General features: G+C 38.3%; 2 protein-coding genes and 1 long non-coding RNA gene across 4 annotated transcripts in view; 1 reads left to right on the top strand and 2 right to left on the bottom strand.

Annotated features, from left to right (window-relative positions):
- Positions 1-1,719, bottom strand: part of slc48a1 (solute carrier family 48 (heme transporter), member 1) — a 14,058-nt gene extending 12,339 nt beyond the window's left edge. The window contains 1 exon segment of the mRNA NM_001015946.1: positions 1,463-1,719. Coding sequence (NP_001015946.1) covers positions 1,463-1,595 — 133 coding nt within the window. The 5' untranslated portion in view covers positions 1,596-1,719.
- Positions 1,720-8,743: 7,024 nt separating this feature from the next.
- Positions 8,744-12,385, top strand: LOC108645815. Its single transcript, XR_004221371.1, has 2 exons — positions 8,744-11,884; positions 12,128-12,385. It is a non-coding gene; the product is annotated as an uncharacterized LOC108645815 (long non-coding RNA).
- Positions 12,386-25,370: 12,985 nt separating this feature from the next.
- On the bottom strand, positions 25,371-70,046 carry twist2 (twist family bHLH transcription factor 2). Of its 2 annotated transcripts, XM_012956323.3 has the most exons (2): positions 69,238-70,046; positions 25,371-26,417 (listed from the first exon to the last, which is right to left on the bottom strand). In XM_012956323.3, the coding sequence occupies exon 1, from the start codon at positions 69,763-69,765 to the stop codon at positions 69,277-69,279; it is 489 nt and encodes a 162-aa protein (XP_012811777.1). In that variant the 5' UTR covers positions 69,766-70,046; the 3' UTR covers positions 25,371-26,417; positions 69,238-69,276. The 2 variants fall into 2 exon arrangements, with proteins under 2 accessions (XP_012811777.1, NP_001096679.1); NM_001103209.1 differs by lacking the exon at positions 25,371-26,417 and having other exon boundaries at positions 69,277-69,765.
- Between the last annotated feature and the right edge of the window lie 2,043 nt (positions 70,047-72,089).

Below are 72,089 nucleotides of genomic sequence, written 5' to 3'. Positions count from 1 at the left end.
CAATTTAAAGTTGTTCACGTTTAAACAGTGTTAACACCAGCCATACAGAACCTGTTGCCTTTATAAGAAGCTATGCGCAAAAATGTATTTGTGTTTATTTCCCAAACACTGTATTCTATCGATTGGAGCCAAATCAATCACCTCAGTCAGTCATCAATCGTATGTTTTAAATGGAGCTGTTAGAAGACTGCAGTCATTCAACTTCTGCTGCGCTGTAATAGTGTTTTCTGACAGCTTCCAACTCCCACTGGATGCCAGCAGTCTTTTGTGTTTAAATCAGACAAATAAAAAAATACCTATGGTTTTTGTTATTTCTTCAGCCTAACAGGGAAACCGAAGCAAACTCCATGTTTGGTCCTTGCGAGGTAGATAATTAGATTCTCAGTTCACAGATAATTCCCCTGCATAATGGACCTGTTTCACTCTGCACTGGTAATTTAATTACCTGTCTTGCAAGGACCAAACACTGAGTAGCTTCAATTTCCCAGTTTGCTCTTTTCAGCTCAAGAAAAACTCTAGATCTTTTGCGATTAAAACAATAGGCAAAAAGTATGTTCAGCACAAGTCCTGTACACTGAATTCCAGTTGAACAATGGGTAATACTGCCCTTTTATATTAACTGTGGGTCAATATAGTTTACATGAAACACAAAGAAATCACTAGCGCTTGGTCTAACCCACGCTGTGGCATTGACCAACTGCTGGAAGCACCCTTGTGCCAGCGCTCTGTCTTACCCACATTATAGAGTTGACCAGCTGCTAGAAATGATAAAAAGCCATTATTTGTACACAAAAAAGGAGAAAGATTTCCAGGGCTCAGATTCTTAGATCACCATATTACACCAAAGAGAACTGTTTTGCCAACAATATAGATGGTGCAGCTTAGTTACCCTTTAGTACAAGGTACTGTTTTACTATCACAGAGAAAAAGTTAATGATTAACAGAATGCATTTTTGGAGCATTCTGTATAATAGGATTTAGGATAAAAGATTCCTTAACTGTATCTTGGAAACACATATCCTATATTACTGCCCATACAAATACATGGCAGAATCAGGGTAACAAACTAAACAAAGGCAGAGGGGTCTTCAGAATGCACCTTTTATGGCCCAATATTAAGGCAGGGCCCTGAGGCTAATGATGAAGTAAAACACTGTCCCGTTGGCTATTCTGCTATAAAACATCTAGGACAGCAGAAGTCCCCCCAGATCTCCCCAATATACTGTAGCTTTAGATCCCTCACAACCTGGGAAGCAATGCCATAGTGACTCAAACCCCTACTCCTCTATCCATTTACACCTGGAATCATTTTTAACCTATGGCTCCAAGGCTTTGGAACTACAAAAACCAGTGTGGCAATAAATTGCCCTTCTTTTTCTGACACAGGCAAACCAGAGAGTAAATCCCCAAATATACCTATCACATGACATAATATCCATGACATCACTGCTCGGCCCCTTACCTGAGAGCCCACCCATGGCCGCAGTCCAAGGCTGCACGAAGGCCACATTCCATACCAGGAAGGCTGATAGGCCAAACAAGGTGCCCGTCGCCGCGTAAATGATTCGGATCCAAAGCTGCCTGGTGACCGCCATCAGCGAAACTTGCCAGCTGAGCCCGGACTGGAGCTGCGCACACAGCACCTACAGATGCCAACCGTACGCGTTCAAGAGATTGGTAGGCTGTCCTGTCAGCTTAACTCACAATAACCAATGGGCACCGTGTTTGCGGTAAGACTTTTTGTAAATTAACCAATAGGAATGGTGTGCGTTCCGCCGACTTATACGATGACATCCGGTGAAAACTTTTTACTGTGGAGAAGCGTTAATTAGGGGGAGACAAGATCTGATAGGGTATAATAAGGTTAGGGTTTTAAGAGAAGAGACACGCTGGTCAGAAACAGATCTGCTTTTGTAGTATTGGTTGGAACCAAAAAGAGGCTTGGAACGCATGGAGGCTGTGACGGGACTGCAGCATTCTGTAACCGTAGAAACCCGGGTCACGTGACCACCCATGTACAGGAAGTAGGTTCTGGGTTAGTGTTGCGAGAGGTGGGTGGCTGGTTAAAAGGAATCTGAATTTAACTCGGGTTGGAGAAAAAACGGAGCATCGCGTTCAGCCCTTTATTGTGCGACTGACATTCAGCAAACATGGTGGGAATTATTGTGCGGAGTAGTTTCCCCGGTGAAACCTGTTAGACTGTCGGCACTCTGGTGGTTAGAACCCAAGTTAGAGTGGGAAGTCTTACTTATGCCAAAAGTTCTTTTCTCTAAGTTGTTTCGGGATTGGTAGAAAATAGGGGTTTGCGTAGGGCATGTGCGTTTTAGGTGTAACTGGGCATGGTCAGAGTCAGGGCATTTTGGAAAGTAAAAGTGCAATGAATGTTTAACCACAACATTCATATAGACAGAAACAACAGGTCCTCTGCACTCACCAAATATAGGTAAGACATTCTATGTTAAAGAAAGAATTAAAGAATTTCTTTTCCCAGATTGAATACTTAAAGGAGAAGGAAAGGCTAGTAAAGAGTTAATCTCAAGCTCCAGGCATACATTTAGTTGTCTAAATAGTGCCCTTAAGTCTCCCCATATTTCACCTGTTCAGAAGTTCTGAAGCCAAACAGGAAGAAAAAATGGTGAGCTGTGTAAAGAAAGTTCCCATAATGCCTCACTCCTGCACCGGCACCCAGACCAAGCGAACATGCTCAGTTAGTTAGACCATGAGTCAGCTTCCTGCTGATTGGCTCAGATCCACATTCCTAAGGGGGGGGGGAGTGAGTTCTTAGCATTCTTGAGGGAGGGGGGAGCAGCAGAGAGGAGACCGCAGAAATCTGCTTGTCTGTGGCAAGAGCGGTGCGATCAGCAGTCGGCCTGGAAAACATTTGCTTTTGTGATTTCCAGGCCGACCTCTGATCCGTGCTGCTCTGTGTGTGTGCTCACACTCTGGCTGTGAGGGTTGAGAGAAACGGATATACGATTTGTCTGCCCTTGCCCTTACATCCTTCCCCTTGATCCGCCATTTAGTGACGGGCTGTGTCAGTGTCAGACTGAGATGGGAGGGGCCCACCAGAAAACCCTGGACCATGGGCTCACTTTGAAAACTTGAATTCCTCCTCTCCTCCCTCAAGCTCTTTATTATCCTAGTATCTTTTCTCTACATACTAAACTCTATTCTTCTATCTATTAAGCTATCCTGGGGGCCAGTCCAATACTGGGCTGTGTGCTCCCTCTTAGTTCACATGACCAGAAATAATGCAGCTCTAACTGTACAGGAAGAAGTGTGGGAAGCAAAAGGCAGAACTCTCTCCATTAATTGGCTGATGGGGCCTAGGATGTATGTGTGCCTTGGCTTGTATGTGTGCACTGTGAATCCTATGATCCCAGGAGACGGCCCTTAATTCTTAAAATGTTTTTTTTATTTAGGAGTACCCAATGGCACATACTACTAAAAAAGTATATTTTTATAAAAATAGTTTATTTTGATGAAGTAGGGTTTTACATATGAGCTTGTTAATTGCAATATAGTTTTAAAGAGATCTACATTGTTTGGGGGCATAGTTTTCCTTTAAACTATCAAGAAATGCACTCCCCTTTAATCAAAACAGGTTTAGGTTGTCCATATCTTGCAATATAATTCAAGCTGGCTAACTACGTTAAAGTCATCCCCGGTCTGGCCAGTCCTACAGCTCCCACCCTTCCCAGCTACAACCAGGTGATCCCAGTGGAGCCAATAACTGGGCAACCATTTGGGGGTTTTAACCTTGAAAGCAAGCAAGCTACATGTAGTCTCTTTGTTAAATGTATAATGAAGCAATAGAATCTTTAATGAATCAGATAAAAGTGAGTGTAGGACTGGCCAGACCGGGGATGACTTGGATATAATTGGCCAGTTTAAAGTATATTGCAATATATGGACAAACAATCCCTGTTTTGCTTTAAGGGGAGATCATCTCTTGGTAGCTTACTGCACAGAATGTTTTAATGTAAAGTATATTGTTAATGGGTGAGTGCAGAGGACCTCTTGTTGCTGTCTACATGATCAAGCTGCTGCATCACCAATATTTTTAAAAGTTTAACACAACTAGACAAGGCAAGTGACAGCAGTAGAGTCACTGTAACATAATGTATTGGGATCTCGAGATCACTGTAGCCTTGGATATTATGCTTGTCCAATATGTCATCCAATTGACTCTTTGATAATTTAATAGAAACTGCCATCCAAAATCACCCAGTAGAAACTTCTACTTCACTTCCCTCATTGTGAAGAACCACCTACGCTGCTTCAACTGAAAGTTCTGTTCATTAAGTCTAAAGGGCCTCTGGTTCTCTCCTGTATGAAAAAAAAGATCCCCCACTATTGACAAGGGAGTGTGGACTAGGGGTAGACTGGAGAGGTTAGCTGCCCCTCCCCATTGTTTTGGCCTAGGTAGGTGCTTCTTCTGCTTACCCCTAGTTCCGGCCCTGCTTATTAATATCCTTCTTGAGGACTGGGGCCCAAAACTTCTTTTCTTATCAGTAACTTTTCTTGTGCAGTATGTTACTTCGCTGCAGAATGAAGGCCATAGGAGAAGAATACATATAAATGTATGGTTTGACCAAATGTAAAAAGGAGATCAACCCCTGATTTTGGAGATGAAAGAGTGGAAACATTGATCCTGGGCTGAATGGTTTGTTTAAGACTATAGCTCTACGGTGAAGAGGAGGAGCAGTTCAATTGTATTGCTAACTGTTTACCAAAAGTTCTCCAAAACTTGTATCCTCCAATTGACAGAGGTAATGCCATTGAAATGCCATTGGCAAGTTTATTTGAAATCAGTTTCTGAAGTGTAACACAGTGTGCTAATAGTTGTCTTACACAACTAAATTTGTGAGGAGTAACAACCAAAAACTATGGAAATATCACCACAAGAAGTCTTCTGCTAGAGACAGTAGGAGCAATGATTTATTTCAGGGGGATGTGTCATTCTACTGTAGCTAAGTCCCTAGGCAGAGTGTATGTGTTAGTTTTTTGAAACCAGGCATGAAGGGCATTTACAAAACTAAAATATAGAGAGCTCAGTGAGCCTGAAGAGGATTCACTTTTTGTGACTATGAATGTTTTGGCAAAGCCCTTAAAGTTCACCATTCATCAAAAGTAAGTTTGATGGCCAGTAACTCTCAATTTCCAATATCATAATTTGTTTTTGTATGGGAGAGGACAATAGAAATAGTTTGGACAGTGGAGATTCTAAAACAAGGAAATGCGCTTAATCATTGCTTTTCCTCAGAATATACAATGGGGAGGGGGGCAGAGTTTAGATAACCCACTCTAAAGTAGTGCAGGCTGAACTCAAATAATTGGCTGATGCAAAATTCAAGTTGCAAAGTCAATATGACAAAGCCCCAGTGTCTGATAGATAGATGTGACCATACAAAGGAAGATTTAAGCTGCCCATTCGGCCCTTTTATACCCAACTGAAATCTGGCCGAAAATTGGTCAGATGTTGATCAGGCAAGTTTGATTTTCCCATTGAATCTAGAACCTCATTGGGTCCTTGATGCGGTCCTTTTCCCAATGGACTGAATCCCCCTTCATTACAATCCAATCATTTGGCCATAGTGGATCAAGCAGATCTTATCATGTATGGCCAACTTTAGTTCAGTTTCTTCAAGATCAGTTATTGCTAATTGTTTCCCATTCGTCAGTTATGGCACCAATGAATTGGATAAAAGCGGATGTAATTCCATCATTTAAAAACAGATAAGTATCTCAACCTGGCAATTAAAGTTCTATAAGTTTAACATCTGTCGCAGGTTATTTAAAGGTTTGTTAAGAAATCACATTCAAAATTATACTTTGCTGAATGGAGTTATTAGTAATAATCAATGTGTCCTTATGAATGACAGATCATGTCAAAAATGTACTTTAAGTTTATAATGTAATAAGTAGGACTAAGGGAAGGTTTTGCTGCTTAAAAGCATTATGGGAATTTTATTTACAGAACTCAAGGGTTTTTTCTCCCTGTGAGGCTTCTGATCATCTGAACAGGAGAAATATGGGGAGACTTAAGGACACTATTGAGAGAACTGAAGGTATGCCTGCAGCTTGAGATTAACCCTTTATTAGCCTTTCCTTCTCCTTTAATGGGTATTTATCTTAGCCATCTTTTAGGGGAAGGCTTAAATAGCTCTGTATCAGCTCTGTGCAAATTGAATGTGAAATGTCAGGGCTGACAACATCACACCATCTCAACAATAAATGCGGACTGGACTACATAAGTGGGTGGATGTGGTACTTTTTAAACCTTTACAATAGATATCTGGCCAGATGGTCTAGGAAAACCAGCAGTCAGCATCTAAAATCAGTCTGTATGGCCAGCTTAAGACTAGGTAAGTCATTTATCAACACTGGGCAAATTTGCCCATGGGCAGCAACCCATGGCAACCATTGCCATTTTTGCATTCATTGTTTTACCTGCAGCTGATTGGTTGCTATGGTTTACTGCTCATGGGCAAAAGTGCCCAGTTTTGATAAACGATCCTTGAGCTCCTTTCCTACTTCATAGACAACCTATTCTGCAGTAACATTACACAATATCATGCAAAATTTTGTATCACTGCTACATTCAATTTTGCAAAGTTTGTGACACTTCATCTATGCCATCTAAATTTACTTGAACTACATGAGACACTTTAAGGAGATATTATCTGTCCCTCAAAATCTAGTCATGCAACTGTTCAAAACAGCATAATATTTTGAAGAATGTCACAAAACCTGATCTTCTAGTAATGTAAAATGTGATCAGGTGCCATGTTGTTTCTTGTTTCCATTCATCTACATTAATACAGCATACAGCATTCTCTTGCAGCTACCGTGTTCTCTTGAATGGCAAGGCTTTCATGCAGTTTTTTAGATCAGATTTTAAGATAACATTTATTTGTACATTCCATGTTCTTTGGTGCATGCCACTGCATTTGCCTTGTAGTGTGAGAATACCTATTAAATGCTGCCATGTAGCAAAGTGCTCCAAATTGTATTCATAGTTAAATAACTCAAGAGGGCAGCAGAGTCTTGCAAAATCTTTTAAAATATGTCTTAACGGGGAAAGCTAAATTCTACATAAGGCTGGCAAGGTGTTTAAACAATACAAAAACATTAAAAAAAGTAAATTGTTTAATTTTTAAATTGGTGCAGCCATTTGGACTAGTGTCACCCGGTTGCCATGGAACGCTACAGATGGCTTTCCCTGAGTGGCCCTGACTTGTGTGTCATTGAATGGTCAAATGTCAATACCCCTATCAAGCAAATGATAATTAATAGCACTTTACCAAAATACCAAACAGCATAGGCTCTGCTTGACTGCTTGCCACTAGCCGTCAGTTAATGTTTACCTTCAGTGTTGTAGGAGCCATTTTCAACACTCATTTGGGTCTCAGAACACATGGTAAGGTAAACGTGATCTGGTGAGCAAGGAACCAAGAGAGGAACCTGCTTTTTTATGCAAACCTCATAAAATAAGCAAATAAAATAGAGACTTCCCTCTGAATACACCGATGATGGATTTTCTTTAAATAAAAGGCAAAAATGTAAACAGGAAAAAATGGACCATATAAACAACTGTATCCTTTTCCTGCTCAGTTCCATGCTGTTTGTTTTCCAACATGTACTGTAATGTATGCGTTACGCTGTAGCAGTGAAAGTGGTAGAGTCTATATTTTATCCCTATCGACCAAGCAGCATGAAAGGAACAGGGCAACTTTAAGGGGCAGATTTATTCAAATTTGTGGAATTATAGGGGTTTTTTTTACCACTTTTTAACAAAGCACCAATGTCTCCATATTTAGGGGGCCATTTACTAGCAGTCGGATTTTTTTTCCAAATTTGAAAACACTCCATCTAAACTTCTTGAGATCATCTAGAAGTCAATGGTTATTGTGCAACAAGTCAAAAAAGTTGCAGTTTTTGCAAGTTTTAACATGCTTTTTCAATTTAGAGTTTTTAATAAATGTCACATTCGTGGAAATGAGTTTATTCAAATAAAAAAAAGTGAGATAGAGTTTTAGTAAAACACCTCCTATTAGAAAATACAATCATAAAAAGCACAAATGAAAACAATCGTGGAATGAATATGAAAATGAAACAAATACCTCAAAATCTTTGTGTACTAAAGAATTGTTGTGCAATTACAAGTGGAAAAAAGGCTGGAAAACTCTAAAATCTAGAATTAAGTAAATATTTTACAATTTGTATTTGAGTTTTGTTTGTGGTTTTTACACTTAATAATTATGAAAACTTGTGGTCTTAGATTAATTAATTAAATAAATTGTTTTGTGCTTGATTCAAGGGAAAGACAAAATATAAACATTAATAAATATGTCAATCAGTAATATATATATATATATATACAGTGTCAGAGGCAGTTAAAGAAGAAGGGGCTCAAGACAATGCAGGAGTCCATTGAAACATACAATTATGAAATATTGGCAAAACAGATATATGTATGAGATAACCAGAGTGCTCCGGACCTGGGGAGGATAAGGGCTCTTTCTGTCATTTTGATCATACGTTTATCATTTAAACATTAAATAAACCCAATAGGATTGTCTTGCCTATGATAAGGATTCATTCAGCTTAGTTACCACCGAGCACAAGCTACTGTTTTATTATTACAGAGGAAAAGGAAATCATTTTTGAAAATTATTTGATTAAAATGGATTCTGGGAGATGGTCTTCCCATAATCTGGAGCTTTCTGGATCCCATACCTGTATTTTAATATATATATATAGATTCTTAATGCATCAGAAGCACATCAGAATTGTAAAGTATTGTGAGTACAGGGTTGATCTCCAACCTGTGCGATTGTGCTGGGGGTGCACATGGGGCTCACTGTAGTGACGGAACTCACCAAATCTGTAAAGGTAGCACCCAGAAGGCTGGAGTTATTGTTTTGATATATGTTTTGTGTGCTGAGATGGGCACTCATGTGTTTCAATAAACTGCCTAAAAAGAAAACAAAATGTCCCTCACGCTTGCCCTACATATAGCAGAATGTTTAGCGGCTGATTTATTACAGTGAATAATGAATTTTCAGTGATTTGATTAAATGCCAGCAATAACAGGAGATATCCAATATATACAAGTTTAAGTTTTTCAAATTTTATCAATGTTTTATCAAATGGACAGCTTTGGCAACTAAAGGCTGCTAAGTTTCTCTAGGAGTCAACAGTGAAGCCTTGAAGCATTCAAGCAAATTGTTATTTTGTTATTATTATTTTATAGAGATTCTACTGGGTTTTATCAAAATAACAGAACAATGCCATTTTCATTTGCAACATCTTTTCTTCAAGATACATTGCAGTCGTGATTAATCGATGCCAGTGATCGAGGAAAAACAAACCATGCTTGAGTTGAATTGAAAATATTTTTCCACAGCTGAGGTTTTTTTTTAATGTGATCGTGAATGTTTGTTAATATGCCTCCCCAAGTGTGTGGACCTAGTATAGCAGAATTCAAGCTGTTAAACTGCCCCCAAACAGGATAAATGAGAAAACATCTGACTAGTATCTCTACGAGATTATGAGATGACCAGATATTTTACACTTCCAGTCAAGCAGCTTATTGCCTGTGTTGATAATTTTAATTTACCAGAACCTTATTATAGAACAAGACCCCGAGACAAGGTTCTCCGCATAACTGATGATTTATTCATTAATCAAAGGCAGAGTCTTGTGGAAGCTCTCACCAACACAGAACAATAACTGAAACAGCTTCAAGTGAGACCCTGAAAGTCTTAGCCTTTTATAGATTATAGTATGCCTTATCTCAAAAGTATATAACACCCCCTTTTATAACTTTCTGTGTACTCTGTGGTTGTAGCTGTGCAAACAAAGCAAAGTCCATGTCTTAGCTAGTCAGCACTATCATTTCAGGCCCTTGTGATTTTATAAGATGCATATTTGTATACTTTAATCTCAATTCACCTGCCTTGGGTTGTTTTTATAGGGGACACTGGGGGATTTTATGTGTCCCTTTATACAGAATTTACCCATCATAAGTGAGCGTCTCAAGACCTGATTTGTTGGATCACTCGGAGGTAGCGTTGCCACCTGTCTGTTTTTGGACAAGGCAGCTTCATTTTTAAAGAGAAATCCACCCAATTGCATCTGAGGGACACAATAAACCACCCCCCAAAGTAATAACTTGACTCCAACACATCATCGCACCCATCACCAATATTTCTGACACCCCCACAGAAACATTGGCCCGCCCCCCTGCAACTAGGAAAGGTGGTAACCCTTCTTAGAGAAAATGCATCGAAGTGTAGCTGCTGTAATTCTAGGACAGCCAATTACCCAGCACCAAATCTACTGTCCCACTTTTATGTTTATGATTGATTTTTTTATGGGCCCACACTTCATAAATTAATCTGGAATTCCATTCAACAGCATGACAAATCTGTATAAGTGGCCAGCTTTAGAAATAGAGTTTGTTTTCTAGTTTTTCCCCAAATGGATCAAAAAAGTATGCTTAGCATCCTGCCACAAAGAATTTTCCATCGCTTCAGTCTGGGGCTTCTAAATATCAGTAGGACCTGTTTTTTGCACGCCACTCTAGTTGGGCGTTAAATTCCCACAAGTGCAAAACTGCCATTTAATATGAGAGATCTATAAAACTGCCAGCCCTTCCTTCTAAACAAAGGAGTCTGTGTGCCTGTTATTGCCAAAGGCATCACTTCTTAACTATCATAGGAAAGGAAGCTAATTTGGTAACTACAACAACAAAATAGTTTATAAATATGAGCGTATATATTAGTGTATTAGGAGTGCTTGAAGCATTCTATGAGAGTGAGTTGAGCAATATGTTGCATGTCTTTTACCCATATAATCTATAGTGCTATGGTATATGTATGATGCTTTATGCAGGTGTAAAATACAAACAGATTCTAGACACAGTGCATAATAAGATGGCCCTAACAAGTGCACTGAAGATATTCGTAACATTATACAATTTTCAGTGGAGTAATATTATGGCTAGTTAAAAATTGTAACCTCTCTTTATCCTGGCTGTCTGCATTTACCAAGGTGACATGTTTGTAAACTCCATAACTGGAATATTGACGAAGGGTAAGTGGACTTTACTCAGTTGTTATTATTTGCTGTAGGATCTGGAATCTCACATTTTTCTGAACAGCCAGTCAATCCAGAACCAGAAAACAAAGAAAAACAATTTACATTTAGTTCTGCAGTGTGATCCATGTGTATAAGTATATAACTAAAAATGCACTTCAGTCAGATACCTTTGGGTCTAAAATTCCCCACTGTCTCCCCAATAATATTTCACTAAAATACATCTTTAAGGTTGAAGGAAAATCAGCAAAGAATTCTTAGATTTTCTGTTATATTCTGAACATGGGAAATGTGTTGACATGCTTGTATAATAAATAATAGATTTCTTTATGACATGCTGTTACAAGTATTGAATCCATTATCTGGAAACCCATTATCCAGAAATCTCTGAATTACAGAAAGGACTTCTCCCCTAGAGGCCATTTTCATTTTTCAAGGTACGGTTTTATAACTGTACGTTGTACTTGATCCCAGTGATGATACAACAAAACCTTAGTGAAGACAAACAGTCCTATTGAGTTCAATTAATGTTTAATGATTTTTTAATGGGCTTAAGATATGGTGATCCAAATTATGGAAAGACCCCTTATCCAGAACACACTAGAGCATTTTGTAAAGCAGGTCTTATACCTATATAGTAAAAAATAATCATCCTTATGACCAAAGACTATAGAGAGATTGCATTATAATAGAATATACTTCTTACTGGTTCTCAGGCTAAGATGGTACCAGTGGATGCTCTCTGACATCTTGCAGTCCAAATGAGGTCAATATAAATGTAAGTAAGAGTAATCATGAATAAGATCAACATAAAATCACATAAAAGTTAGTGGAGTCATTAAAAAAAGTAAGTGCTATTTCTAGAGCAATTGCCATGTATTTTACCCACAATGCAGCATTTCTCCCATGATTTCAACCTTATCAAGCTCATCAGTGAGAACTGCACCTGATACAATTGCAGCTAAAGAGTTTGATGAAAATGGGATGCAGTTGTGATAAAGTCTGGTTTGTGTCATTTCAGGTGTTTGCCATGAGAGTGAAATTTGTGCCCTATTCTTCTGATGCAGCTGTGTTGTAGTGATTGCTGCAGCCTGCAGTGGGAACCCTGGCGCTACCGCCTGGTGTGGAGGTGCACTACAGTGCTCAGTTCCGAAAAAAGAGGCTAGAGGGCGTACCTTAAATAGATGGGATTTTCCACACAACAGACTGCTGGGAAATTTCGTATAAATTGATGTCTTGATAACAGCTTGCTGAATAAAATTACTTTTTTATTTAATAACACTGATTTCATAAGATGTAATTAATTTACTTTAGGTCATCACTTACGTATCCCTTTGCTGATTTTGTTTTCTTTTTTTTTTTGTCGATGTCATCTCTTGAGGATGAAAGATATTGCGTAACAAAAATATTTGTGTTCTTAATAGCCTATTGTTATATTGTTGAAAGCTCTAAGGAACAGGGATTACTTTGTAATAATTCTTCTCAGTGCCGCTGTATGCATCTGCTTCTTCTCAGTGATGATTTAAGTGCATTCTGAGGCCCATGACATAACTGTGCGCTGTCTCCTAACATAACGCCGCACACATGTACGTTCGTTCCCATGTCCTACCCTGCCATTATCAGTCGCAATTATACAAAACTGAACCCCTTTCGCAGGGTGGACCCTTCCCTGCTAAACTATGCACTTATTTCCTGCTAGGAGCCCCCCATGATCTGTCCGTCATTTACTTGGCTCAGTGCATGGTGACATTTCATCAGTTCCTTGTTTCCTTGCATCCAAATTTCCTCGGTAGAGCAAAATATTCATGTTGGGTTCTATCAGATTAAACATTACAGGCAGATGTAATAAAATATAGTAACATAATCAAGTACATGTTCATAGTATAAGCCAAATGTATTTTAAAAACGTTTAAAAAAATCTCAAGCAGAGAGTGACAGCAGATTAATTATTGGAGCTCAAATAAATATGTCTGTCATTAATTTCTGTTCAAAATCATGTTTATTGTAATAGGGCCTATTAGGGCATCTTTCTATAATTTGAATCTTCACACCTTGAAGGGAAAAGTAAACCCTAAAATGAATATGGCTAAAAATGGCAAATTTTATTTACTGTATTTACGGCAACAGCCTAAAGTTTCAGCATCTCAATAGCAGCAATGATCCAGGACTTCCAACTTGTCACAGGAGCTCTCCATCTTGCAAAGTGTCTGCAAATCTGGGCAGCTGCTGAGAAGCTAATTTAGGGGTCGTCACAAACTATCAAACATAATATGAGGTTTGCATGTAATATAGGCTCATGGTACAGGGCTGATTATTAAATTCTGATACCAATTTCACTAGTTTCTGAGTTGCAATGTAGTAATTATTTGTATTAATTACTAATCAGCCTTATATTGTGACATTTATATTCTAAATATACAGTATATTGTGACATTTATATTCTAAATATACAGTATATTGTGACATATAGATTCTATATACACAGTATATTGTGACATTTATATTCTATATACAGTATATTGTGACATTTATATTCTATATTTACAGTATATGGTGACATTTATATTCTATATATACAGTATATTGTGACATATAAATTCTATATATACAGTATATTGTGACATCTAGATTCTATATATACAGTATATTGTGACATTTATATTCTATATATACAGTATATGGTGACATTTATATTCTATATATACAGTATATTGTGACATATAAATTCTATATATACAGTATATTGTGACATCTAGATTCTATATATACAGTATATTGTGACATTTATATTCTATATATACAGTATATTGTGACATTTATATTCTATATATCAGTATATTGGGACATTTAGATTCAGGATATTGTGAGTTGGTCCCTAAGCTCAGTAAGTGACAGCAGCACAGAGCATGTGCAGGAAATCAGCAGAAAAGAAGATGGGGGGCTACTGGGGCATCTTTGGGGGCACAGATCTTCCCTGCTAAAGGGCTGGGGTTGCCTTGGGCTGGTACAAAAGCACAAAACATAATGTACAATCCTGTAATAATGTAGGATTAATTATATCTTAGTTGGGATCAAGTAAATGGTAATGTTTTATTATTACAGAGAAAAGGGAATCACAAAAGAAATGTATTATTACAGACAAAAAGAAATTTTTAAATTATTTGATTAAAATGAAGTCTATAAGAGATAGCTTTCCCAAAATTCAGAGCTTTCTGGATAATGGGTTTCGAGATAATGGATCCTATACCTGTATAATTAAGCCATACAACTATGCAAAATGTCCCTTTCGTATATTGTTACTTACCTGAATATTGCACATCCAGATATGGGGAAACAGTAAGAAGCCTTTGCTTTGGATAAGCATAGAGACCCAATATTTAGATAAAAACATACAGTAGGTTTGCAGTTTGCATCTGGTGCAGATAGCATCTAAACAGAGTGTCGCTATTGCAGACTTGCTTGCACCCACATGTTCAGGTTGGACACCTCTAGGAATATATGTTGATGTATCCATGGGGCTACAGGGTTCTGTAGCGTTAAAAACCATAGTAATTGTGGGAGGTACAGTTATAAAGTAAGGAAAGATAAACAGCCCTGACTTCAAATCCATCTTGAAACTTTTAAGGAAGGAAGCGCTGATTACAGAGCAGCTAATTAGGAAACGAATACAGAGGTTGGTGGGACGCTACCTTTTTACCCTTTTAGCCTCGCCTGACTTTAACTCTTTCAGTGTGCCACCTCCCTCCCAGAAGCTTGTGTAACATTCTCTGATAGAAGTAGAATTGTTTTCCCTTCTGCACTATTTGTGAACCACTTTATTTTGGATTTAACCATTTATAAGGGAGGGTTTATACTCTTTTCCTCTTGAAAACCTAGCTCTGGGCAATCTAATGCAACTGTACTTTGTATTTTGTACATTGTATTTATTTGTAGTAATTATTGTAATGGCCCCCTGTTTGTTCTATCAAATTATTATTCTGCTGTACGGTGCTGTGTATATATGTAGCACTATAGAAATAAAAATATACAAATATACATGCATTAGATCATCATAGTCCACCAAAAAGTGCATATACACAGCAGGTTAGTATGTTTATTAGTAGACAAACACGACACTCCAGTAATTCTGAAACCATAACAACTGATCCAGTATTAGACCAGACCAAAGCAACTCTCTTGAGGAGGCCTCTCTTTACCTCTTGTATTGCTTATTGGTTGTTTTGTATGTTTTCTGGTTTAATGCATACACCCATTTACTGTACATTTACTGTATGGCATTTTATACATTTGTGTTGATTATAATGACTAAAAGCAAAATTAACAGCTGACAAAATAACCCTTACCTACATGTTGGAGCCACAATTCAGCCACTATTTAGCCGTGCACATCGTTAATGTTAAATGTTGCTGGTATGAAAGGAGTAAGAAGTAAAGCAACGTGGGATTATTTGATCTGCATACAGAGACTGAATTGACCTGGAGGGCAGGTAATTGTTTCCTTTGGAATTTGCACAGTTGGCTAATTGACAAGCCAAGCAAGGCATTCTGCATGTGTTGATGTCACAGGGCATCATGGTAGGCTTAAAATATTTAAAATTCCCAGTGTGACCTGTCAGTTTGTTTTGTTTTATTATAGTCTTTCCAGCTATGACCTATTGGCCAAGAATATTTTTGCATCTCCTAATTACTTCTGAATGAGCAGTGAGGGTTAATAGCATGGTATTCCCACCCGCAACGCCTGACTCTCTTCTTTTCCTCAACCCGTACGCTACAGGAGGGGCCTGCAAATTGTGCAACCAAAGTAACAGCAAACCAACCGGCAATTACTTCCTTCCTGAGATGAAACGCAGAGCAGCCCCTATTATTAACTTTTGCTGTGTTCAAGCCTGGTTTTGTTTATTCACGAGGGCTTGAAAAGCCTGCAGCGATCAAGACAAATCAAATGGGGGTTGAGCTAAAGTTTTTTTGTCTGTACCACAGGGAGAACTCATGAAACTGCCATGGTGCTTTCAGTATTGTACAGAGAGGCAATGTCTAAGGGCAAGGTTTTTATGATTCACAGGGGTGGAAATGGAGCAGTAGTTGCGACCATGTTTATTTGTAGGTACTGATGTCTGAGCAGTGTGACTGGTTTATATAAACCTATTTACAGTTATCAAGCTTATTTGTGTCTAATATTTACTTGCTGTGAATTAGCAGTTAGATGACATCCGGTATTGCTTGTATTCAGGAATATTTTGCCTTCAATGATTCACTTTATAGGGCTCAGTTACATCCGCAGACACATTGAGCAATGTGCGATTTTGAGTGCAATCACTGTTGTTTCTTCCCATTATGCAGTGTTTTTTCCCAGAATGCTATCATCATTGCTTCTATAAGCAGGCTTCAGGCACAATCTGGCGTCATTTGTGGCGTTACATGTGCGAGTGATGTTTGCACCCAATTCTTTAGGTGCAAGTGGGCTGTGCCTGTAACACAGGGCACAGAGAGAACTCTGGAGTTACTGCCTGGTCAGTAGGGGCAATAGCTCCAGGGTGCCCCCGGTGTCAATAAGCGCAGCAGCATGTGATTTGAAACAGAAGGCAGGAAGTACTGAGCAGCCCCAAGTGAAACTACATGCAAGTGCAAGAAGTGCATTTTGACACAAGTGACACACTTAATGAAAGTGGTCTTACATGCAACTCATTGGGGGGAAAAGCCCAAATTGACTGCTGCATCTGTAGACATATATGAGCCCTTATGTTCTGCAACATATTTATAGACAGGTACCTTGTACAGTGTATAATGCAGTGCCTGGTTTTAAGAACAGTTTAGACAGATGTGTAGAATCACGCTTATTTTAATCTGAATACATAATATATGTAAATGTGTGTGTGTATGTGTATATATATATATATATATATACAAGGAAAAAACTTGCTACCTTAAACCAATATTATACCAATTTTTACAGAGCAGATGGTACCATTAATGAGTAAAAAAGGAAACTATTTTTTATCATGTTAGAAAGAAAACAGGCCAGTGTTTCAGTTAATATTAAAGACGTTTTTTAATATGAAAAATTAAAGTTCTTGGTGTTCATCTTCTCTGTGGAGATTCATATAAATATATATATATAGAAATTTTGGCTAAGCACCCCGCAGAATATTGAGCCTTGGAGTGCGGACACCATTTGGATTGATATATATATATATATATATATATATATATTATATACATATATACATAGTAAACAAAAATATGAATCGCATCGCTCAGGACTTATAACAAAATTGTAGTTTATTAAGTGTAGAAACAGAGAACTGACATTTCGGCCACAATTGCAGCCTTTTCTCAAACTACATATATACATATATAGTATGAAGACAGTGAACCGCACATGCCGGGACTTTGCAAAAAAAATAAAAAGTTTATTTGAAAAAAAGGTCCAACGTTTCGAGCACTGACGGTGCTCTTCCTCAGGGACAATATATATATACACTACTGTAAATATATATAAAATATATGTACACTACTCCAGCAGATTTCTGCCTGTGTTTTGTGTGTGACAGGGGGCTAAGTGCTGTCCAAACACCTCTTAAGGAGAGTTTTGCACCTCACCTCATTGCAGAAACCCCCTGCCTACACTGGAATGAATCTGAGGCACAAACATTGAATAGATATATTAGTCTATATAACATATTACATGGAACATGTGTTATACTATTCAGTAGTTCATTATTAATCACATGGAACATGTGTTGTACTATTCAGTAGTTATTATTAATCAGATTTCTCTTTAATGAAGAATTTCTCTTCATAAGAAATTCCTTTACACTATATAATGTGGAGAGCACTTGTAAATGGATATTTAAGCCACCCCGATAATCACCAATACCAGTGCCACTACACCATACAAAGATAATAACCCTGTACATAAATAAAGGTCCATACAAAATGGGTTTGCAGAGATAGGAGTGGCAGAACGTGATTGGCCTACACAAAGCCTTGACCTTTACCCAATCGGAGCACCTGTGGGATGAATTGGAACAGTGAAGCAAGCCAGGCCTGATCTCCAACAGTGTTTAAGCCCTTTTGTATGAATAATAGTAAGTCCCACCTGTAACGTTCCAATATCTAGTGGAACATCTTCCCAGAAGAGTAGAGGGCATGGGGTATTTTTATAATAAAGATGTGAATGTATAAGGAAACACTAAGTACATGGCTCAGCAACTCTGTTTAGTGTTTTGTTTGCTGATCTGCAGTTTTGTTTATTAAAAATGAGAAATATTCTAAAATTAGGACGCTGTTTCATTTGGATGTTGAAACAAAAGATGTGGATGTTTACTGTTGCTGAATTGCTTTTCCTTCTCAGCTTTGAATTGAAGCAGTAAATATTATAACAGAGATTAAAAAGCCGACTGAAAGATGGTGTCAGTGCCAGGCCACCGGGATTGATCTGGGGTAACTTAGTGAAGTCTTAGCCAATCTGCCTGATGGCAAACTACAGGTCTTCCCAGATTCCCAAGCTACACGATGAGTCACGCCGGTCTCTGATGCCAGACACATGGGTCCCACTCTCTTCTGTCCAATTATCATCTAATGCAGGGGGTGTTTAGCCTGGAGCCCTTCAGCTGTGGAACTATATCTCCCAGGCTGAGAACTGCAGAAAGTCATAGACTGTATAACATTGGCCTACAGAGTGTTTCAAAGCGAATTTTTTAGAAATCTTTTTTTTAAATCTTTTAGAATTCTCTGTAATAGGGACTAGTAAAATTAAGTACATATTGTATTCAGTTGCCTATGTTACTTTTATGTTTTTCTTCCCAGGAAAATCTCACTTCTTCTTTCCAGCTCCCCTTTGCTCACCCCAGCAAGCTCTGCCTTCTCGTACATGGCCCCATGTGTATGTACAGTTGCTATTCTCTCTTTTGTGCTATTCATGGTTCCTATTGGTCCTGCCAACTCTTTAGTTTATCTTCACACATCCCCTGCCTCATTGGCTCTGTGGCTTTAGCTCAAACCTTTCCCTAGCTATATATTTTCTGGGTACACCTTGAAATTTGAAACAAAATTCAGTAAACTAAAACTTTTTTAACCTGTGGGGGGCTGATTAATTTAAAGAAAAGCATTTAGCCATGATATATAGAATATACAGGCTATAACTCACACATAATCCCGTAGAACTAGAGAGGAAAGACATTTTTTGCAAATCTGTGTTTAGCATTTGGATGGCAGTGAAAGGGACACCATGCTGCTTATAGCCATAGATATGAGTCGGTAATAGAACTTTATAAATGAGTTTACTTATTACAGGGGACAATGTTACACAGTGAATATTCACTTAATCTAGCTTACTAACAGAGAAAGGCCCCCCGGAGGTCACAATCCTGAGATAAATACAGGCTGTATTGAAAGCAGGAACATTGGTTTACATTACATTCTTAACTGACATCATATTATATAGAATTTCAGATAAATATTTCTTATTTACAGCTCTCAACAGGTAAAGTATGGAGCTTGTTATCCAGTATTCTGAATTAGGGGCCTTTCCATAATTGGATCTCCATTCCACTCCATCTGCTAAAAATGAATTAAAAATTAATGAAACCCAAGAGAATTGCTTTGCCACCATTAGGGATAAATTATATCTTAGTTGGGATCAAAAACAAGGTACTGTTTTATTATTACAGAAAAAAAGAAAATTACTTTTATAAATCTGAATTATTTGATTAAAATGAACTCTTTGCGAGATGGCCTTTCCATAATTCAGAGCTTTCTGGATAACAGATAATGGGTCCCATACCTGTAGTAAGTTGCCTTGTGCAAAAGAAAATCATCTACAAATGGCTTGGTCAATACTATACTGAGTTAAAACCAAATTGAAATAATAAAACAGACTTTGATGATCTCAGATAAACAAAACATTAGTGGAAGTGACTATACTGTATTAGATAAGCTTGATTTGTTACTATGCTTCAGCAAGTGTAATGTAAAATGTACAAATCTAGGGATCTGGCAAAGAGTGGGGCCCATTAATTGTTTATGTGAGAAAGGGCATACAGCACCCATTGATAATGTAAGTTTACAATATAAATATTCTTGATGTAAAATAAATATATTCCTTGCCATGTGAGGAGAAAAAAACCTGAAATAAAATCTGAAAATGGAACTTTATTATTTAAGAACAATGAAACAGCAGACACAATCATTCATTTTCCATGTTTAATAGAAGAGAAGAACAATAGAACATACTGTATATACAAACAGTAGATTGAAAAGGCATCAGACATTTTACATTTACAGAAAGAAGGATTATGAAGGCATCAAACCCATGATGGGTGAGAAAGGATATTGGTCTTGCCAGGGCAAATAGCAGTCACAGTTCTTTTTTTAGCTTTTTAGATGTTCCATGCAATTCATCCTGTGAGGCCTTTAGGCTGTTTAAACACAGTAACAAAGAACTATGGCCAGCCAGTCACTTGGTAATTGTATCCCAGCTACAAATATATGAAAATAATTTCCAGGGACATTTTACTTCTGCTCTTATGTGTCACAACAGGGACAGGATCAGCCAAATCCATAGTGTTTAGCCAAAACAATTCAGATCCATAATATCATGTGACTAGGTCTGAAGTCTGAAGATGATGCAGTTGTATTGGTGGCACTCAGATACGGCTGTAGAAATGAGCATTCAGGTTTTTTTTTTGCGTTTGCCAGGATGTTTTATGGAGGATTCAGAATTTGGTGCATCCCTAAAACACAAAAAATATATATTGTACAATACATAACACCTGACGCACATTACATGTCAATAGGATTGATTATTAAATTAATATTATTTAATTAATCCATTGCAGTATCATTTTCAGTATCATATTCAGTATTCAGTGGTCTAGAGCGTGAGAGAAGATGCGGTGAATGTGCATTCATAGTCGTAGTTGCAAGTTGTCATTTTTCTGCGCAGTTGGCTAGTTATAAAAACTGGTGCATTTCCTAGGGCTAAAAATTCATTGGACAATGTCCAATCACTGTCCATGAAAAGAAAATATAGTTAGAAAGTAAGAACTACTTTATCTTTGAGCCAATTAGACTTTCTTTAATCCCCAAAATTCCCTGTAGATTCCTGCCACAGCCAGGTGAGCTAGTCCCAGCTATAGAAACCTAATGGGGTGGGGAATGCTGTAGTGGAATTCCTCATCCTTTTCAATGATAGAAATGCCAAAATTCAGCTCTCCATTGGTGGTGTATGGTCAGAAGTGGAACTCAGATGAGCGCTGAATGCTCAATGATATCGGACAGCCTATCACTGTGAGCCTTTCTAAGACACGGATGACATGGTTGCTCCACCAACAGTGCACATCACCACCATCATCATCTGAAGATAGGTACTGAAATTGCTTTCCAAACAGGTAGCTCGATTTTCACTGGAGCCATGATCTGGGTGATTTAGTTGACTGTGTATCATTAAAGGGAACAAAAATGATAGGCATACATAGAAATGTAAGCTTTTATGTACCAAAATTTCACAAAATAGACATGATTCTTGTAGTACTTGGTTCCTTAATGCACAAAAATACTGGCACAACAGGACTTCTTTAAGCGGGATGAACACTACTATTTATTAGTAACCAACTGTGTAATGTTTCAGACATGTCTAAGGAAGGGCCGTGCCCCCGAAACGTTACATGGTTTGCTACTAATAAATAGCAGGGTTCATCCCGCTTAGTCCTGTTGGGCCAGTATTTTTGTGCATTTTGCAACATAGCGGAGGGTGCCGAGGCCTCTCTAAATATTGTGCGGAACATACATGGAAAGGCCAGGGTGTGCTGGTGAGTGTGGATTGGCGTATTTGGGTCCTTACCAGGAGAATCCAGGCATATTAGTGGTTACATGAAAGATAGAGGAATTAATTATGCCCAACCTGCAGGTCCTATATTAAGTCTTATTGTTACCTTAAGAAACATAAGAGAAGCAAGAAAACTGAAGCATGAATACAAATACATCATTTTATACAATCCTGAACATATGTGAAACAGAAACCTATAAATGTACCTGTATATACACAGGTAAAATGATGGCATGGTAGCTTTCCCACAATTAACCTGAAATCTATTTTAGAATGAAAATATTTGATTATTGATGATTGTTTTCTACACAGTAAGATACACCAATGTATCTATGGCTTTTTGACCATGTCCAACACACATGTATTATAAGACTTAAGACAAAAATAAACCTAGAAGATATGCTGTGGGTGAGAATATATTCCCACTTTCACTCAGGGCATTGAGTACACCCTGATCTTCTTTTGTAAGATTTAAAGCTAACTATTGTTTCCTCCTCTGAAGCCTGAGTAAAAATGATAGAGTGCACCTACATGTAACAATGTTAGTACAGTTATCTGTAAACCCATTATCCAGAAAGCTCCGAATTATGGAAAGGGAATCTCCCATACACTCCTTTTCAATCAAATAATTCATTTTTTTCAAAATTATACCCATTTTAAACCCTGTTGGGTTTAATTAATGTTTAAATGATTTTTTAGTAGACATAAAGTATGGAGGTTCAAATTATGAAAAAACCCCAGGTCCCAAGCATTCTGAATAACAGGTCACATACCTGTTATATTACTGTATGAGTCTGCACTAAGCTCTTTATCACTATACAGTATATGCCTATCAAGATACCTAGGCAATGTAGTCTTGTAGATATTCTCATTTTGGGAATAGTTTTAGGGCTGTGTGAATGAGATTAAAAGTGGGTATAGTACTGGAATGATTCAAATGATGTCAAGTTGGTCAGACCAACTTTCCCTGCTCTTGTTCCTTTTGAAATGCTCTTTCATATGTCTGTGTCCAGTGGGGCGGCTGGAGCAGAGCTGGGAACCTGCTTGAACAAAGGTCTATTGCTTCACATATGATACAGCTTTGATATGGGGTACAACATCTCTTGCACTCAAAGCCTGTCTGACCTGTATTACCCCTTCCCTTTGGTTCTTCTCAAGGTCCAAACTCAAAATGTGGAATCGACAATCCACTCAGTTCCATTCTTCTATATGTGTTGTTGCACTATGTAGGATGATTCCTCTATTACAATATTTTTGCAGAGAAAGGTGTTTTACAAGCCTAAGCATTTTCCTCCAGAAACTAAAGTTTTTAGCACCCCTAGTGGTCATAAACATATGGTTTTGGTTCCAGTACTGATAAACCGATACTGACACCTGGAAAAGCACCAGTACTACATGCATAAATGCAAACACGCAGAGAAGTTTTATGCACATGATAATGAGAAAAAGGTTGCACTTTTCAGTTGCAACAGTTCAAATTGAATTTATAGTTATGGCTTGAAAGAATTTACAACAGAATGGCATTATAGGTATTAATTTACTTTACACTATCCTTCACTCTTCCTACCTAGAACTGTTGTTTTGTGGGGATTCAATGTCTGAGGGATGCCAGGCAGTCCCACGTCTTTGGACCCCCAAGAAACCATTTATATAGCCCTATTTTGTCTTAAGCCACTTCTTTACTGTACTACTGTGTCCCTACAGTCTAATGATTGCTTGGCTTTATAAAGCAGTACTTATGTTGATATTGTGATTAAATAATTACCCACTTTTATTAAAATACAATTACATACTATTAGGTTTTTTTTCTCATATTAGAGACGTATTTGTATGGTTGATAAGATTTCACATCAGCTAAGTCGTCTTATCTCTTAAACTTTCATTGTTATATCAGTCACAGGCAATGTAAGTAGCAGTGCAGCACATTAATGAGCCATTCAGATAAACTGTTATTAATCTTGCTTTGTTCTATGGGATGTTGACTCTGATTAATTCCCTCTGCCAGAAAGGAAAAACCACATGCCAAGAACTACACTACTTTGCATTACTATCACAAGTTGTTTTCAGGCAGTATCCCTTATAATCGATACCAACATGTTTTAATAATTCCTGATTGGTACTCCACTCCATCACTTGGATGACACTTTCTTCCCAACCTGCCCTATGTTTTGCAGTACAGCAACCTGAATTTGTAGTTTCTGAGTGCTGGAAATCAGTTTGCTGCTTACTTTTACCTGTGGAAACACACAGTAACCCAGATTGGGTTTCCTAAATGACAAACTACTGAGACCAGATGTGTCAGTAACTCAATAAATATTTTTCAGACTTGGGAATATCCATGCTTTATGCTGCAATAAAACCTAAAATAAACCGCTTTATGGGTCACCCTAAGTAAATACTGAAAATGGAGTGTGAGCACAATAATTAATAATAATGTATAGATATATTTGTTGGGTGTAGGACAATACATGTTTTCCCCTCTTACATCAAAGTATAAAGGATTTTAGTAGCCCATTATTGCCTCATGTTAGTGCAACTGGTGCCTCTGGTAGGAGAAGTGCATATTTAATTGTTTAATTGTTACATGGGATCAACAGCCTTTTATACCCGTGAGCCACATTTAAATAGAAAATGAGTTGGGGAGCAACACAAGCATGAAAACGTTAATGGAGGTGCCAAATAAGAAGCTATAATTGGCTATTTAGTAGCCCCTATGGGGACTGGCAGCCTACAGAAGGCTCTGTTTGGCTTTACACTGGGTTGTTATGCAACCAAAACTTGCCAACCAGGAATTTAAGAATAAGCTCCTGCTCTGAGGCCACTGGGAGCAACAGCCAAGGGGTCGGGGAGCAACATGTTACTCACAAGCCACTGGTTGGGGATCACTGGTCTAACATATTATTTTAAGGAACATGTTAGGAGGTGTTTGTGGGTCTTCAACATACAGTGGTCATCAGAGGAACTTTTTCCAGTTCATCCCCTTCTTGTGCCAAAAAGATTTTACACATACACAGTTAAAAAATAAAATCTAGGGTTGAGGGAAACCTACTGGGTGCTACGTTTTTTTACATTACCAAACAAGGTTTCTAAATACGCAAGTACTCGTTTTTTCATGGATTTTTAAAGCCACCCACAACATGTGCAATTATAAAGGCAACCATTTTACCAATTCCCACACTGTCAGCAACTTTTCAGGTAAAACTCATGGTTTCAAAATTTTATCTGGTACGAGGAACTGTTTGTACAGCTCTGTGAACCTAATAAAGAAGCATTATCCATCCTATGGCAGTGCCAGAGACTTACATTGGTAATTGTAGGCTAAGTCTCCTAGAAGTTAATTGTGAATAAGGCACATAATAAAGGGCTATCCATGGCTTATAAACCTCCATCCCTTCAACCCATAAAATACACTGCATGCAAGGAGTCACACCTGAGAATTCTAGTCATTTAGCTCAGTATATTTTTGCATATTTACATCTTCCAGAAACAGTATAAAAAGATTTTCACAGATAACTCATGCTGAATTTTAAGCAGAACACCCATTCCTCCCTGTTTATCTGCATCCAGTCAACCTTGTCACTTAACAGATCCTTGGCATAGTCCTTGTATTCTTCTTGTGCCATGGCGCTGCAACTGATGCCCCCTAGAAGATACATCTTTGGATTCTAAGCTACGGCCACATTAGCCCAGTATATTGTTTTTCAGTCCAAGAACACGTGAGGAGACCCAAACTATGGCTAATCTTTAATAACTAATTACATATTGGTAATCATGTCTTTGATTATAGGAGCATTTCATTTTAGTGTGTTACTTAGTTTGATGGAGGAGAGATTACTCTACTTGTGCCATATTTAAAAGTGATTTATGAAATGACATTTAAAAGTTAGTACTAAGAAAACGTCTGCTCCCTACAGAAGAAGGTGCCATTGCATTCGGGGGTCTGACCATGCATTTTGCGCTTTGGCAACTGATTTAACATCCCTCTGATATGGAAGCAGTTATATCTGAGAAAGCCACAACTTAAGAACACTTATTGGGCAATAGTTATGCCAGTTTGTCCTACAAACAAAGTGCCTGGGTTTAGAAGTGCATAGCGAATTGGAAGTGATAAGGCTGGCGATATGAGGCCAAGGAAAAAAAAAAGAAACAAAAATCAATTATTGTCTGCAAGGATCTTCAGCTTTTCCTGAATAAATATTCTCCACAGGGCTTAGACAAGTTACAAGGTTAAATATCCATGCTCGTGATGAGACTCTCACAGCTGATAAAGTCATGGCATTGTTTGTGCTTATTTGCTTAGGTATCTTCAACTGTTTTTGGTTTCTTGGCATCGGGTGGATTCCATCTGAAAATGATTTTAGCTTCTTATCATTTAGATAACAATCTTCCATCTCGTTGGGTAGGAACATCAGACCGTGGAGCCACAAAGCAGGGGAGTTAACCATTTCTAGCCGTCCTTTTGAAATCCACTCTTCTTGAAAAGTCTGTTGGGAGAAAATGACACAATGAATGTTTAGAACTACCTTTTAATCAATTATTGGGATTTTTGTTTTTTTCTGTGTTGAGCATGGTAAGTCATTGAGGACAGATTATAAACTCTCGCCAGCAGGGCCCTAACCCTATTGTCTTCTACACTATGCAATTCTAACTGTGCATCTCAATGTCCCTCTGTATATGTAACAGTTTTGTCTTGTATTTCTATCCTGTTATTCTGTAAAGCATTTTGGTAGATGATGGAATCTTTTTCCTTAAAAAAAGTGCTTGGTAATGTCATCAGTTATAATTGGTGCTTAGTAAAACTTGGGTATTAAAATGTAGCCCCTGTTATAAAATACGATTACAATGTTAGAAGTCACCTCATAGTTCAATGACCTGTAGATAAACACTTAGTGGCTGATTTACTAAGACACGAATTCGAATCCAAATTGGAAAAATTCCAATTGGAAAACGAACATTTTGCGACTTTTTCGTATTTTTAGCGATTTTTTCGGCGCCTTTACGACTTTTCGGAAATTGTCGCTACTTTTTCGTTACCAATACGATTTTCGCGAAAAAACGCGAGTTTTTCGTAGCCATTACGATTCGCTCGTATCTTGTCGCGACTTTTTCGTATTGAGCGCTCATAAGCGGCGGCCGAAACTTTCAGACTTAGCATGATTTTGGAAGCCTCCCATAGGACTCAATGGCACCCTGCAGCTCCAACCTGGCCCAAGGAAAGTCTCCCATAGGAATCAATGGCACCCTGCAGCTCCAACCCGGCCCAAGGAAAGTCACCATACTGAAGCTTGAATGAATCCGAACGCTACGAAAAAATCGCAACATTTTGCGCAACATTCGGATGGCAACGAAAAAGTTGCGTTAATTTTCCGAAAAAATCGCCAAATACCGATCATTACGAAAAAAACGCAATCGGACGCATTCGGCCGGTTCGTGAGTAAGTAAATGGGCCCCTTAGCCTTCACCCTCGTATCTTAATATCGTCATGGAACTCCTATAATATCCTTATATGTATATATATATATATATATATATATATATATATATTATATAAAATCTTGCTAGATCTCATAACTGCTATACTTTTTAGCTTTTGTATTGGTTGAATTTTACATCATCACATCAGTCCCTGCCCCAATGGAGCTTACAGTCTAAGGTCCCTGTCACATTCACTACTGGGCAATTTTATCAGAAGCCAATTAACTTTCCATATTTTTGAAATCTGGGAGGAAACCTGAGTACCTGAAAGAAATCCAAGCAGACACAGGGACAGAATACAAACTCCTCTTGGATAATATCTGCTTTGTCACCTCCCAAGACCCTGTTCTAAATGTAATACTATTGAAACATATATAATTTTGAATACTGGCAAATTGTTTAGCCAGACTACCGAAGCCACAGTTAACATACAGTAAAACAAGTTTACAAGCTATAGGAATGGAGAACAAAACATTTAATGTACCCCCTATTGTAAAGTATAAGGATATTATAAGTACTAGAGGGGTTCTATGACCATATAAAGGTACAAGACTGGAGACCAAGTTCTTTTATACAGGTCATGAAATAAATTGTTATGCTTTTAACACATATAGTTTAGCATGAAGAAGTCCGGAGTCAAGGATAAGATGTGTTTGTGAGAGATTAATACAGAATATACTGTATTGTACTTTCCATTGTACAGTGCCAAATAATATACAGTATATTGGTTATATATTAGGCCCATGTTTCTTACCCATTGAAATAAATGCATCTGAATTCTGCTTGTCTCTCAGGCTCAGTTTCTGCCAAATTATTTCTTTTGATAACGAATGAGGCAAACACATTTTTACCAAAGTGATTTCCAAGTTTGTTTTGAAGAGAGAATGATCCAAATTGTTTTCTGACATTACAAATGGGAATAAAATCCTGAAGATTAGTTCTCCCGTATTTACTCATTGTAAGTGGGTCCTTCATGAATAACATATGCAGGGTGCTGGATAAACAGTTTGCTGTGCTGTAGTGATCAGCAAACAAATTTGCTGTGAAATTCTGCATTTCGCCATTGCCAATTTTTTTTTGCAAAACTGCTGCAAAAAATTGACGGAGTTAGGAAAAAGTTGTGGACTCATCTAAAAGGTTGTGGTTGCCTCAAAAAAGTAATTGTTGAGTCAAATAAGTCACACTCACGTCAAAAATGTTGCAGTTGCGTCAAAAAAAGTCACGGTCACGTACAGAAAACACGCGCATCGCAAAGTTGCACAATAGCCGCATTTTGTGAATTTTTCAGCAGTTTTGCACATTTTTTGGCAAAACAGGACAGATTTGCTCATCACTACTGTACTGCCTAACCAATCAGCTCACTTGTTACTCATGTCATTTACACACATTTACTAAGTCCTCCTCAAAGACAGATAGCCATTGAGTAGAAGTAGTATATATTTTATCACTTGGTCATTACATACATGGACTTGTATGTAAAATGTACAATATGCTCCCAATACTGTAACTGTGCTTCTGTAGCTTCCAATGGATTTTTGCTGCTATGTGAATGTTTATATGTCCCATTAATATTTGCAGTTCTCCTGAGAAGGGGAAAGAGTTAATTATCAGTTCCAAGCATATACGGGTGGGAGCATTGATGTCTGTTTATTGCTGAGTTCCCAAAGCTATGTTCCTGACCCTTTCAAGATTTGGCTAACATTTACAGTCTTGTAATACGGCTTTGAACCATATGCTCTGTGTGTATTTAGAGCTTGTATTCCAGTCTCAGGGGATGGTGCATACTGAATTTATGGATGAAATGTATCCTGCACTATTAAAATTAATTGTATATAAACAAATGTTCAGTATTTGCTCCCTTAGTATCAACAGTAACCTGTTCATAACATTAACCAAATTAATTCTAATATTGTACAACACTGTAGTGTTAAATCCATGCAACGTGCCCCGCAGTGATCTTGTAGTTTCCCCTGTGAGGTAAGTGAAGGAGCCCTAATATCTGTTTGCAGGTAGGCAGTAAAGGGCTCCTGTGCAGAGGGCAGTGAAATTATTATTTATTGTTCAAATCTGAGACATTCAATGGCCAATCTATCAAAGATCAAGACAAAAAGTATCAGTAAAAAGTAGTGCTTCTTCCTTTAGACTGAGATGTTTAGATGCATTCAAACCTAATGAGCCACAGTAGGGCTTATTTATGTCCAGTGACATTATGTAAAATTTTGAGACAGTCGCCATGTGTTTCTGCTAACGTATATGTTGTATCATTATTATTTATGTACGGTATTATTTTATTTATTATTTTATCTATTATATAGATTGTAAGCTCTACGGGCCAGGGACCTCCATCCTCTTGTGTCTTTGACTCTTATTTTATTGCAACTATATCTTTTATTTATTTGTGTTTATTGTAATACTTTGTATTTATCTATTATTATCTTAATAATCCTCTGTTTGTATTAATGCATTCTACTGTACAGCGCTGCGTACATAAGTAGCGCTTTATAAGTAAAGATATACATACATACATACTATTTTAGGTGATTTATACACTTCGCATATATAGCAGATGTGTTATGACACAGTTACTGACAAAAAACCTCTAAAGGGAAGGTATATCTCTCTCTCTGGATTCTGAATAAGACAGAGCGGATGAGACTGGGGCTGTGTTTACTCAGGCTGGAAAGTGAGTCAAAGGGGCACATTTACAAAAGCACGAACGCTCGAGCGTTCATGTGAACGCTCCGAGCGTATTTCCGCCGATTTTTTCGTACGCCGCACGACTTTTTCGGACATTTGCACGAAAAAATCGGAAAGGTTTTACCGCTGTTTACAATTGTTCGGTACGAAAATTTTGTGACTTTCGGATCGCCAATACGATATTATTGTGACTAATACGATTTTTTCGTAAGCATTTTCGTGATATTTGCGATCTTGCGAAATTTTCGTTTCCAAAACGATTTTTTCCAATTTGTGATTCGGATTCGTGGCTTAGTAAATGTGCCCCAAAGTGTTAGAATTCGTCATCACCTGTTAAAAGGGGTGGAGCTGGATGTGACCTTTCAGTCCAGGAACTAAGAGAGGGAGTGGTGTAGCTTGGGGAGCTGAGACTAAAACACCAAAAAGACTATATACTTTTTTTTAGTTTAAGTTGCATTAATAGTGGCTGCGAATAAAAGCAAATTTCCTAAATATTCAGACTCTCAGTGGACTCATTCATCCTGGCTTCAGAAAAATGAACTGTAAAATATTTGTTTGCTTATGCTTTATGGTATTATAAAAAAGATGCCTGTTTTGTGGAAACCCTTGCTGTGAATTAAACACAGGCTTAAACTTACTTGAAATTACACTGCATGTCTCTGTCTCTTCCTATAAGAAAGGTACTGCCACTTCTGCCACCTGAGTGAACCCCCATAATAGATACGTCATTAGTAAAATGAAACCAATAAGAAGCCTTTCTGACATACTTAAAAACAAAATAAAGTTGACCTCATACCAACAATAATATATTATAGACTTTACATTTGAGACATACAGGCATGTTTATTGGCTCCTGAAACAACTGATCCTAATGTGTGTGTGACTCTCACAAAGGCTTAGATTGTAAACTCCACTGGGACGGGGACTGATGTGAATGTTGAGCTATTTCTATAAATTGGTTTGGGGTGTGTTAGTGCCATATAAATAATGGTATTATATTATAAAAATAATAATAACCATTTATGTACCGAAAAGAAAGCAATTGGCAATTATGTTCAAAGAGTCGCTGACTTGAGCCGGACACATTGATATGTGGCTACTGTACAAAATTTACAAAACTCAACATCCATATAACAATATATATACATATACAAACATTGGTATAAATGGAATAAAAATTTGCCATTGTTCAACTGCCATCAGTTCAACTGGCCAATTGTCTGAGCTTTCAGGTATTCATTATCTCAGACACACAATTGGTCTGAGATGTTAAATGCAGTAGAAGGTTATAGGCAACATTCAAAAATCCAAAAATAGGAAAAAAAAGCTCCAGCAGATTAACTGCAAAACACGACATGTTTCGGGTTAATACCCTTTATCAAGTCACTTGATAAAGGGTATTAACCCGAAACATGTCGTGTTACCACTACCCATAATAAATGTTTTGCAGTTAATCTGCTGGAGCTTTTTTTTCCTATTTTTGGATTTTTGCAGTTGTATTTGGTTGCAGCACAGAGCAACAACTAGGAGCTAAAGCATTTTTCGTAAGTACTTTATACAAAGTTCACCAATAATTTTTCATTTTTATAGGCAACATTGCAATTCTTCCCATTAATTCTATCAATATCAGTAGTGACTGATCTTGAACTTTCCTAGCTGATCAATCAGAACTAGATCCATTAATAAGGACAGGCCCAGACTGGCAATCTGTGGGTACTGGCAAATGCCCGAGGGGCTGCTGTAAGATGCCGTAGACATGTTTGGGCCTCTCTGTGCTTGAAATGCCAGGGCCTATTTCGAATCCCAGTCCAGGCCTAAATAAGAATCTGATTTGATATAATTTATCCCAGACATCCTAAACTGTTATAGATTTATCTACTGTATATAGGTCAATCCTTTATGATCCATTGTAAATCAGTTTATATCTACACTGAAAAACCATATCCAGAATCTAGGATCAGTTATCCAGAAACCCATTATTCAGAAAGCTCAGAATTATGGAATTTCTCATAGACTCCATTGTAATCAAATAATTCAGATTTGTAAAATTGAAACAGCACCTTCTCTGTAAAAATAAAAACAGTACATTGTACTTGATCCCAACTAAGATATAAATAATCCTTAGCCAAAACAATCCTATTGGGTTTATTTGTATGTATTTATAACTTTATTTATAAAGCGCCACAAGGGTACGCAGTGCTGTACAATCTTACAGAATACAAAATTACACACAGGGAGGACAAGTGATATAATAAATAAATACAGTAAATATATATATATATAAGTGCCATGTGGTATGAGACACAGTGGGAAGGAGGTCACTGCCCCATAGAGCTTACAATCTAATTTTAAATGAGTTTTTGGTAGCCTTAAGGTATGGCGATCCAAAGTACTGCAAGATCCCTTATGCAGAAAACCCAGAAAGTCCAAAACCTGTACAAGTATGATGTATTCTATAAATTTTGCTGAGCACTGGAAAGTGCTTTTTTTCTCTATTTGAATTTTTTGCTCTAAAACGCCAATTTTTCACAGAAAAAACACAATTTTTTGCCATTTATTATGCATTAAAATTGCAACAAATCCAAAAGAAAAAATAAGCCATTTATAAGCTCCTGAGATCATGTAGAAGTCAATGGCAGCTGTTCTTTTTACAACTGGAACATCTTTCTTTGCTTTGTGGTTTTAGAGTTTTTTTATGCTTTCATTTGTACGAAAAATTTACGGTTTTCACATTTTTTCTGCATCTTCTTTCGTTTTTTATAAAAGGCTGTTCAAATAAATTACTCAGCATTCGTATATCTAGAGAAAATTAGTTTTTTCCTGGTTCCAAAATCTCTAAAACCACACAAATGTTTAAAAAAAGTATCCAATTTGAGAAAAAAAAACAGAGAACAAACACGAATACAAATATACTCTTGGGGGGGGAGATTTAATAAAAGTTGTGGTTTTCTTCACAATTCATATTTTTTTGCACAAAAATACAATTTTGTTGTGGGTAAAAAATAAATTTTTTTAAAATTTATTATGTGACAAAATTGCGACAAATTTATAAGAAAAAATATGGCAACTAAAAGCTGTTGAGATCATGTTGAAGTCAATGGAAGAATCCTATTTGCAACTGGAAGACCTTTCTTTGATTAGTTGTTTTTGAGGTTTTGTGATGCGTTTACTCAGGCTGGAAAGTGAGTCTAGGGGGCCCATTTACTTACTCACGAACGGGCCGAATGCGTCCGATTGCGTTTTCTTCGTAATGATCGGTATTTTGCGATTTTTCGGATAATTGTCGCAACTTTTTCGTTGCCATTCCGAATGTTGCGCAAAATCTGGCGATTTTTTCGTAGCGTTACTACTTGCGTGAAAAGTCGCGACTTTTTCGCAGATTTCGCGCCGAGTACGAAAGATTCGGATTCATTCAAGCTTCAGTATGGTGACTTTTCTTGGGCCAAGTTGGAGCTGCAGGGTGCCATTGAGCCCTATGGGAGACTTTCCTTGGGCCAAGTTGGAGCTGCAGAGTGCCATTGAGCCCTATGGGAGACTTTCCTTGGGCCGGGTTGGAGCTGCAGAGTGCCATTGAGCCCTATGGGAGACTTTCCTTGGGCCAGGTTGGAGCTGCAGAGTGCCATTGAGCCCTATGGGAGACTTTCCTTGGGCCGGGTTGGAGCTGCAGAGTGCCATTGAGCCCTATGGGAGACTTTCCTTGGGCCGGGTTGGAGCTGCAGAGTGCCATTGAGCCCTATGGGAGACTTTCCTTGGGCCGGGTTGGAGCTGCAGAGTGCCATTGAGCCCTGGACTTGGCCGGGAGACTTTCCTTGGGCCAAGTTGGAGCTGCAGAGTGCCATTGAGTCCTATGGGAGACTTTCCTTGGGCCAAGTTGGAGCTGCAGAGTGCCATTGAGCCCTATGGGAGACTTTCCTTGGGCCAAGTTGGAGCTGCAGGGTGCCATTGAGTCCTATAGGAGGCTTCCAAAATCATGCTAAGTCTGAAAGTTTCGCCCGCCGCTTACGAGCGCTCAATACGAAAAAGTCGCGACAAGATACGAGCGCATCGTAATGGCTACGAAAAACTTGCGTTTTTTCGTGCAAATCGTATTGGTAACGAAAAAGTTGCGACAATTTCCGAAAATTCGCAAAAAATACGAAAAAGTCGCAAAATGTTCGTTTTCCAATCGGAATTTTTCCAATTCGGATTCGAATTCGTGTCATAGTAAATGTGCCCCTAGGTGTTAGAATTCATCATCACATGTTAAAAGGGGTGGCACTGGATGTGAGCTTTCAGTCCAGGAACTAAGAGTGGTGTAGCTTGGGGAGCTGAGACTAAAACACCAAAAAGACTATATACTTTTTTAGATTGAGTTGCATTAATAGTGGCTGAGGATAAAAGCAAATTTCCTAAATATTCAGACTCTCAGTGGACTCATTTATTCTGGCTTCAGAAAAATGAACTGTAAAATATTTGTTTGCTTATGCTTTATGGTATTATAAAAAGATGTTTGTGGAAATCCTTACTGTGAATTAAACACAGGCTTAAACCTATTTGCAATTATACTGCCTGTCTCTTCCTATAAGAAAGGTACTGCCACTTCTGCCACCTGAGTGAACCCCCATAATAGATACGTCATTAGTAAAATGAAACCAATAAGAAGCCTTTCTGACTTAACAAAATACATTTTCATGTAAATGAAAATCATCTACATGAAATCATGTAGAAGTCAATGGCAGAATCCTATTTGCAGCCGGAAGACCTTTCTTTGATTAGTTGTTTTTGAGATTTTGTGTTGCGTTTGTGCTGCAATATGAACAAGGCACAGTTTTCGCATTTTTTCCGTGTCTTTTTTTGTTCATCCTTTTTCAGTTAGAATCTTTTAATAAATGACTATTGTGGTTTTTGTGGAAATGAGTTTAGTTGCGAGTTTCATGTTGGAATACTAAAACCATGAAAATCAGAATGTTAATAAATGTGCCTCTTAGAAAATACTAAGAATTGTATAGTAGTTCTTAGGAACCAAGAATAGTCTATTTATTAAAGAAACAAGAAAAAAACTCAAGTAACTTAAGCAAGAAAAGCTGGGAAGGTTTAATAGAAGTCAATGAGAATGGTCTCTAACAACTTTATTCATTTTTACAGTTTATTATTGCATTTAAGTTTTTTAGCCTCATTGAAAATGAATAGAACAAGGCGATTCTCCACCAGTTTTGTTGCTTTTTTTCACATCTGCTTTTTTTATTTTTAACAAACTTGAATTTTGATAAATCTGTGTAATGAATACATCACTGCCTGCATGTGGCAGCACAGTATTCATGTGGGGTGGGTGGGGGGAGGCACCTAGGTGTTCCCTCTCCCACCCCATGGCTATTCCCAACTTGCACGTCCTTCAAATGTTCTAGAGAAGAGAGATCAGTACTAAGGGGAGCAATTTTGCACTGTAAACTGTAGTTTCTATGTTAGCACCATTGTGTATATTATACTGTAAGAATAAGCTGTTTTTGAATTTTATAAACATATGGTACTCTGAAGTTCAGAGGCTAGTAGGATTATGTCTGTGTGTGTTTTTGTGGCTATGAAATGGTTAAGAAGAAAGAATGTTTGGTGAAAAGAACAGATTGAGAGCAAGGCATCACATTGCATCAGGCAGAAGTATTGCAGATATGTGAGGCTAAGCCATTAGAATGAGGAGTTACAGGAATATCATTACTATTACTACAACTATTTGTTACAGAAATTGCCAATATATGATGATAGAAAATATTACCATATATTGGTCTAAACTATAAAGTGTATTATACCAAATATACCACTTATAGATGTAAATGTAAAGGCACAATTTTTAGAGTATGAAAGAAAATCATTAAAGACAAGTTTGGCAGAACTGATGGTGCAGGAAGCAGTTCTTTACCCTTAGGGGCAGATTTATCACAATGTGAGATTAGAGCTCACCACGGAATAACTCACCCACTTTCTGTTCATTCCTATGGGATTTCTAGAAGCATAGTTATCAGTTGGTAAAAGTTAAAGTTCACCGTTTGATAAATGTGCTTCTTAAAATCCCGTAGGAATGAATAGAAAGTGGGTGAATTTTTCTGTGGTGAGCTCTAATCTCACATTGGGATAAATCTGCCCCTAAATATTCTCTGCTCTCACCTGGTACTGGAACCCCAGTTTCCTATTTCAAAAGGAACAATGTATAGTTAGGATATTGCACGTAACATGGATTGGATTGAGGGGTTCATTTAGGTACGTGGGAGCAATAAATGGCTTTGAGAAGTCTGAATAATATTCTACATCAACTGTGAGTTTGCTCTCACCTCTTCTTTGTAGGACTTGGCCAGATGAATTTGCTTAAAATGTTATAGTTTTGATCACATTATATTTTAGTTCAAAACAGATGGCACAAAAAGGAATCCATCCAAGAGGAGGGAGAAACAACCCCCCCCCCTCCTGTTCCTAAAAGGGATTCTGGTCATAAAGAAAAAGAAGTATGGAAGTAATTGAGGTCTGAGATTAGCTCCCCTTTCATCTTCCAAAACATCCTGTCCCCAGAGATGAAATAGTGAGTGAGGTTGATGGGAGCTTCACACGCTGGAAACTGCTGAAGGTTCCTTTGCTTCTCTTTAAAAAAAAAAAGCAATACTGTAGACACGCAAGAAAGCCTTAAATTCTGACGAGCATTCGTGATTAAATGGGGCTTGCGTTTTAATTAAAAGTTATAATGGTTTTCATGAAAAGTGGCAAAACCTGTCAGCCTTGTTAAGCTTCTACAGGGCCAGAGTGGTAGAAGGCTTGACACTTCGTTAATGCTTTTAATTAGCAGGGGTTGAGTCGAAGCCAAAACATATCCTACCAATACACATATTTCAGCTCCCCAGTGATATACTGGAAAGGGTTTCTGATAAAACCTCATCTCACCTCAGCTGTAACATTACTGTGACTGGCCAACGAAGCCCATCTTTCTTCAGTAGGGTTATTAGGTGGATCTTAGGGGAGTCATAATGGTGTTCTACTGAAAATAATGGACCTCTAACAATTCCCAGGGTACAGAATTAGGGTAACAATGTCAGAATGTGTTTCATAATTATTCCGTCAGCGGTGGAGAACACTCTATCATGTATCTAGACACTGTTGTAGGGCTTTTACAGTCATGAATACGGATTCCAGAATAGTAGCTCATCCATGGCGTTCATTAGATATGACTGTACATAAAAAAACCTCTGGGCTTATTTATAAAAGGTGTGTATAAAAATTATTTATTAAATATTTAATGTAAAAACAAATACCTATTTATAACACTAGTGCATTAGTTTATATGGTGGTTATATTAGGGTTCATTTCTCTTCTCTATGGCTATTGACACAACTCACTAAGGGAATTACCACCATGGCTGATAGCAATTCCAGGGTTCTAGGGCAATGAGCTAGCTTTTACAGGACACAGTCTGCTCCATTCAGTCCATTCTGATTGACAGGAGCTGTTTGGATGATACCTGTGATATCACCAAGATGGCAGCCAGTCCAATGTGTATTTCTAGCTCATGAGCATTGAAAGTGGCTGCTGTCTTGATGTTCCAGGTCACTGAATGCAGAAGATAAAGGAGTACTATCTCTGTAATCCAGAACACTACACTGGAAACCCATCGCAATGGAACTCATAAAATAGAATAGAAACAAATTATATACAAGAGCCGTGAATATTCTGTAAATTAAATCTTAATAAACAGTGCTCAGTGATGTCATCAGTTATAATTGGTGCTTTATGATTTCATATCTGACTCACCGAACCTTGTGTATTGTAATAAATAACATATCCCCTGTTGTAAAATATGAGGATATTAGAAATAACTTCTGAATTCCATGACCTGTATAAAAGCACTTTGGTCCCTTGCTTTTATATTGTTTTTATAAATTTTTATATTGAACTCCTTGGTGACTCATAATATCCTTATATTTTACAATAGGGGGTGCATTATTCACTATATATAGATCTCTATTCAAGCACAGCACTTAAGGAAGCTTCTACTCTATCATTCAAAGTACTGCCTGGTTTCTTGGGTACGTGTACAGGGCCCCTTGGGAGATATTGCTGGTGTCACATGCGATGCATACCCCTCATTGATTGGGCCACAACTTAAATCTGCTTCATTTGCAGTACAAAGGCCTTAAATCTAAGATGTCAAATTAATGGTGCTGTGATTGCTCTTTCTGCTGGGCATGAAAGCTGTGAATTATGGGAACTACAGGAAAAGAACTGCCGTTTCCGGGGCCCAGGCAGTAATGGCAGCAAAGCAGCAACAATATTATTAGGGACAGTGAGTAGTTTCAGTGGTGGGATAGAGGGCATTGGGGCTGACTGGCCTGACTGCAACTTTATCTCTGGGCCAGTGGGTGTTTAGTTCCACTTCTGATGGAGCTGATGTGCTTCCCTGGCAGTAGAAAAGTACCCCTTGTGCCTTGGAAACCTAAAGAATAGAAAATAGCAGCTGTATAATGACCCAAGGTGATATCTGTAGGTGAAATTCTCTGATCTGCTGATGAATGGATTTGTGTTCTTGTAAAGATATTCCTGAAATCCCACCTTTGTGCAACCAGCACGAAAAGCAATATAACCTTTATGTCCTAATTTTCAACTCTTTGGAACTGTAATTACTTTAATAAAAACACTGAGCAAGGGAACTATTTTAACTGGGAAAACAAGGGAGGAGCAAACAATTCATGGATTCGTGTGAAAAGGGGTGAATTTGCTTGACAGACGAGCCTATTCACACTGAATGTGGAACATGTTAATGAAAGGCAGAGGAGGATATTCCCCTTGAGGTTTTGTAAAAATAGATTTTGCTGGCTATGGATATTTATTAAATGAGTAATTCTGTTTTTTTCCTAGAACAATATATTGAAACATAAAAATGTATTTTTCAAAGAAATAAATGCAGTAGAAGAAAAAAAAACCTCCAAAATGATGGTCCAAAATGTCCAATGTACAAATATAGGATTTGTTATCTGGAAACCTGTTATCCAGAAAGCTCCAAATTATGGGAAGGGCATCTCCCATAGACTCAATATTTCCTTTTTCTCTGTAATAATAAAACAGTACCTGTATTTGATCCCAACTAAGATATAATTACCCCTTATTGGGGGCAAAACAATCCTATTGGGTTTATTTAATGGTTAACGACCCCAGGTCCTGAGCATTCTGGATTACAGGTCCCATAACTGCATTAATATTTCAATTGACTGGAATATTAGCAGCTCTCTCATGATGAAACAATATAGATAGAAATGATGCGGCCAGGGTTTCTTTGTTGCTCTGTCAGCACTTCACTCATCTCTTTTCATACTTAGGTTAAACCTACATATTCCTCCTACAGTTTAAATAACACACAGCTGTGTCCAATAAGCTTGTTTGGAAAATGTCTTTTAGCAATAGTTTAATAGTTAAAAAAAAAAAAAAATTTGCTGTTATCTGTTGCTGTTATCTATAGGACATTAAAATTTCACACAGGGCTAGACATATTCTTCATTTCCCATGGTGCCACAGCCATGTGACCTGTGCTCTGATAAACTTCAGTCACACTTTACTGCTGTGCTGCAAGTTGGAGTGATATCCCCCCCCCTCCCAGCAGCCGATCAGCAGAACAATGGGAAGGGAGCAAGATAGCAGCTGCCAGTAGATATCAGAATAGCACTCAGTGGTAATAAATCCAAGTCTGGCTTGGGACTCCTCCAGTTACAAGGGAGTAGGAGAAACAATAGGTTACCTGAAAGCAGTTCTAATGTGTAGCGCTGGCTCCTTCTGAAAGCTTAGACTCAGGCACAATGCACTGAAATGGCGCCTACACACCAATATTACAGCTAAAGAAAATATCCATTGTCTGTGTTTAAGGTCTAACAACTGATGTAGTGCTTACCTGCATTTTGTATGGAATTGCAAGTGTTTGTATTTAAGCTTCTAAGTGCCTGAATTTACAGAAATGTGGCTCATTAATCGTCTGACAAGCTTGGCTACATAAATAAAACTTCATTTAAAAATTAGAATTTTAAAATAGCTCGAATTTTGAATTTTTTTGCACTTAATAAATAAACTTTAGTTTTAAAACTAGCTTTCGAAAATTAGGACTTTGACCTCAAAAAGCTGATTCTCACTTGCCCCAGAGTATCCGCTTTCTAGTAGTCCCTTTCTCCTATTGCTGGGTGGTAATGTATGTATTGTACATGTTTTTAGGCTTTTTATGTAAAACTCTTTAAATGCTGCTTATATTAAACTTCTGTATTGTTATAACTGAGTACTTAACTGTATGAAGTAATTTACAAATGTACAAATTGTTATGTATTCTTTTGCCTCTTAATTGGGGCATTGCTATATAATCGAGCAGCTTGTTTATACCAGTCCTCCCTGCATGTACAATATACATCATGTGCTATATTGTAACACTGTACAGCACTGAGTGTCCTAGTAGTGCTATATGAATAAAGTTATACATACATACATACATATCACCTGTTTTCCTCTAACAGTGAAGACACACGGAGCTACTAGTAGCAGCTACTTGTCACGGCTACTAAAATAGACAATGCTGATCATTTACTGATAATTGTCTCTATGGGGCACATCCGAACGTATTTTCGCCGATTTTTTCGGGCGTCCGCACGACTTTTTCATACACTGCACGACTTTTTCGTACACTGCACGACTTTTTCGGACGTTTGCACGAAAAAATCGGAAAGGTTTTACTGCTGTTTACAATTGTTCAGTACGAAAATTTCGGGACTTTCGGATCGCCAATACGATATTATCATGACTAATACGATGTTTTCGTAAGCATTTTCGGGATATTTGTGATCTTCAGAAATTTTCGTTTCCAATCCGATTTTTTCCCATTCGTGATTCGGATTCGTGGATTAGTAAATGTGCCCCTATGTGTGTTTAGCAGAGGCAATTCTCAGTACTGTCTATGGCAGGGTATTTTCTGGCATTTAGTAGCCTTTAAAAAGTAACTGTTAGCCCAGTGTGTGTTCACCCTAAAGGTGGCCACACACGTGGCGATGGTCGCACGAAACATCGTCAGATCCGCCACACACCGTTCAGGGCTGAAACAGCAGATAAGGAGGTAGAAACAATAGGATTTCTACCTCCTTCTGCCGATTCAGCCCTGACGGCAGATTTTGCTCAGGTGCCTTCTATGGCGCCCGATCAAATTTTTCTAATCTGGCCGATCGGCGAGTCGACCGATTTCAGCAGCTTCCTGTTATATCGGGCGACTCGCCGACATGCCATACACGCACCGAATATCGTACGAAACGAGTTTTCGTACGATATTATCGGTGCGTGTATGGCCAGCTTTAGGCACTGAGACATGCAGTATTGGATTTACAAACTACAATAACTCTGCCTATTCCAGCCATTTGATTAAACTCAATACAATTAGTATTTCCATTTCAGCGCAGCAGAAGGCAGTAATGTTTCCATGTGACAAAGAGGTTTTGTAGATCCCGTTGTCCTCATTAACCCCCAGACGCACCATACTTTCATGTTTAGCCCATTTGGAAGTTGAACAGTCAGATATCTTTATGCCAACATTTTTTAAAGCACTCCTGGATCATAGTTCCTTGGAGCATCACATGCCAACGAGACCATCACAGTTTCTCAGTTGGGACCCTCAATGGTCTCTTCCTCAGTTATTGTTACTGTAAATTAGATTCCGTTTCCTAAAACGTCATGCTTCTTATTGCTTTCCTCTCAAAATTCCCAATTTAAAGCCAGAAAGCACTCAGTATTGCAGGGGTAATTGGTGTAATGGAAAAAAATTAAAAAAGGCTTTATTTTTAGCTTCCAAAAAAAAACAAAACAATCCATTGTCTAAAGCTGATACTGCTATGTAAATAATCCTAGATGCAAATTGTTTCCCAATTTTAATCCATGTTCATTCAGTAAATACACGCTATAATCCCTCTGTAAAATTCCTGTTTTTATTGTGGATTTCTAAAAGCTGCTTTATGGCCCCTATATGATTACTGGAAGGAGAAAGGCATTCCTCACTCACTTATAAACCCATAACAAGTCCCTAATCAGTGCCGGCTATATTATATCCTTGCACACACTTCTTCGGACAAACGAAGAATATCACCAGAATATAGTGAACTAAATTGCAGTTTTCCAGAGGAATAATGTAGCGCACTTTAAAATTAAGTTTTTGTATAATGTAGGTAAATTATACCTGTATAATAAACGGTTGTACGGATATTGGATCCCTTATTTGGAAATCCGTTATCCAAAGAGCCCCAAATTAAGGAAAGACTGTCTTCCATTTTAAACAAATAATTCAAATTTTTCAAAATTGTTTCCTTTTTCTCTGTAATAATAAAACAGTCCTTTGTACTTGATGGAAACTAAGTTGTATGAATCCATATTGGTGGCAAAACAAAAAATCCTATTGGGACTTTATTTAAGGTTTTAGTGTTTTTTTTAGCAGACTTGAGGTAGGGTGATCCAAGTTACGGGGTAACAAAAACCTTGCTAGCAGAAGTCAACTGTTTGCGCTGTAGGATGGCAGCCAATCAGCCGACCTGACAGGGAACTGCAGCTTTGTGTGCAACTGTGCTTCTGGGGAATGGCCATTAAGACACACTCTCCCTCTCATTTATAACAGACACAGAGCAGGGAGGATTTATAGGAAGAGGATCTGTAGGGAGATCCAATAAAGGTGTCATTTTTATCCCAAACTGAAATCACCATATATTATTATTAATTGCCAACAACATGTGCATGATTCCTAAAGTACTACTGGGGTTAATGAAGGGCCAGATTAAATGAAATGAGAAAAATGAACTATCTTAATTCAACTGTAGCTTTTCTAATAAATTTCAAAGTTGTTATGTGATAAACCATGAACTAAAGTTTTCTCATCGGTTTGAATCTGGCACAAAATAAGCAAAGTTTGCTACTGATCTAACCAACTATTGCAACCAATCAGCAGGTATCTGCCACCTTTTAAATGCACCTTATTGGTTGGTAATAACTTTATTTACTATAAATATGTTATCGCTAGCAGCATTAAACCTACACCTTAAGTTAAAAAGCTAAAACTCCATTAGTATTAGGGGACACAGATTTTTTGTGTTATTTTGTTTTTATCAAGCGTCAAAACCACTGCTCTGTTTTCAACTGGAATCAGGGCCGGATTTCTATCCGGTGCGCCCCGAGGCCGCCCCTGTGGGAGTCCCCCATGCGCATGCGCAAACGCGCACCCCAGTGCGCATGCGCAAAGCGCCAGCTCCTCATTGCGCATGCGCGAACGCTCTTTTTAACTCCCATACGGAGCAGTGGGGAGAGGTCCCGACTGCTCCGTATGGGAGCAAAATTTAAAAATGTTCTTGCGGCGGGGCGGCATGCCGCCCCTAAACTTCTGCCGCCCTAGGCCCGGGCCTTTGTGGCCTCTCCACAAATCCGGGCCTGACTGGAATATCTTCTTTTGCTTCATGGTATTAGAGGTTTTTGTTTTTTTGGACGCTTGATTTGTTTTTCGTTATTCGATATTTTTTTACGTTCATGCCTTTTTCAAAGGCAAATCACTTGAGTATTTTTATGATTTAAAGAAAGAACAAATGAGAATGCGGAAGTTGAAAATGTATTACCCCTTCTATGCCTTAGCTTGCATAAGCAGATTAGATTTGGTTCGGTATTTGGATGAATCTTTTACAAAGGATTCGTCCGAATCCCAAAATATTATGCATCCCTAAAGGACTTGTTATTTGGTAAAATAAGAAATTTGGTCAGAGGATCTTAATATTTTCTTTAGTTTATGGTGTAAAACTGAAAAGAAGATGAAACATGTCTGGTGTATCCCAGTAGTTGGTTGGTGCTTATAATGAAACATAAGAAGTGGGGTATATACAGGGAGGCCCACTAATTACAGGTGCACCTTATTTCATTCATTTTCACTCCTCCCTGATCACTCTTCTTGTTTCCCATGGTCCCTTAGTTTTGTGTCCCACAAAAACATCTTGCTTGTTATGCTATGAAATGGTTAAATAACGATACCATGAAACTTTCAAATTGTGGTAGATCGGAACTGAACCATTTAAAAGATAAATTAAGATAACTGACACAAATGTATGTAATGCACTTGTTTACACTCCACCTTGTGGCCCTCCAATTCTTGCTGAACTTGCTTTTGGTCAGTATAATCCAGGTTGGGTTTAGCACTACACAAGCTTTAGTTCACCCAAGTCAAATATATAATCCAAGAATAGGTTTATAATTTATTATGTAGTTACTAATGTCTATTTTAGGATTCAATTTCTCTTACATAAATGTAATAGAGAGTCATTCTGGGTCATGACCCATGGGTGAAGAGCCAGTTACCTAATAGATTTAATACTTCAAAGTAAAACATAAATGTCCAATACAAGCCAAAAAATATATCATGTTCTTCAATCATTAGGAATTGTGTTTATTGCTGGGTTCCCCTCATCAAAGCCTTTTTGTGTGCAGCTAGTGGGTGTAGGATTAACCCCATGCACTAAATGTATTAGATCTTTATGTGAAGCCCTCTCTTGGGTTAGAATATCCACCAACAAGTGGTGTGTTGTATGTTTGCTAAAGTTGAATGAAAAACAGAAGCTTAAGACTGAAGCTGAAACTGAAAGACGTAAATGTTTTTCTCACTGTTATTCTGACTTCTGGTTGTTATCTCAAATCAGATACTGGAAAAGCCGTCCACTAATGTAAAGTATCTTAATATAGTGACATGTTTTATAATGGAAAACATTGGTGGTGTAGCTGGAGGTGTGTGGTTCTGGGTATCCTTTCTCCCCTGCAAGAAGTGTTGTGCTCTGCCCTTTCTGTTCTCTGCGGATTTTATGTTTTTTTTGTGGCAGTTGTTGTGCCATACATTTTGCTCAGGTCACTGGGTTTGTAATGTTCCACAATCCAGGCGTTAATATCTCCTGTTATCCTGTTAGACCAGTGCTGTCCAACTTATTACGTGTAGTGGGCCAATTAACTCAGCACGTTGGAGGGTCATATTAAATTAAAGTAATTATGTCTTATATAGAAGTCTATGGATCTCTAGGCAGACTGGGGGCCATCATTTTTTTGGGGGGAGCCTCATCTGGCCCATGGGCCCTCAGTTAGGCAACCCTGCCTTAGACTATATTTAACTATAAACCTCAGGATCAAAATTGAGTGCTGGGGGTTTCTTGACAAGTGCCCCGCCCCTATTTTCTAGGGTGCCCAGCTCAGCAGAGCAATTCTGGTCCAAACAGGGACTTCCTACTTAGAGGAAATCAATACTTATAACAGTAATTCCATTTTTATATCATGGATTCTGCATTATACTTTCTGCAAATGTCTGGTAAACCGGATACTTGGATCCAGTTCAGCTGACAATTTAGAATTATATGGAAGATTGAGAAAGAGACGTGGTATGTAACGAGAGCAAAAGAAAATGGTATATGTGACAAGAAAGGCCTGTGCGATTATATCATAGCAGTTCATATATCCTTATTGTAAGTGGGAATTGTGTATCATAAACTGGCAGAGCTAAGAATTATTCATTGAGGAAAAATGGGAAAGAACAGCTGTTTATTTGTATGGTTGGCTTACCAGGGAGCTCTGGCACTGAATGCATAAAGAACATTTTCTTTACTAGACCATCATTCTTCCAAAATGCTTAGAAATGTGGAGAGACTGTGTCTACAAACATGAAATTCATTACTCCTATCAGCAGCAGTGTTTTGACTGTCCCAATACAACTCATGATCTGAGCCTTTCGCATTGTTGCCAATAGCCCAAGTCACAAGGCACAACAGACGGCAAAGGTATAACCACTCATCCTGCTTTAGTCTCAGATATAGGGAGAGTTAGGCACACAGCCTAAGCCCCATCAAATAAAGATAAATGATTGAGCAAATGAATAGCAGTTGCTTTGTATAGACAAAGGCTCACAACATAGAGGCCAAGCTATCCAATAATATCATGCATATTACAGTATAATTCTGCTGTATCCATGTCTCCTACTTTAGTGAATTGAATAGCAGTTCCTTATGGCTATTTTGACATAGTTGACTGAGGCTCTACTGGAGTGAAAGGATGTAAAGTTTGCTTAATATCTAGTCACCTATAGCAACTGATCAGAAGGTATGATTACTGTCTATTATTTGGCTGATATGGCCTAGCATGTATGTGTGCCTTGGCTTGTTTGTGTGCACCGTGAATACTAGGATCCAAGGGGGTGACCCTTAGTAGTTAAAATTATATTTAGGGTTACCCAATGGTACATAATACTAAAACAGGTTTATTTTTATGAAAATGGTTTGTTTAGATGAAGCAGGGTTTTACATTTTTCATGCAATATAGTTTTATAGAGACCTACATTGTTTGGGGGTATAGTTGGGAAACCCGTAGCCCCACAGTAGCCAGTGGAAGACCCTGCATTTTGTTGATGGCGCCACTACACAGTAAATACAGAAAAAGTTATAATATCACCTCATAAATATTTAGAACATTGCAATGTAACACACCGCCCAATAAATAGAATTATGTTGTGCAAGTTTTGATTCTATTTATGACCTTTATAATGCCCCCCCCTGGCGCCGAAATTCATTGCAGCACAGTAATGGATACACTGACAGCCCAGTTCTAGCAGATATTACTAATACAAAGGATATGAGTCAGAAGAGTCAGTAGATAGTTTCTGGTTTTTGCTGCTGCCTTTTCAAAAAAAAAACAAAAAACAATATAAATGATCTTCTCTGACAAAGCAGAAACAACAGCGCATTGTTGTACCGTATATCCGCTTGGGACTAAAGCGTTAACCTCTTCTTCTCTACACGGGTTGCTTCAGGTTTGTGTAATAGAACATTTCAGGCCATCCTGGCGGTGAGAGGCTCTGACCTTTTCCCCTCCCCTGCTCATTATTTTATTTCCCACAATCCTTTGTGCTCTGGATGCCTTTTTCTGTTATAATGGAAAATGCTGGGTTTAATTGACAAGACTTTCATAGAGTAAAAAAGAAAAAATCCTGGCACAGAATTGTAAGTGAAAATAACTGTGCTGAACTTCAAAAGAAAGTGCCCTGGGATTTTAAATGAATGTTGGAGGGGAGAGAGAGGGTAGCGGCGAGGGAGTTGAGAGTGAAAGGCCAATAACAATTTCACATACTTTTTTTTTTTATTTTTTAAGGGGGAGAGGGTCTGTTTGTTTGTGCTGAAAATGTTCCCCTGAAAAAGCCATTTAGACCTGTGTTTAGGGAATTACTTTTACAAGGTGGGTGACCACCAACAGCTCCAGAACCAACATGAAGCCACTTATGTGCCATTGGTTTGCTTTTCCCTATGTGTATATATATATATCTATATGGCTATAACCAGGGTATAGATTTCCTTATAATCAATATCGACCCTGAGCAATCCATGTAAGTATTTTGGGGTTGTGGAATGCCGACATTAGGTCAGTGAGAGGGGAGGATCATTATATATTTTTGTCTAATATCTGTGGGTTCAGAGTGCTCAGAGATGGTATAAGGGCAGGGTATGTGATATGTGCAGGACCCTCTTGGCCTAATGCGGCCAACAGTAAATGTTCCCATATTACTACATACAAGTCTTAGCTACAATCACAGTACTTATGAATAGGGTATTTTAATGGCCGACAAGTAAAACACCTGCCAGGGCCGGAGCGGGTATAACAAATTTACCGGAAATGTAGTTGCGAGTAAATTTATAATAACTTTCAGTCCCTGGCCTGCCCCCTTAAGCCCCCAATCTGCCCAGTTCTGCCCAATCTGAAAATTGCCCTTTTTCTTCTTCTTTTTTTATTCTTTCCCTGATCCTCCTTGTGACACTTGTGATGTTATAGTTCCGCCCCTTTGTCATCCCCCCACCCCTTCTATGTCACAAACTGCCCCTTTTGTCTAGCCAGTAAGTTGTTTTTAAAAAGGCAGCAACCTTACTTAGAAATCCAAAAGGTGATTTATTTGAAAACAAACCTAAGGTTTGACTGGATCCCCTGCTTCTCAAATAAATCACATTTTGGATTCATAATGCTCATAACATTCATAAAACACAATTCTGAACACTAATGAGTACAACCAGGGAGAATATAATGGAATCAATTAGCTGGTGTGTTTAGGTGCGCTCAAACCTGTATCTACGCACAAACGCATACAAAAACGCCTGTGTGTAAGAGCCCTTAATTGGCTAATAAATGAAATTCCATTCTGGGCATTGTAATACAAAAGAGCATTAACCTTTCTGTTTTAACATATTATTCTATGATTCTTATAAACTGTTAAAAGAAGAATAGGTGGACACTAGTTTTTTGTGCAATACTATGAGCAGTGAGGACACTGGGCAATCTGTTATGGCTTCCATATATCATAATTCTAGTCCAGATGAGTTAAAAGTGGCATTGAATAAAGCATTAATGATATTCAGTTAAAGGGGGGGTCCCATTTATATACTGACCCACTAAATTACTCAGGAACTGCTGATTATGTATAGCAAGCAACCCCACCTATTGTATTAGTCAGACTTTAAATGAAAGAATACATATACCATATTTGAAGGGGGATTTTATCCAATGTGGAGTTACATAAAACAGTTTAAAGTATCTCGCATTGAAAATTAAAATACGTTTCCATGCTAATAGAGCCTTCTTGTGTTCAGGGTACAGCCTGTGCGACACCCAGTTAGAAGCTTGACTGGTTAGCTGACTAACCCCAGCCATTGCCCCACTGGTACCAGCCCACAGTTCTGCATAGAGTTATTTGAAAGCAGCCGAGCCCAGTTCTGAAGACTCCGCCTGTGTAGGTGAATTGAGTTATAATCAAATCCCTCACGTCTACACTGAGAGTGAAGAGGAAAGAAGGTTTAATCTAGTTCTGTTCAGTTAACTGGAAATGTTATCGGTATGGGACGTGTTATGCAGAATGCTTGAGACCTATGGGTTTTTTGGGGGTTTTCTGTAATTTGAATCTCCATATCATAGTCTGCTAAAAAAAATCATTTAAACATTGATTAACCCCAATAGGATTGTTTTGTTTCCAATGTAGATTCATTATATCTTAGTTGGGATGATTATTGGGATGTTGGGATACAGTGAAAAATAAAATGATATTTAAAAAATTAAATGATTTAACTAAAATGAAGTCAATGGGAGATGGCCTTCCCATTTTTCAGAGCTTTCTGAATAATGGATCCCATACCTGTACCACTATTCCTTTTATTCAGGCAGCCCTGGGCTCAGTCAGGAGTAAGTGGGCCAGTGTTTCTTTATCTGGTTATTTCTTCCACCTTCCTTAACCTGACTCTGCCCGTTACTCTCAGTATGACTCTGAGTATGACTCTCAGTATGACTCTCAGTATGACTCTGAGTATGACTCTCAGTATGGCTCTGAGTATGACTCTCAGTATGACTCTCAGTATGACTCTCAGTATGACTCTGAGTATGACTCTCAGTATGGCTCTGAGTATGACTCTCAGTATGGCTCTGAGTATGACTCTCAGTATGGCTCTGAGTATGACTCTCAGTATGGCTCTGAGTATGACTCTCAGTATGACTCTCAGTATGGCTCTGAGTATGACTCTCAGTATGGCTCTGAGTATGACTCTCAGTATGGCTCTGAGTATGACTCTCAGTATGGCTCTGAGTATGACTCTCAGTATGGCTCTGAGTATGACTCTGAGTATGGCTCTGAGTATGACTCTCAGTATGGCTCTGAGTATGACTCTCAGTATGGCTCTGAGTATGACTCTCAGTATGGCTCTGAGTATGACTCTCAGTATGGCTCTGAGTATGACATGACTCTCAGTATGGCTCTGAGTATGACTCTGAGTATGGCTCTGAGTATGACTCTCAGTATGGCTCTGAGTATGACTCTCAGTATGGCTCTGAGTATGACTCTCAGTATGGCTCTGAGTATGACTCTCAGTATGGCTCTGAGTATGACTCTCAGTATGGCTCTGAGTATGACTCTCAGTATGGCTCTGAGTATGACTCTCAGTATGGCTCTGAGTATGACTCTCAGTATGGCTCTGAGTATGACTCTCAGTATGACTCTCAGTATGACTCTGAGTATGAATCTCAGTATGGCTCTGAGTATGACTCTCAGTATGGCTCTGAGTATGACTCTCAGTATGGCTCTGAGTATGACTCTCAGTATGGCTCTGAGTATGACTCTCAGTATGGCTCTGAGTATGACTCTCAGTATGGCTCTGAGTATGACTCTCAGTATGGCTCTGAGTATGACTCTCAGTATGACTCTCAGTATGGCTCTGAGTATGACTCTCAGTATGGCTCTGAGTATGACTCTGAGTATGGCTCTGAGTATGACTCTGAGTATGGCTCTGAGTATGACTCTCAGTATGGCTCTGAGTATGACTCTCAGTATGGCTCTGAGTATGACTCTCAGTATGGCTCTGAGTATGACTCTCAGTATGGCTCTGAGTATGACTCTGAGTATGGCTCTGAGTATGACTCTCAGTATGGCTCTGAGTATGACTCTCAGTATGGCTCTGAGTATGACTCTCAGTATGGCTCTGAGTATGACTCTCAGTATGGCTCTGAGTATGACTCTCAGTATGGCTCTGAGTATGACTCTCAGTATGACTCTGAGTATGCTGATAAAACATTCTTGCATCTTCTACGTTGTCATAGTCTGGCTCCTGATAGCCTGCTATTTATTATGTAAACTGTTTTCTAAACACCATTAAGCTGAAGGTCTGGGGCGTGTGTACCTGAACCCCCGTGAGTAATGGTGAGTTCACCCCCCCTGCTGGGACCCCTTTTTAAATGATTTACACTTTTTCCTAAATACATTTCTTTCTTTTTTTTTTTTTTTGTTCTTCAAATTTTCATGGATTTTTCAAGACATACCGTACAATTCGTAGAACAAGAAAATATTTTTCCAATAGTAATTTCAATGGAATTGTTGAATAAGTTAACCAAAAATAATAATAATAAATAAAACATCAACATGTCTCTCTGGGTAGATTGTTCTTGGATTAAAGAAAAGTAGAAGATAACCTCTAATTTCACTGTGCTATAATACTAACCATCCAGAGTTTCCTAAATAAACTTCTTAATTTCTTTGTAATGGCATTCAGCAGAAAATGCAAATATTTTGCATTTAATTGTACATACAATTTTCATTATTTACATTACTTTTTGGCCAAAGAAAAAGGAAGATGATGTGTTTTACAAAATATACTGCACTCAGGGCCACCAGCAGCCACAGGGCCTGCTCTCCCTGTTCTTGCCTACAGAAACATATAACTGTATAGAGACAACAAGTTGTACAGTGTTTTTTTACAAGAATTCACATGATCCTCCTGAACTCTGTCCACTTTCTAGTAAGAAACAATTCAGGAGCAGCCTACCTAAACTAGGACTTCCCGGGGTATTTACTATAGAAATCGGCAAAATATGTATGGTCATTCCTACCCGCAAGTGCATTGTGCAAAGTGCAATTCCATACTCAAGTCACCATGTTTTTTTACCCATAACCCTATGTTTCTGCATTTACAACACATGACAAAATACAACTACAATGGTATGTACATTTGATGCACGTTGTAACTAACTTTTTCCTCCACTTGGTGTTAAATTAACAATTTTGGTACAAGTTTGTTGCTTCAAATGACACAGTCCACTGTGGGAACAATGGAATTACCTGAACGTGGTAATTGACAAGTTCCACAGGGTCAATAACAGATTTGCTTGTGATTTGGGGGGCAATTTTTCTGGAAAAAAAATACCGGCCTTCCTATATTTTGATGTGATTTCCCTAGTTATAACATTGGCATCAAGCATCATTTTAGTGGCCAGGCCGACTGGAACCTTACATGTGATTCAGCAGGACAGACACATTGAGACTACAGTAGGGCACAAGAACCCTATACTATTTGCTATTTACTTTTTCAAATCAAATGATAAAATAAATTCATGTCATCTCTACAATACTGTAAGTAGAAAAATAAGTGGGACCTTTAATGTTTGCTTTTATCACATAGGAACATATTTGTCAAAAGGGCAAAGTATAAATTTGCCAGAAAAAAAAGCTGATTTTGCTGACTGTGCATATGTCTTTAAATGACAAATAAAACTTTGTCTTGGCCCATTGTCTTCACAGAAAATGTTTCTAGCAATCACCAGAAAGTACACGCAGTAAAGTACAGAAGATATTAATATTTATTAAGCAGGGAGTTTTCCTCTTTGGAATATTCTATGGAAGAATTGAGGCCAAAAACAATTCACAAACTCCAGGCTAGCAAATTCCATGTTGTCAGTTAGTATTTTTTTTTGGGCTTGCCCTCATGCTGGGGTGAGACAGGAGACTTACTCACTGCATTTAATCACAAGCAGAAAGTCACCAAAATACCTTGCAGGCCCCCCTCGGTGCGTACAGGGAGGGTTCCCCCACTGAATAATCTTGCTCCAGAGGGATCCCTGTGCTTTATAGCCATAGCCCAATCACAACACATTGTACAGATGAGCAATAGGTTACATGCATGTGCAACCAATCACATTAAGAACTGAAGCTACATCCATTCTGATGTTTTAGGCGCATACCTTGAGATCCAGGGTAGCCCTGGCTTTGCTCTTGTTTATGGGGCTGAGAGAGACATTCATCAGCTTGCATCCTGGGGCCTACCTATCATATAAGGTTACAGCTCAAGCTATGAGAAGAATTCTACTGAAGCTTATAAAGAGCTTGTAAACCCTATGTATGTAAAGAGATATCCTGTATAGCTAGTCCTGCAGATTAATAAGAGGGCAACACTTCAGATACTCCATATCTGATGGTTTGTCTTTAACATAAAGTTTCCAGATCTTGTGAGGAATCAGGAAAATCAAGCTGCACTGATTGCATTTCATTAAACACAATCAGGGCAACATGCATTTATTAGAAGGGCCCCTGTTTTTTCCATTGATCTACTAACTTTGCTTTAGCCATCTCCCAGCTGGTGGCACTGATACTGCCGGTGCAAAAGGCTGCCCGTCAGCCAGGGTGGCACTGATACTGCCGGTGCAAAAGGCTGCCCGTCAGCCAGGGTGGCACTGCAAAGCCAGCAAAGCCTGGATTACAAGACTATTACAGCCTTTGAACACACATTCTCAAATAAATAGCAGCCACCCCAGTATATTCAGCTCAAAGAGCCCTGCATTATACATGGGGGAGGGTAAAGGTTTTGCCAACATTTAATCCCCAGGAGGGTTTTGGCAAGCTAGGTTTGGGAATAAATTACAATTGGGAGGGGGGATGTTTCCCATTCTGTGGAAAACTTATTTTCCTGGAAATGCATTAGTAACTGGGTAGAAGTTGTCAGGTTTCCCTCGTTATAAAAGGGAAGCCCACATGTGCTCTCTCTCTATCTCTATTGGTCACTACTTGTTGGAGGAGGTGGTGCTGAAGGGCCTGGGACAGACAGAGGTTTCAGCATCCACCCAGTTGGTGGGTAAGTCCCAAAATGTCAATGAAATACATATCCGCTGTTCATATCTGTTATCTGTGCATAATAACAGTGCAGTGGAGCAAGGCTGGTGATTATATATTATATTATATGGTGGCACATTTCTCACAATGATCCTGTTTCTGCTCCCATTGCAGTTGGCACCAAGCTTTTGTTTAGGAAATGTACTAAAGCTCTGTTTCTCTGCAGGTTGGATTGCTTATATGTGGCCAGATCTGAAAAGTGAATATGACTGATGATAATAGGAAATGCAAGGAAATGTACTAAATGTCACAAACAAAACTTGCTGCATGTATTAATTTGAAAATGAGATTGATTATTGGGCGCTCTTGTATGTAACAGGGCACTAGTATATTTCTGAGAAAGCTACAGGACATACTATTGCTCTGAAGGGTTAGAGGCTGGAACCCCATGGGTACCATATGCAGCTTCTGTCTATGGAGGCACAGAAATAATCTGTCAGCTGCTGCACACAGCTTATGTTTGTACTGAAGAGCCATGCTCTGATCTAGCAACAAAAAGTAGTACAAACAACAATGGCAATACAAGCAAACAGAAGAGGAACCATTCCCTTTGCAATAACAAACAGGACCAGAATATTAACATAACATACGGCTTTGAACTTCTATAATTCTATATACTGGCAGCAGCTTATTTGTTACTGGTTTAGAGCTACACGTAAAGGAGGTCAGTATTATCGGTCCATCTAGTTTGAATATTCTAATATAAATCTATGGCATTGGTTATTTTCTTTTTTATTATTATACCGGCGAACTGTTCAGTGGACAAATCAGCAGTTCTGCTAAGCAGGAAGCCCTGCACCATGAATAAAGTACAGGTGTGGGATCCATTATCCGGCCATCTCCCATGCACTCCATTTTAATTTAATATTTTTTAAAAATATTTTTCTTTTTCCCTGTAATGGTAAAACAGTAGCTTCTACTTGACCGCAACCAAGATATAGTTAATCCTTACTGTTAGCAAAACAATCCTATTGGGTTTAATTACTGTTAAAATTATTTTTTTCAGTATATTGTGCTTGATCCCAACTAAGATATAATATGGATGGTGATCCAAATTGTGGAAAGATCCCTTATCTGGACAACGCCAGGTCCTGAGCATTCTGGGTAACAGGTCCCATACCTGTACCATAAAATATAGTGGCAGCTACATTGCATGATGAATTTGCCACTGTGTGTGTATTTGTGTGACTGTAATAAGGAATTAGATTATAAGCTCCACGGGACTGTGACTGATGGGTGCAACTAAATGCAAAGTCTTGCATATTATATTGGAACTATAAAATAAATGATACAATGTATAATGTATTACTATTTGATATCAGCCTCCAGTGGACAGGATGAGTGCATGTAGAGCTCCGTGCCTTACAGAAGTGCAAGGGGCATTAGGGTGCAATGTCTGCTTGTTTCCTGGTTTCACCCTGTGATTCTGTATTTCCTAAGCAAGTACTGCTTGTCAACACAGGCAATATGGAACATAAACTGACTTTATGCCTGGTTGCCCACCCCTCCTTGACCTGCTGCAAATTATGCCCTAACCTTTCCTAACCTTGTGCACTTTTGAGGAATGGAGGATGGGGCTGCCTTGGTCAGACGATCCCATAGGCAGCAATTGAACAAAACACCCAAAACCTCTCAGTGTGCCAGTGCCCTAAAAGGAGCAGTTCACTTTAAAATGAACTTCTAATATGATATCTAAGTATTCTTAGACAATTCATCTTCATTTTTTCTGCAGATCTCAGGTTTGGCACTCCAACTGCTACGTGCTTGATTACCCTAGCAACCAAATAACAGTTTGGCATCAAAGACTTGTAGGAGAGGGCTTGAAAAGAATGGAAAATGAAAAAACGAATAACAAAACTTTAAACATACAGTGGATCTGTTTTTGGTTGACAAACAGATAGCATTTTCAGTTGCAGGCGGAAGGTGGAAATTGCAATATTGATTAGAATTGATCCATCTAAACATTAGTTAGTATAAAAGTGATTAAACCGAATAAGCAGCTGAACTTCAAAAAGCCAATGACTTACGTTTAATACAAAAATGCTTACGGTACTTTTAAAAATGTTGTTAGTGTATTGCCCCATTAAAACTGTAATTAAAGTTGTAAAATGTTAAAGAGTTGCTGAGAGCTGTAGTTCAGCGATGGATAGTGAGCTGTATGTTGGACATCTCTAGAACACGTCCCTTAATTGCATGTTACAGGTCTGCCCACCGATGATTCTGCATGGAATGATCTCAGTATTACACAATTCCTCGCAATCTGCCACTTGCTGTACTGTATTTCATTCATTTAATAGATTAGTGAAAATGATTATGCTGTCTCGCTTTCCCTCTCTCGGGATCTGATCTAATTTCAGGCTTCAGCGCAATCTACTGTTCAGAATTTAACTCCGGCGAAGTTCTAATAGAATTTATAGAACTGGAGTGATATGTTAGAAACAGACGTAATACATGAAAGAGCGAACGAGGGGTTCGCAGTAAATGAAAAGCAACGTTAATTTCTCATCGTGTTATTTGATAACCCATAGGGTATCTTCCCAAAGCCAGGAAAAGCCGTATCCACGGGATCGCCCATTATGGAGCTCATCTGAAAGCAATTTAAACATTCCCATAGTTTCACAGTCACTAGTAAATATCAATGTTCCGTCAGAGGTCAGAACCCTAGAAACTAGACATTCTGCTTTGTGAAGAGATAAATAATAGTTGGCTCTTTAACGGGAAATTGTACGTGAAAATAAACAGGGCTTAAATAATGCAAGTCATTTTCAGTATTTCCTCATAACCTTATGTGATTTGCAGTGTTTTCCATTTTCTTTTAAATTTGTCCTAAATGAGTAACCCGTTTTCCATCAGTGGAGAAAAAAAGTCCACAAAATGTATATCATGTGGTTAGGGGATGGCTGGGGAATGTTTACAGTCTTTATGCAAACTGCATATACGGCATTTAGTGACATAAAATCATGAGCATTTATAAATCTCAGTTAGTGAATAAGAACAGAGATGGACTCCACTCTGAATCAAAGGAGTCTATGGTTGGCAAGTTTAGACAAACATTTTTAGTGTGCAGTACAGATCTGGGATCTCTTATCTGGAGTCATGATATCCAGAAAGCTCAGAATCACAGGCCATCTCTCATAGGGGCCATGTTTAGTAAATCATTCATTTTTTTAATTAATTTTTTTCTCTGTAAATATAAAACAGCACATTGTACTTGATGGTAATTAAGCTGAATTAATGCATATTGGTGTCAAAACAATCCTATTGGGTTTAATTAATGGGTTTAAATGATTTTTAGCTGACTTAAGATATGGAGATCCATTTAAAGAAAGATCAATTATAAAGAAAATGGCAGGTTCCAAGCAGTCCACATAACTGATCATAGAAATGTACCAGTAATTTTTGAGCTCTAAATACAAATATTAGCGCTTGCTGGCTGTATGGGTCAAAAACAACTATAGATTTGGTTATGTAGGGACATGAAATGTGTACACACCACAGTAGTTCTGCTAATTATTCAAACCTACCTAAAAAGGCGGGGGGGCATGTTTTATTGGCACAACTTGGAGCCCTGGGCAGAGTAAAACAACCTGTGAGGATGCCCACAACCTGCCATGGCCTGCTCCAATAACCATGTGTTACTAGCAGCTTGGATGATGTGTGCTGCTGAACCTGCTTGTGTTACTATAATCTCATAATGTGATCAAAGAACCAGAGGTCAACCCTTTAGACTTGAGAGGCTGAACTTTCATTTGAAGCAGTGCAAGAATATATATATATATATATATATATAATAATTAACAAGAATAATATCCAAGGCTATTGTGATCCCAAGATCTACAGTCAGTTGGTATGGGTTTGTATACGTATAGTTTATATATGTGAGCATATAGATAGGTATTTGTGTATATATGTGCTGGGGTTATTTAAGGGGTTGAACTTGATGGACTATTTTCTTTTTTCAACCCAAATAATGTCGCTATGTAAAGGGCAAAATTTACTGATATGTATATGCCAACTTGATAAGATTTTTAAATAGGTAATTTAATAGGATATAGATTAACTGTTACTTTTTTACTAAACCAAAGTGACAAAAAGCGTTGGCTTTCTACCTGTGTTTTGTAGGCAGACAGAGAGAAGATGAAGAAACACTCTGTGTGACGTTGGCCTCAAGCATAACTGGGAAGACAATGACATTGCATTTACGGAAAATAATTGTTATGCTAAATGACTAAGCATATGGCTGCATCTATGTCTTGCAAAAAGGGCTTGGATTAGAGGCCTGGATTTTGTACACCATATTCCCGAATGTTTATCTCTAAAGAGCTATACAGCCAGGTGTTGCCACTGCCTAACAATAGTAGAAGTGGAGATTACACTTTAGCATGGCGCTAATTGGCCCAGGGGTAGTAATGCATAACAACCAATCAGACTTTGCTTTTATTATTGTTTACTAGGCCACATCTGATGGTAATGTTACATGATTTTCTATTGGCTGCTGCACTGGGGCCAAATGTAATTGCAAAACAATGAAATTACGGGAATGAGGAGAGGCCTTGTGTGATCCATTAGTGGAATAACATCAGCACATTTCCAGTATGTACTTTAGACACAGTTACCACTTTACCCCTTTAAGATGCAATACATATTAAATCCACATGCTGAATGACTACTTAGCAATTAATATTTCTAAATAAATTGCGTATTAGCAACGCAGGATGTGGATTTCATGTGTCCAATTATAAACTGGTTTGGTGACAAATCTCAATGCGGTGAGTGACGCACAAGGACACTTTATTAAAGGACGGTAAGTCATTTAGTTTACAGGGGAAGTGTCTTGGAAATGAAAAACTTAATAGAAGCTACGTGGGATGGAAATACAGACCTTGCCATATATAGTCAGTTATTAATTCTGTTTCTGAAATAATCAAGTTACTCTACCCTATCCCCAACCCAGCAATCTGTCTCTCTACAGGCAGGTTTTGGGTAGGAGTCGGTTATTTTGAAAGGCAGTTAGCTCTAATACATTGTCTAATCAAAGGGAGCACACACCAATGTATCTGTCCTAAATCCCCACCCTGCATGAAGAGAGACAGATTGCTGAGCGGGGAATACTGAAGAAGTTTGGTTATTTCACAAAATAAGAGGATTAAATATCCTTTAAAAATTAGGATTTAAAAAAATTAGGATTAAAAAATAAAAACAATTAAAAAAGGATTAAAACATAAATGATTATATTTTGATCATATTAACATGTTTAGAAATGCGGTAAATCTTATATTACATTTTCATTTTATAGTAGTTGCCCAATCTGATTTTCTTTTAGTGCTGGATCCTAGTACTGTTGTTCAAACTCCCCTCTGTGCCTGAAATACTGTGCTGGGCCAAACCAATACATTTAGATAAATAATCAGGCATTCTAATAGATTTCATGTCAAAACCTTCCTCCTCTTACCTTTGGCACCACACTTAGTGACTTCACTTTATGGCTGAATTAAAAACCCAGCTGAAACATACGCTCCCAATTTTTAGAATGGAAATTCCAGTGATAGAGTTAGTTGTATGGCATGGTCTCCTCTCTGTGCTATCTGGTTGTAGCGCACAGTTCTGGACTGGGTTGCCATACACTCTAGCTATAAGGACGTGGAACCATTCTCATTGTTTTGTTCTTTGGGTCAGGCTGTGATGAGACTGAGGTTATTTCAATGCAAACATGCACGTCTGCCTCTGTCTCAGCTTGTCAGCCCAAGTCATGACATTAGGGCAGCATTAATCCCATCAGATTGGTGCTATGCAGAAGCAATACAATCATCTGCTCTCTGATGCTTCTACTACCTTGTGCTTGTGTAGCTTTCTGGTCATGCCAGTGTGTCTTCCTTTCATTTCTACATTTCATGTAGGTTTATTACATCTAAATAAAGCCTCCTTTTGGTTTCTGTCACGTGCCCCAGTGCCTTTAAGCAAAAACACAGACTCTAACATGATATATAGTTCATATATTGACTCCAAGCAAGGCTTAGGGTAGGTTAAAATTGGCTACTTTATTGTATCAAGTCTGTGGTTGGTGATTAGTGGCAGATAAGTTAATTGCCATGTGGTAAAGGAAACTAAATACAATAGTGGCATCAGCAATGTCACCCTAAGGGCCCATCGGCACCTACCACAGCACCCCAGGACCTTCCATACGACATGTGTTTGATACGTAACTCTCTAACTACAGGAACCAACAAAGAATCAGATTTGGTGAAAAAGTCCCCCATGTGACCCTAATATTATACTTTCAAAAAGTCATTAAATGCACGCAGAGTGAGTAAAATAGGTATGTTAAAAGAAAGCCTGGGTTTATATCACATAAAACAGTTCAAACAGTATACATCTGGCCTGTGGTGGCAAATAACATCTGGCTACTTTAACATCTCCCACTGCAAGCTGAGATCAATGGCACTGCCCGTCAGAGAGCGCACAACTCCAGGCGCCTGCAACATTAACAGAACCAAGCAATCCCCGCAGGTCCCCATACTTTTATATTACACACAATCCTTCTTCGTATCACATTCTAAATACAAAAATGTTCACCCCAGGGACCTGTATATGTTGTTGGGTTGATTCAAAACTGCATTTTTGCAAAGTCAGTTGTTTAGACCCAATAAAAGTCATTTGTTGATTTTGTTTAGCACAATAACAGCTACAGAACTGGGCTGGTAATTAAGATTTCCTTAAATATACGTAAGTACCCTTATAAGGCTGGGGCACATTGTATTTTTATGTGTAAAGAATTTGCCAAATCTGTTCTTATGCTGAAAAAGTAACCCCCCCCCACATGTGTGTGTGTGTATATACTGTATATATACACAGGTATGGGATCTATGTTCAACAATGCTGATGTTTTCCAGATAAGGGATATTCCCTTCCATATTGTGAGCACCACGCCTTCAGGCTATTACAAGTATATTTAAACATAAAACCAAAACCTGATAGGATTGTTTAGCCATTGACATACAGTATCCCAGCTTAGATGTGCAATGGATATATGCTAGCTAGCTTAGTTACAAATCTGTTAAAAATATGATTGTTGCCAATATATATGGCATGTGACTATACTAATGGACTGGTAACTATTAACAAGATTCCCACGTTTTACTCATAAAATAGCAATTCAAAAGTAATATTTGTTTGTAAAATATGAATGATATTCATCTACTTATTTCAAATACTATAGACCAGGGGTGGCCAATACGTTGATTGCGGTCCACCAGTCAATCCCCCGAGGATTTCTAGTGGACCACGATGAAGCCGGGGGTGGCAACGCAGTGTATGTACGCATTCACACCACACTTCCGCATTCCCTGGTCATCGGTTTATTGACGATGAAAAAGGTCTGCCCACCCCTGCTATAGACTAAGGCCATTGAAACAGAGTGGATTGTAGGTATTTTTTGTCATATGGAAAAATGTCCAAATTTTTCCCCTTCCCCCTTAATGGGCAAGTGGCTGAAAGTGCCAGTACTGCTGTATGTCTAACAAACAAGGGTGGCATTTGTCATTTACATGTATAGTGTGTAGGAGGCAAAAGGTGGCTGTTTCAGGCTTTTTGTGGGCATTGAAAAAGTGCGAGCAGATAGCCTGATATTCAGATTGTGGGCAAATGGCCTTTTATTTTCATGTCAGTGTAGTGGATGGTGCTCATGACTTTGCATGAAATTGTATTGCCTGACATATAGAAAGAAGAGGTGATTGATTCAGCACCAAGAGCTTATATATACATCATTTTATTGTTATTATTCAGCTAACTTGCTTTTCCTTTAATCTGCAGGGAAGCATGGCTCCATAATAAAGGATACAATATCCTTAAGAAATACAATGCCATTATTATGGTTTGTCAAAGAATTCTTTTTCTTTTTTGAAATCTGAATATGGATTTCCTCTGTTTATATATAAAGTGAGGCACCTTTGGGTAAAAAGCCCCATATAGACTTCAGCCTGAAACCTGTTCCGTCAAGGAGCAACAGACTGACGGCACAAGAAGTAAGGTGGTGGCAATGGGAAGTGAATTACACTTACATGTGACTGTTCTATTATGTTCTATATTAAATATTTATGGATTTAAGATCTAAGTATGTTTTAATAGCACATACCTCCAGAGTACATTAAACCCAAGCATGTAGGTTAGAAAAGGTTAGTGTACTCTTATGTAGTGGATTTGGGAAAGACCAGTGGAAGAGGGGGAATATTTGGTTGTTGAGGAATGATGGGGATCTTGTGGAAGTCCATTTGCGCCGAGAGTCATGTCCCATTCTGGTGAACAGGAAATGGTTGCCCAGTGGCACAACGTGTTTCTAACAAGGTTGCCGCAAAATCAGTCACCCCCTTTGAAAAAATTTCTGAGATACGTGTGTGTCCCACCCTCAGGGACCCAAAGAACTGTCAGTTATGCAGTTTCCAATCACCTGCCACAGCAAAGAGGCGGCTGACAGCTTCTCCTTGCACTTGGAAGGATGGCACTGAAATGCTGTCATGGGGGCACGTTGATGGCAGCCCTTGCATTAGCAACAGGCAACAAGGAGAATGCTGATCTAAGGGAGACAAATCTCTAGTGAATACACATAGCAGTGACATGGTTTGGGGAATATGTTATAAAGAGAATGTTCTTTTCTTCCCTTGAAAAACCTACCCCTAAGCCTGTTTGCTCTTCTCAGTCCCTGTAGAACCAATGACTTCAATAATATCCAACTCTGTAAGTATTCTTTATATTTAAACCGACACAGAGCTACATCTGTAACTAAAGTGATGCCAATTTTTTTTTTTAGATAATTTTTTTTTTTCGGTTATTTTACTTCCAAAATATCTCTGTGTCAAACAAATTTAGAGATGCACAGAATACCTAGAAATTGCTTTTTGACATTCGTTTACTGATCAAATGAAAGTTTTAATGAAGCATTTCACTAGTTTATGGAGACTGTACTACAGGGATAAAGCAAAATATACATCTAAGGGTCTCAGCAGGAAAGAGATCTCGTGATTTAATGTGAAATATAAACTTAAACTCAGTGTCTGCGCTAAATGCAACGCTCCTCACGCGCCTATGAAATACTAACAGGAATAAGATATATACAGCTGGAATTCAAAAATGCATAAGGAATGCAATATATATATCTATTGTAAACATCAACAAAGGCATAATTCACTTCAATGCTTCTTGCGCAAAAACTTCACATCTTTTTTTTCATATCAGTGAGATCCAGCAAACGTTTCGGGGACTAGCCCCTTCATCATGATTTTTGTTGATGTTTATGCTCATTGTTGTAGTGGAGCAAACATAGTGCACCTCCTTATAGGCTTTACGGAAAATATATTTTTAAAAGAAAAGGGTTTATATAGTGATTCAAAATATATACTGTCACGGAGTAATGACAGCCTTTATTTAATAATAATTCAAGGAGCAATGAGTATTGAAAATAGATATGGAGGTTACATATAAAAAAAAACTATATATATATATATATTTGTATGTATAGAATTGTGAATGGATCAGCACTCTCTTGAGATGCTAAAAATAATTATATGTTTATTATTACATGATGAAATACAAAAATCCGATGTTTCAGTCTCAACTGGAGGCCTTTCTCAATAATAATACATTTATTATTTTTGCTGTTGTTGCTGTTATTATTACTATTGGGTATATATATATATATAAATATATATTGATATAGGTTTATTATTATTAATTATAATAATAATAATATTATTATTTAGTTTAAAGGATAGTACTGAGATGGGACTGCCCAGGTATTGGGAACTTATACATGAATGCCCCTGTATTTGTGCTGCAATAGGTGGCTACATTACATAACTCCTTACAAACACTGTTGATACAATGTTATATAATTAAACCATATTTAATGGCAAGTCTAATTTCACCAGAAGCTCCTGTACCTCCTCATATCATCTGATTTAACCGTTTCACTGCAGGAAGTACTAACAGGTTATATTACGCCTTACCAATCATAACACAATTGTACAAATCATAACACAATTAGTAAAGTATATTTGTTCAGCGTGGACACAATGTTTTCAATGCATGCTTTCAGATTCCCATGGGCTTTCCAATTATTAGTATTACAGGGTTTTTGGGATCCGGATACTGAAAGATAAAGTGACTTTCCCAAGGAAAACCTCGGGGAGAAAAGCAGGTTCCTCTCTCTCTATGAGAATTTCCTATTCCCAGCACCCAATTTCTTCTTCACTATCTATGGGAAATAGTGATATTAAGCGCTCTGGGCTGAGCAAAGATTCACCTAGGGATGCTGCCTGTTAGGTGGACATGAACATTTGCTCGGTATCATCCTCTAAACTGACAGTTTATGAAATAATCCTGTATATCTGCTAATAGGCAGTTGGCCTCAAGGTTTGTAATCCTCTTTTTTGAAAAATAGGAAAGATAGAAAAATAGATCAATAGCAAGATTTATGTTCACTTTAACGTTTCATTTGGTTCAGTAGTGGGATCTAATAGGAAGCTGAGACACAGAGCTCTCTGCAGTACAATATATTGTGTTTCCTGAGGGGAAAGGGAATCCTTGACATGTTTTACTCCACAAATCATAACTAATGGTATTAGGATTATCAGTGCGGCGCAGTAATGGGGTTGTCATACATGCACCCCTGGCTGAATAGAACTACAGTGCCCACAAATTTCGCCCAGGCAATGATTCTGTCTGTGTCTGTACAACAGCTGGCATGCAGGAGAAGGGCTTAGGTACAAAGAATACTACTCTGGTTTATAGCCACAACATATATGCAGTATATATCAAGAAACCATCAGCAAATATATATATATATATATATATATATATATATATTTATTTATTTATAGCAGCAAACCAAAACCTGTGGCAATGACAGAGTTAATGTACCATACCATGCATTATTTACTAACTATACCTTTTATAAAACTGGAAAGTGATAACAGTATTTTTTTCCAAAGCCATTATATGTTTAAAAGTGATTTGATTTCACTTCAATAAAACCTAGTTTATCCCTCCCGAAGCCTGTTGACTTTATAGTTACATTTGACTTTTTAAATTAATTCTGATCATCTGAACAATCAGGGGCACGTCTAATACATGTAAGTGGCTGGGCTGCACATTTATATTCAGTGGTCGTGGCAGAACTTCTAGCTGTATTTTCTAGAAACATCCCCGATTTTTTAAAAGATCTGCTAAATTCATGTTTGTAGACGTTTGATCCCCCAAACTGCAAAGATCGCAAAAAATATATATATATATTGTCAGTCATCAATGAGTAAATGAGACATGTAAGCAATAAATATGTGTATATACAGAGTGATGTGATATAAATGTATCCACAGCCATTTAATGGGAGTGCTGCTCCTGCATTGAATTGATACAGCTAACTAAGCCTAGCGATGTATAGAGGTATAAGATCCGTTGTCTGGAAACCAATTATCTAGAGAGCTACAAATTATAAGAAGGTCATTTCCCATAGACTCCATTTCAATCAAATAATTCAAAATTTATAAAAAAAAAAAATAATAAAACACTACCTTGTACTTGATCCCAAGTAAATTACCAACTAAGATATAAGTTATCCATATTGGAGGCAAAACAACCCTATTGGGTTTATTTAATGTTAAGAATTTTTAAGTAGAGGTATGGAAATCTAAATTACAGAAAGACCCCTTTTCCGGAAAACTCCAGGTCTTGACCATTCTGGATAACAGGTTTATATATATATATATATATATATAGAGAGAGAGAGAGAGAGAGAGAGAGAGAGACCTATGTACAGTTACATTACAATCATTTAAATCTGGATAATATAGAATTAGGATATGTTCAAAACATGCAATTTCTATCTATATAGATATAGATATATGTGTAGATATAGATAGATAAAGACATATGTGTGTGTATGTTCTGCAGGTTTTTCCCGTGACTCATGCTATCATGTTATACAGGCAGTTTTATTAAAATATGATCATTATTTCAGTAAATGAATTGAAATAAATTAATAAAAATTGAATAAACAGATGTCATCAAATGACAAGTGTAATACGTATGTACCAACATGGGGAAATCTATGCAGGGAATTATTTTATATTGATAATTTTTGGGTAACAAAGGGACCAGCAGCACTGCTGGAGACCTCTGTACATTCTAAATCTGATTTACACCAGTATTCATCATTATTTAGATGAAAAACATCTAATACTAATACATAAAATACTTTTATTAGTTCTTTCCCTGTATATTTATATCAAAATGCTTGAGCTCCGTCACAATAAATTGTGAGTTGTATTTAAATGGGGCATCTGGACCGAAAGTCATAATGAATGATATACACACAGCTCTTAATGTACAGAGCCCCTTGCTGGACACAGGGGTGCAGGGAAGGGCAGAATGGGTGCTGTGAGCCTAAATATCCAGCTTGTTCCCAGCTATACCCCACGCAGAGACCCTGTGGCTGAAACCTGCACTCACATACGAAACCCAAATAAGCGGCAGCTTTGTGAGAAAAAGGAAGCCTGCAGCTCATTGGTTTCCGATTTGCTAAAGGTCCCTACAGGAGCAGAAAGGTCAAGTGTTAATTAAACAAACATGATTTTGACATTTGTCTCTGTAAATGGACGTGTCTAATAAAACGTCTTCCCCATGGAGAGCTCAAACTAATATATAACCTCCATTATGTCCTACTACTGGTAACATAATACACTCTGACACTTTATATACAGGGTGATAATAAACAGACCAATAACCCACTTGCCTATTTCCATATTCTTAATGGAAGGAAAATGAGATTTAGCAATGCAAAGTGAGGTAACAATGAAGTTGTAGTTAGACAATGATATGGGCCAAGCTGGGGACTTACAGACTTCCCTGGGGATTAAGGATGAAACAATAGATATAAATGACCACAACAAGGAAAAGCATTTTTATATAAATTTTGGAATAAATATTGCAATCAGAGGAATATAGCTGTGGCTGTTTGTTTCCTATTTCTTTTATCAGCACAGGGTAAAAGTGTATTTGGCAAAGGTAGAAGGAAACATGCTCGTCGGTTAGTTATAGTGCGGTCAGATAAAAAGAAGCAGAGAAAGAAGATGTGCAAAATGGTGGCAGTCAATAAATCCAGGTCCTTTATTCTATTACCCTGTGATGTTCAACCTTTAAATAGCATGAAAATATTCTGGGAGAGCTGCAGTTTGGGCACCCCTACACGCAAATCACCCCGGGTTATTGTGCTATCATGTCATGGCATGGACGGTAAATCAGCCATACAGGAACGAGGTGCTTCAGTTTCTATAAAGGTCAGTGTAAGTAGCAGTAAGTGGAGCTGAGATTGGTAAAGAGTCATCCGAAAATTAGGGAAAAGGAAAGACATTTAGGACCCAATGAATAAGCACAGTGTGACTTGTAAGGCAATTGGTTTTCCCTCAGGGACCTTTTGGTTTGATTTCTTGGGACTTGGGCAACTTGCTTAAATCTACCTGTGCCTCAAGCAACTTAGATTGTAAGCTCTATGGTATGGAAAATCCAGGGCAAAATCAAAATATGTTTGATTTTTTAAAAAAAAAATAAAAAATCTGCCAATAAAAATTGCACTGCCTCTGAACTAGAAGAAAACAAGGGGGGAGGGGTTATCAGGGAGTTTAGAATAACCTGTAGGAAATGATTGTCAGGGAGTGGGAGGGATCATTTCTATCAGCATTAAGATTGTTATTTACCTTGAAAATATTTTTATATGGCCTCCTCTAACCTGCTACTCATGGAAACATTACTTTCGGCACTTTAGTTACTGCAGCTACTATTTATCTAGAAGTGCCTGGAACACTATTGGGACAAACTGATTTTTCCAGTAATTTCTATGGGACGTGTAAGCACCAATCACGTTGCTGCGGAATTGCTCCACTTGACTTCAAGTCTGTGTGCTGTACAGAATGGGTGAGCAGTGGGTGTAAAACATGCAATGTTAGTACTATAGTTGTTGGCTCTGTACATAATGGTACAGAGAGACGGAACTATCATTTTATAACATTATAAAGAGGAATTTAATTGAAATTATTTTCTATTATAATATAGTCAGAGAAACTATAACGCAATCTGCAGCTGAATTTCCTTGTTTTACTGTATAGTAAGTGTTCTGCAACTGTCTAGTTAGGAGTTTCAATTCGAACACGGCTGTGTGATTTTCTCAAAATCAATTTATTTTCCAGTTACTGGGGTCAGTGACCATAGCAACCATAAAGCTAGTTGGAGTTGAGGTGGAATAGAAAGGCAACAAATTAAAACATGTGCAGGTAGGAGAGCTGTAAAATTGCTTAGATTATTTCTGATGCTAAATCATCATTTTAGGTTATTTTACCAGGGTTTGTGTCAGTATTAATGTTAAAAGCTTCAAGGCTGAGTAATATTCCTACAGGTAAAGGTGCTGGACACTGGGGTCGGCAGGGGGGCTCCAAAGGGAAATACCAGCTCCGGTGTATTGTACTCACAGGCCACTGTGCACCATGTTGAGCAGTTTATATGCTGACATCAGCCTGTATAGAGTTACCCTCTGAAGTGTGCTAAGCTCATTTATTGTTGTAGGTCCCAGTTCTTATGGGAATAAATTAGTATAGCCTGTAAGGCTGCTGGGGTAATGGTGAAAACACAGGGTCTCTGGTTCCTGTACAGCAAGCGTAATAAGGAATGAAAAGTGAAAATATGCCCTAGGCCGACCATGCCTTCCTGTTACATAATATCCACTGTGAGCAAATGGGATTTCATACTAGTCAGTAGCCGCTCTCATGTATTGGACACAGAACCAGCGCTCTGATGCCATGCAGAATTCTATGGCTTTGTTTTGCTTTGGAAAAAAATATGAATGTATTATATTTATTGTTCTAATGCAGAATTAGAAAGTATTTCTGCTACTGAATGCAGAACTTTGCAATAAATTTATCTTCATATATAGTTATATGTAAAACACTGCCAGATATAGTGGAATAGTAGGTGCTGACAGCGACATGAAGGTGTAGATGGTTTGTGTCCCACAGCAGGAAGGCATTATCTAATTAAAGCCTCACATCTGGATGGCATAAGAAAGATTTGTTTATGGGAGGGATGGGGAGTCCTGATGCTCCAGCCGCTGGGAACTACAACTCCCAACATCCACCAACAGCCCTCAAACTGCTAAAGGATGTAGGAAGCCGCACTTCTCAGAGGCTAGGCCACGTGTTTGGATCTTTGTGTAGTTGATAGTTTGGCTGGATATGTGGGATGATATTGCTCTTTTTTAAGCATTTATTTAAAACCCAAATTCTCAAACTTCTAATTGTTGTATTAAGAGCTTTAGTGCTTTTCCTTTATCCCTTTCCTAAACATTTCCCTCATGTTTTTCCAGTGCAGAGAGTCAGTCATTAGTAAACACTAACAAAGCCAAGATATAGTCCAAGACTTGTGTACATCTGTGTGTGTGTCTGTGCGTATGTATGCGTGTGTGTCTCTACAGCCAGAAATAGTGAGAATCCAGAATGAAGCAGAATTCTTCAGCATTTGGATATGGGAAGAATCGGAGATATGTAATTAATGTTGACTCCACAGAAAAAGCTTGGAAACCTCTCCCAAGGAGTGTGGTAGTTTCCCGCACATACCTTCTGAAATGGCAGGCAGGAGGGGCACCAGCTGAGGGATCAGTGAGTGGTTGACATGGACCATGCACCTTCCATTCTCCAGACAGAAAAGGCATAGCTGAGCCTCTCATGAGCAAGGTAGTTGCAACTGGCTATCTTGTGGTCCAGCTCATCGCTCTGCAAGACCTGGTAGAGGAAATCAATATAACGTGAAGCCAGCTTCAGGGTCTGTATCTTGCTGAGTTTATCGGATGGCAAGGTGGGAATGATCTTCCTCAGCTCTGCAAAGGCATCATTCAGGGACTGGGTACGCTGCCGCTCCCTCACGTTGGCAATGATTCTCTGAGTGTGTACATCCTCAAAGGTTTCTATATGAGGGCTCCTCTTATTGCGCTTGCACGGAGGTGAAAGGGGCACTCTGCCCTCACTTGGTTTGCCCACCAGAATCGTACGCTTACGTATAGCCTTCCTCTGTTGGCGATCAGCCTCTTCCTCGCTGGTTACCATGCTGCCTTCAGGGGAGTCAGGGCATACTCCTTCTTCTTTCATCTTAGTTGGACTGGTCCTTACTTGTTGATGCCCAGATGTGAACCGCCCCCAGGTGTCTGTAAGATGATGATGATAAAATCTTATGTATGCCAACTCTCTGTTAGAAATAAGATGCAGTCCAAGCTAGGCAAACAAAATGGAAGGCAATGTGGGAATGCCAGCACAATAAGGAGAATAAGTTGCACCTCCCAGCAGCATCAAACAGAGTGTGCGCTTCTGAACTCAGCAGCCTTCCTGAATAATGCTCCAATCCTTCCTCCTTTTCTTTCACTCCTCATTTTGGGTTGTTAAGGAGGGAACTCAAATGAAATTGGCCTGGTGCTTCTTCTGATTGGGTCGCCTAGGCTGATGAAGTAGAGAGGAGGGGTCCATAACATATCTCCCTCCTTCTTAATTCCAACTAGCCCTTTCTTCCCCCCTCCTTCTTCCCTTCCCTTCAGTCAAAACCAATCCATCATGAAAAGGTAGTATAAACGTTGCTGGACATTATGGGTTCCAGATTTAAGCCCTGCAGGCACAGATGCACAGTGAACGGAAGACTGAAGCAGACTGAAGCCCATCAAGGGAGAAGTAACAAAGAGGCGGCATCAGACCCCTTAGGCGCCACTGAGGGGGGTACAGGGGACTTTACCAAAAGATCATTTTTACCCTCTAAATCTTTTGGACACTTAACATATAGCGGTGCCGACCGATCAGGCCAGTTCTTCATAACTCAAAACTTGCTTTCTATCAACAAATGTTGCTGCTAGGTAAAAGGAAATCTGTAAGGATGACATTAGCCTATGGTGACAGAATTCGTTTAGTGTTTTATTGCCTGGAAGGAACATGATAAAAGTATATTGCCGTGGAAGCGTTGAACAGAGCTCCAATACAGGTGCAGGTCAGGGGATTGAGAAACGACTTCTCTTGTTTACTAGGGAGGCTAAGCTAGCGATGCATTCTTCTTCTGTCCCCAATTCCCCCAGCCAACCAGAACTGCCAGGAATGTGTTGCTGTTGCAGAAGCCTGGTCAGACAGATGCAGCGATACTAAATTGGGAAACTGAATCATCTTGTCCAAACACAAGAATGAATGCCAGGATTCAAAGCAGGAAAGTTGGAATATAACAGATAGGCTTGGTTCTGAGCACTCGTTATCCAGAAACCTGTTATCCAGAACTCTCTGATTTACAGGAAGGCCGTCTCCTATAGACTCCATTTTAATCAAATAATTCAATTTTTTGAAAATGATTTCCTTTTTCTCTGTAATAATAAAACAGAACCTTGTACTTGATCCAAACTAAGATATAATGAATCTTTGTCAGAGGCAAAACAATCCTATTGAGTTTAATTAATGTTAAATATTTTTTTAGTAGACTTAAGGTACGGAGATCCAAATTATGGAAAGTCCCCTTATTCAGAAAGCCCCAGGTCCTCTGCATTCTGGATAATAGGTCCCATACTTGTATTTTTTAAAACAGGTGGACTGTGACCTTTAGAAATCAGGGCTACATAGTTCTGGTGGGGCCACAATACACTGGAAATGCATTAAAAATGCAGGGAAATGCATTATGTCTTATATGTTGGTCACAAAAAACAGTAAAATGCAGAAAAACTTAAAATCAGGGTATAAAAAAATTGAGGTTTCACTGTATTTTTATCCACCAGCTAGAGCTGTAATTAAACTATGAATCCTAGAAGCCTACAGCCAATCCTAGTACCTAAACTCCCCCACAGCCAAATAAATTGTAGTTGCTGGCAGTAATAATAAAGTAACAAGTTGGGTGTTATAGATGCACAACTAAAGGCTGATATAAAACCCCACAAAAATGTGGAACTTCACAGTGAATTACAGGGGTGCATTACTATTGTAGCCTTACAAGACCAAACATGCTGCATGTAATTCTATAGAGCCAGTACCGGAGGAATACAGGCCTCACTGCTTCACCAACAGGGAAAGCACACCCTAATGTTGGCACATTACATTCTAATATTATATTTATTGCCCCAGTGTTAGGGGTGTACTGAATCCAAAATTGTTGCATTTGATTGAATCCAAAATCATCCACAACAGACTGGGGCAAATGCCAAACTGCATCCAAGTCTTAATCTGTATATATTCAAATTCCAGCAACATCTGTCAACAAAACCTTGCTTTTTTCACTTAAACAGTGCTTTAAAGTCACATGGCATTAAGGGTCCTGTTTATAAAGCATGGAGGTAGGAATATTTTTTAAAAAAAATCCTATGTATAAAGGCTATGCATACTCTCCGCTCTGTGAGCTTTCGAAAAACCAAAGCGAAGAAATGGCAGATGGGGGCTGAAATTGCCCACATATGTATGTG

Source organism: Xenopus tropicalis, chromosome 2 (assembly GCF_000004195.4).
Source record: "Xenopus tropicalis strain Nigerian chromosome 2, UCB_Xtro_10.0, whole genome shotgun sequence".
Taxonomy (NCBI): Eukaryota; Metazoa; Chordata; class Amphibia; order Anura; family Pipidae; genus Xenopus; species Xenopus tropicalis.
The sequence above is the reverse complement of the archived record's forward strand: the minus strand, read 5'-3'. Positions and strand labels throughout refer to the sequence as shown.

What these genes read in the sequence shown, in the direction of transcription:
- twist2 (XM_012956323.3), bottom strand. Translation starts at nt 69,765, where the DNA reads ATGAAAGAAGAAGGAGTATGCCCTGACTCCCCTGAAGGCAGCATGGTA.